The sequence below is a fragment of the Quercus robur genome, chromosome 5 (assembly GCF_932294415.1).
Source record: "Quercus robur chromosome 5, dhQueRobu3.1, whole genome shotgun sequence".
NCBI classification, from domain to species: domain Eukaryota; kingdom Viridiplantae; phylum Streptophyta; class Magnoliopsida; order Fagales; family Fagaceae; genus Quercus; species Quercus robur.
The window spans coordinates 40,778,412-40,850,500 of NC_065538.1; the positions used below are offsets into that span (position 1 = coordinate 40,778,412).

The following is a 72,089-nucleotide window of genomic DNA, read 5'->3' on the forward strand; positions in this document are numbered from 1 at the left end:
TTAGAAGAGCACGCTTATGCAAGAGGTATTCTATTCTTCTTTCTTTTCTTTTTCCATTAATTAGTTTGTTTTTGTTTGATGCATGAATATGTTTAGTATGTTTTATTATGTCTTGTTCTTAATATATAATTGCCATGATTAGATACCTTAGATGATTGTTTATTTCAATTCTTTCTTTTTAGACTTCAAAATCTGCAATGATTAACAAAATTTTTTTATGAATATTCAAAACTGATCTATATTTTCAGATCTGATTTTTATGCAAACTCAAAACTGATCTGTATTTTTAGATATGATTTTTTCAAAACTCAAAACTGATCTATATTTTCAGATCTGATTTTTTTCAAAACTCAAAACTGATCTGTATTTTCATTAAATATAGATTTTTTTTTTCTAATCTCAAAACCATTCTGTATTTTCAGATCTACTTTTTCTAAAACTCAAAATTGATCTATATTTTCATTAAATACAAATCTGATTTTTTTTGAAAAAATTTTCTTTGTCATAAAATTGCAGATTTTGAAATTCAAAAGAAGGGATTGAATTTAGGTTAAAGTTTTTTGTGTGATGCATGATAAATTCGTCTCATGAATGTGAATCCTCCTTCAAAAGTCCTTTTTATTTGTTTCCAACAATAGATCTAGTTTTTCATAAACAAAAAAAATCTTTTTTTTACTAAACACAAAACAGATCTGATTCTTTTCAAAGCCTCATTTTTTTTTTTTACAAACAACAGATCTTATTTTTTCTTGATAAAATCACTTTTTTAACTTTACACAAAAATAGATTTGATTCTTTTTAACAAAGTCTTATTATTTTAATTCACAAAACAAATATGATTTTTTTACAAACCAAGTCTTTTTTTAACCTTTGACAAAAACAGATCTGATTTCTTTTTACAAACCAAGTTTTATTTATTTTTTAATTTCCAAAATAGATCTAAATATTCTTTTTAAAAGAGGACATTATTCATAAGGGGAATTTATTTAAATTAATTTTTATCAAGTGTCTGTCATGTGTGTTTAACATATCATTTAACATCATGCAAAAAATGGGTATATTAGTCATTAGAGTCTAGAAGACCAGACTCTGTCTAGGCGGAATGGGTGCCTAACACCTTCCAATTCCGTAACCTAGCCCCCGAGATTAGGGTTTTTGGATAGGTAGATTAGTGTTTTGTCTATTTAATTTTGGTAGATTGTAACTAGGACCAAAGTTTTGTATTCTTTTGCATAGATTGTATATAGGACCCAAAGCCTTGTAAGTTTTAATTTATCAAAATTGTACTTGTCTTTATTCAATCAATGACATTTGAAATATTTTGATAATGTAATTTTTATTTCTTTTTTCTTTTTTTTTTGTATAAAAAAAAGTGGCGACTCCACACCACTTACCCAAAAAAAAAGGTGCCCTTAAAAGCACCCAAATCTCTTTTTTTGAGGGCACCCGAGTTTGCGGTCTCTCACACCACCCTTTCGGGTTTTCAACCTAGCAGGCTTTTTCATTTTTCTTTTTAAATGTGGTATTTCCAGAGTCTATCCATGTTGATTGGGCGAAGCATCTCTTCCCCATCCAAATCTGTGATTCTTGTAGCACCTCCAAACATGATCTTTTTAATGATAAAAGGATCAGACCACCTTGGCTTCATCTTTCCTCTAGGGTCAAAAGTCTTATCTCTAAGCACCTTTAGGACCAAGTCTCATTCTTTAAGGTTTCTTGGTTTCACTTTATGATTCTCATGTTTTTGTTTTTGAATTCAATAAAGGATTGGAATGTTTTAAATCCCCTATGAAAACAATCTTATTATCCTTTAATTTGAGCAATGAGAGAATTTCCTTTTATTATCTTTTCTTATTATCATTATTATTCATTTTTTTTCCTTTGCCATGCAATTTTTGCCTATGACGTCCCTTCGGGAATTTTCGCCATGCCCATGGTCTTTTCCCCTAACTTTTGCCTAGACCGCCCTTTTGGGTTTTCAACCTAGCAGGCTTTTTTCATTTTTTTTTTCTTTTTAAATGTGGTATTTCTGAAGTCTATCCGTGTTGATTGGGTGAAGCATCTCTTCCCTATCTAAATCTGTGATTCTTATTGCACCTCTAGACATGATCTTCTTAATGATAAAAGGCCCTGACCACCTTGGCTTCATCTTTCCTCTTGGGTCAAAAGTTTCATCTCTAAGCACCTTTAGGACCAAGTCTCCTTCTTTAAGGTTTCTTGGTTTCACTTTCTTGTTAAATGTCCTAGCAATCCTTTTTTGGTACCCTTGTGCATGATATTGTGCCCTAGCCCTCTTCTCATCTATCAAAGCCAATTGTTCATATCTTGTCTTAGCCCAATCCTCTTCTAGGATCTTGGTTTCTACCAATACCTTCAAAGATTGTATCTTCACCTCAATAGGAAGCACTGAAAGCTTCTCGGCCCAATCTTTGTATGTCACTACCATCTTGGCTAGGATATTCTTCACATTCTTATTGGCTACTTCTATGGCCCCATTTGCTTGTGGTCGATACGGTGAAGACTAGTGATGCTTAATGTTGTACAACTCCGAGATCCTTCAAACCTCCCCCTCAAAGTGGGAACCGTTATTAGAAATGATCTCTTGGGGCAACCCAAATCGGCATATGATGTTGTTTTCTAAGAATCGAGCTATATGCTTAGCCTTTAACATAGAGTAAGAGACTGCCTCTACCCATTTGGTGAAATAATCAATTGCTACCAAAATGTATTCATGCCCATTTGAAGCCTTAGGAGCTATAATTTTGACCACATCTAGGCCCCAGACCAAGAATGGGCATGGAGAAGTCATGCTATACAACTCACTAGGCGATACATGGTTTAGTTGGTGTGTGTCTGACAATCATGGCAACTCTTCACATAATCCACACAATCAGTTTCCATTGTATTCCATAAGTACCCTATCTTTAGGATTTTCTTAGCTAACATTCTTCCATTCATATGAGGGCCATAAATCCCTTGATGAACTTCTTCCATTACTCTCTCGGCTTCTTCCTTCTTCAAGCAACAAAGGTGTATGCCATCATAGGATATTCTATAGAATTGTCCCCCATATAGGATGTATTGAGTTGCCATCATCCTAATGGAATAGTGTTCTCTCTTGTCGGCACCATCTGGATATGCCCCTAGTTCCAAGAACTTCATGATGTCATAGTACCACAGAACTTCCTCTTCCTCTATGGTCAATACTGAAGCTTTGGTCTTCCCTTTGTGTACTTCCTCATAACTTTGCTCAATCTTTAAGGGTCGTGTCCATATTCCCTCGGGTATTTCAACCATGGAGGCTAAAGTAGCTAAGGTATCCGCAGATTAATTTTAAGCTCTAGGAATGATTGTGTATTCAATTTTGTCAAAGGTCTTGGTCAAGTCCTCCAATTATTGTTGATACGGCTTCAAATGTTCCTCCTTCCCCTTCCATAATTTTTGCGCTTGGGTTATAACCAAAGTTGAATCTCCAAAAACTTCGGCCTCCCTTACCCCTAATTCTCGAAGAGCTTCCATTCTAGCAATTCAAGCCGTATATTCAACCATGTTATTAGTTGCTTCAAAGTTCAATTTAATTTCTAAAGGTATATGAGATCTCTTGAGAGTGATCAAGAGTATTCCTATCCCATTCCCATATTGGTTTACGGCTCCGTCAAAGTACATCTTCCATGCCTCTAACTCAACATCCAAAATGTCCTCATTTGGAAAATCTTCTTTACCATCTTCCCCCTCTATAGGATTCTCGGCATAGAAATCTGATGCAATGCTTCCTTTGATAGTTTTCCTAGCCATATACTTCAAATCGAATTCTGCCAACAAGATCAACCATCTTGGCAATCTTCCACTCAAAGCGGGTTTCTCAAAGAGATACTTCAATGGGTCCATTCTTGCTAACACCCATATTTGGAAAGGTAAGACGATATGTCGTAATTTTTGTACGGCCCAAACAAGTGCAAAACATACTTTTCTATGGGAGTGTACCTAGTCTCATAATCATGGAACCTCTTGCTCAAATAATATATAGCCCTCTCATCCATGTCATCGTCTTCTTGTGCAAGCATACTTCCAACCGCATCCCCTTTGATAAAGAGGTATAGGAGTAAGGGTTTTCCATGTTGTGGAGGCATTAGGATAGGTGGCTGGATTAGATATTCCTTGATAAGTTCAAAGGCTTCTTGGCACTCATCATTCCATGTATGTGGTTCATTCTTCCTTAGGAGTTTGAAGATAGGCTCACAAATATTGTAATCAACTAATGTATTGTAATCAAACCAAAAAACCCCTTATCTCTTTCTTACTTTTGGGTGGTGGCATCTCCAATATGGTTTTGATCTTGAATTGGTCAACTGCTATCCCTCTATTACTCACTAAGAAGCCTAGCAATTTTCCAACGATTACTCCAAAGGTGCACTTTTGTGGGTTAAACCTCAATCTATATTCTTTAATCCTCTCGAAGAACTTCCTTAAGTTTATGGTGTGGCTTCCTCTATTCTTGGATTTCACTATCATATCATCAACATACACCTCTACCTCGTTATGCATCATATCATGTAGTAATGTTGTAGCCATCCTTTGGTATGTTGCCCCAGCATCCTTAAGGCTAAATGGCATCACCGAGTAAGAATAGATTCCCTATTCAATAGTGAAGGTGGTTTTGGTCATGTCCTTGGGAGCCATCTTGATTTGGTTGTACCCTAAAAAACCATCCATGAAAGACATCAAGGCACTTCCTGCCATGTTATCCACTAAGACATCAATGTAAGGGAGGGGAAAGTCATCCTTAGGGCATGCCTTGCTCAAGTCCCTAAAATCTGCACACATCCTCACATTTCCATCCTTTTTAGGTATGGGCACAACATTGGCTATCCATTTGGCTTGGTGTACGGGCTTGATGAACCCTACCTTTAATTGCTTAGTGACTTTGTCTTTGATTTTTAAGAGTCATTCAGTCCTCATTATTCTCAATTTTTGCTTGATGGGCACCATGTGATCATGAGTATCAATGTGATGTTGAGCTATCTCAGGGCCACATCAAAGTAAGCCAAATAAAAATTCATCTTATTGAAAATATTGAAAAGTACATTGGCACTTGCATTACAAAACTTTTGCCCCGTGTTTTCAAATAACCCAACCCAAGTCCAATTATTAATGGGCCCCACAATAGGCATGATGAATTTTTTCCTCTTTCTTTTAAGCTTTGCCACTCTTCCCCTTGTCTTTCTTCAGCCAGTCTTCCTTCTTCAGAGGTTCCCACACATGTATAGCTTCGGTCACGTCATACAGATCTTTGCCCTTGTTAGGGAAGTCTCTTCCTACTTCGTCAAGGAACCAGTCCTCGTCATCCCCACTCCAACAGCTAATCATTTCATCATCTCCTTCTTCATTTTTGTTCATCACGAGATATTGGTCGTCATTAGAAGAAGGGTCCATGTTGCATTCAAGCATGAAGCGAGCTGGTGTGACTTAGGTTGTTCCCACCTTCAAGGTCCATCCAGGCCAATCATAATCTTCCCACGATCCTGCGTCTCCTGATTTGGAAAAGTCGTTGACATTGGCCCTCTTGAAAGTCCATGGTCCCGGAGCATTCTTTAGTTGTGGCTTAATGTTTGGTAGAAGTAGGTGGACTTTCCCTTCTGCCATCATGCGGTTGATGTCCTCTTGAGTCAGCTCACTTTGTTCACGATTAGCCTTGTTTTTTTTAGCTTCTTCTTTTGCTATCTCAGAGAGATGGCCTATTATCTTCTTAAGGATCTCAACTTGTGCCTCCACACACTCAAACATCTTTTGCATGAGGACATTCTCACTTGCAGCCTCTATCTTTCCCTCTTGATAAGTCTTCCTTTTGGATGTCTTACCTTCCATTGGACTTGGATTAGAATGATGTCTTTAAAGAAGCCCCATTTTCATTAAGTTCATATCCCAATTAAAGGTTCCTTTTAAACTTTAGATGTCCTTAGAAAATTTCTTAAGTTCATTTTAATGAAGGCCCAATTACAATGTCGCTCCCTTCCCTCTCATGGATTTTTGCCCCTTGTTTCATTGGGCTTTGGTCCATTTACAATAAAACTCTCATCTTACTCTAATGGGCTTTTGTTAGAATGCACTTAGAAATCTTCAACCCTTTGTCTTAAACATGGGCTTACAATGTATTCATCATTTTTGGGCTTTTCATTTTTATTCATTATTTCATCATTTTTTTTCTTGAAATAGCCCTCTAGCTAAAATACATTATAGCCTTCCTCTCAAAGTCTATGAAATTCTCAGGCCTAGGCATGCAACAAAGAGACCCAAGATTAGGGAGTTCATTTTGGCTTTGAAGGATGTTGGATGCTAAGTCCATATCGTATTTGTTATCTTAGGTCCAAAGTCCTCTTTTTCAAAAGGGCTTTTTCCACTTGGGCCTACGATAGCAATTAAGCTATGGTCTTATAAACCTTTCAAGTTAAGATATGTCTTTGGATTTAAGGACAAGCCTTTTATATGTGAGAACATCTTTTCTTTTATTCCACAACATCTTAGGATATACAATAACTTTAGGGCCATCCCTTCATTTTTATACCTTTTATTTGTCCTTTAGAATCAGGTGAACACATGTTATATGGTTCAACAAACAAGAGATATATAAAGGGTATCCTTTAGATAGGGTCTAGGATCTCCCTAGTGCGAGTAGGCTCTCTAAGGCTAAAGAGATAGATAAGTAAGTTACTTACAACTAGGTGGGCTATGATTCTAACCGAGGGCCTAAATGGACCCCATAGTGGATTGATAGCAAACCTTTAACGTACTAAAAGCCCATTATAGGCGATGGCATTGATTGTGAGTTAGTGGGATGAACTTCGGAAAATTTGGGCCCGAATGGAGCCTTCTATTTTCCCACTCATTACCAACCAAGGTTAAGGGACAAAAGAGAACAAGTGATGTGTATGCAAAACAAGTGTTGAAATAATTTTTATTAAGGTTAAGAAACAAGACACATAGGAATTAAACTCACAATCCTCAGTGGAATCGCCACTGTGGGCACAAGGGGGGAGTTGCCACCTAGTTTTTGCAATGGTCTAGGAACCATATATATAGCGTCCCTTCGAGGAATGACCTTTTGATCTTACCACCAAAGATATGGGTTCGAAGTTTAAGTATACTCTTGGGAAGGTGTTAGGCACCTAAAATCACCCAACCCTAAGATTGTCCTCCCATTATTGTATCTTATACCTTAAACCTATTAAAAACTAAATCAACACTTATATCCTAGACTCACACAAACACTAACATGCACCTAGCATACAACATGGCATCTTTCATTCGAAACAAACATACTTATCTATCCACCAAACAAAAAAGAGCCAAACATATAAAAGAAACCCTAGCATTCATCTAAAACAAGGCAGTAAACATATCATCAAAAGCAAGCAAATCATTTTATGAACAAGGCATTAACTTCATATCTCAAAGGAGGATTAAACAACCAACATGCATGTTCATGTGAATGCATAACTTACCTTACTTACCTTGCAGCATTTTAGCACCTATGGCATCATGAATGAGCATGTGAATGCATGCTCATGGCACTAAAATAAAAGACGAACATAAAACCCTAATCTAGGCATGTGATAGCAACCAAGCATGTGAAAGAGGTAAACAAGAGCCTCTAACTTAAACTTAAACAAACATACACAAACATAAACTATGCAAAAAAAAAAAAAAAAAAAAAAAAAAAAAAAAAAGAAGAAGAAGAAGAAGAAGATTAAAATGTAGAAAGAAAATCAGAAAAGAAAAAGAAATAAAGTGAAAGGATTAGATCCAATACTTTAAACAAAAGCTTTCCAAGCTTGATTTGTGTTAAGACATATGTGGATATTGTTAGAGACATATGTTATGTAAATTGGCTAATCCTTTGACAAAACGCACTTTACTTGTAATTGGGTAGATCTAGGATGGGTTTAGTACTTCAAGGAACAAGAGTTCAAGTTTAGGATTGAAGCCATGCAAATCTGTCCAAGAAACAAGTGAAAAAGTGTTGTTCATTAAAACTCGATAGATCATATCTATTGAAGTTTAATGCTGGTGCTCGATAGCAGCTCGACAAAAGCTGTATCTATCAAAAATTACGAAATTCAAATTTTCAGATCTGATTTCACGCATATCCATGTGTATTTGTGTAGGGTTTCTTTTCTTACAACCCTAAACATATATAAAGATTATTTTAAAGGGCAATTAAAGGTGATGCAAGGTGATGAAACTTAATGAAAAGTCATTGTGCATGAAAATCATGATCGGAGACAGAATTTGCCCTAGTTCATCATATTCTTTCTAGAAGCTTTGCGCCAAGGGTTTTGTGACCAATGAGCTTCCTAATTTTCATTGTTAGATGAACTGAAGAATTTTGCAGCCAACATCTTCCTCAAATGGGTGTGTTAGTCACGTACTAGGATCCGTGCATCATTGGTTAGTCACGTACTGAGATTCGTGCATTGAAATGAGAGATTGCCGCTACATTACAAGTTCAATTGGGTATTGAGTAAGGATTCAACTAAAGGTTGGTATTAGGTACTGGAATTCCTTTTACTTGTAACCGCTTGTTTTGATAATAGTGGATTTTCGAGAGTGGTGACCTTAAATTCATCTGGTGGGGTTTTGCCTCGATGGTTTTCCCTATTCGTAAATAAATCACCTATGTCAAATTTATTTTCCGTTACATTTAACTTAGTTGATGATTTGTTTGTATTACCACGCTTGTTGCAAGTAACTAAATCTAATTAATTAACTTGGCTAATTAAATTATTAATTTACCAAATGGGTCAATACATTCTTTGCCTATCAATTTTGATCGTTCCCCTCAGTCAAGTATATTCACAAACCAATAAGAAAGTGAATAGCAACATTAAAATAAAAGGGTTGGGGCCAAAAAAGATCCCAATCAAATAAAATTTTATTTAAGGGTGTTTTATGAAAAACTCCCTTTTAATATACTATTTTCTAGTAAATCTTAGGTTTTTCCTATGGGATTTCTATGTGTCCTGAAAATGTACTATATAAGGCTTTTTATAGTGGAAAAAATGGGGTTTGAAATAGCTCCCAGACGATGTGGGATTCATTCCAAACCTCAGCCATTATTGCAGAACACTTATCTTTCTTATGCTTCTGAAACCCTAGCTGCATATGCAGGAATGTGCCTATGTATGCATGCATTGGCTCACATACATAGGCTGCAACCCACGTACATAGTTTAAGGGCCATTTTGGTCATTTTATTTTCAAAAAAAGATTTTTGCTCATTTAAAAGGTTATATTTTCCATTTTAACACTCCTTAAGTCAATTTAATATCTGATTGGGCCCTAAATTAGCCTTAGGCCTTAGAGTTCGAGCATCATTGGGGAACGAGGGCCCGAGTTATAAGGGGTACAAAATGCGGTGTCTACAACTGTTTAAACCAAAAACTTCTTCAATTGGTTAGCCACCACCTTAGCAATAAGTTTGTAAATAATATTGCAAAAGCTTATAGGCCTAAAATCAGTAGCTTTTTTTAGATTCTTGATTTTTGGAATGAGAGAAATAAATGTGGTGTTAATAGATTCAGGGACATTACTAGAACTCAAAGCTTTAAGCACAACAACAGTCACATCATTCCCCATAATATGCCAAAAGGATTTATAGAAAATAGGAGATATACCGTCAGGTCCCGGTGTCGTTAGTGGTGCCATCTACTTGAGAGCTTGATAAACCTCCCCGGCTTGGAAACCCACCTTCATATCACCCTTTGCTACCACACTATTATGAACACCATCAAGAACCTCGGCAAAACTCGATGGGTTTGACGTCTTAAACAAATCCTCAAAATACCTCTCTGCCACCTTTCCCATCTCTGATTCCTCCTCAATTTAAGACCTGGCCTCATCCTCTAAACCCAAAATAAGATTTCGACGGTTCCTTTGGTTGGCTCGGCAATGAAAGTGTTTTGTATTACTGTCCCCCTCTTTTAGCCATGCATTGCGGGATCTTTGTTTCCACATGCATTCCTCCTTTGACTTCAACTTTGGATTTCCTCTCTTAATGCCTGAATTCGAGTGGGATTATGCCTATACCCACCAGAATCCTCCATTGTTTTCAAATTTGCTAGCTTTCTTTGAAGTGAATTTCGAACATGGCCAAAGGTATTACGGTTCCATGTTCTCAGATTGTCCTAGCAAGTATATATTTTCCTTTTGAAACACCAAGCCGAGCCCTCAACCTAATTAACTCCTCAAGAATCTCTCACAACACCTTCACAAGAATTCTCCTTTAGCCACATAGCTTCAAAACTAAATGGTCGCCTTTAACGGTAAAATCGTTTGAGCTCGGAAGCTTTGCATTTGACACTCTGGTCTGTCTAACCACCCCTGTTTCTCCTCCACCATTAGAATTTCGTTAAAATCTCCCAAGCACACCCATGGAAGAGAGAACCTACTACTCAAAGCCTTAAGTAAGGACCAGGAATCTTCCCGGTTGACGGTGTCAGGATCTATATAGAAACCTGTGAACTGCTAGGTGTCATAAACTTCATGGTTAATAATAGCACTATGTGTCAATCTGAATAAGACTGGATATCCACATTCATGTCAGTTGGCCAAAACAAAGCTAGGCCACCACCAATATTATGCCTCAAGACCACAAAAATATTAGACTTCTAAATCTTTCACCCAACTCACTCCAAAACAACTTTGTCAACCTTCGTTTCCATTAAAAACACTAGCTTAGGATCTTTGTTATCGACTAAAGCAACGAGTTCATCTTTTGTCTGTGGGTTCCCAAGCCCACGAAAATTCTAGCTAAGGCAACTTATAGGGATCGGTGATGCTAAGAACCAGCCACCACCTTAGAATTTTCCTTATTGTTAGAGTAACAAATGTCCATGCATTATCTTTTATTCACTGCCACTTCACTCAATTCCAAGTCAGGATGCCTATCCATGAAACACGGCCTCTCACTCTTTTTAGCAGACTTGTTTACAAGAGCCAACTTTTTCCACTTCTTGGTTGGAGCAGGATTAGCACTACCCTGATTAGTACAGTCAAAATGTGGGCATGGACAAGCCTGCAAAACAAATGTAAAGCTAGAGCGAGAAATGTTATCATCCTGTAAGGTTAATCCCACCACTTCCTTTTCAATCCGTGAGGAATATTCATCACCCACCCTTCAATCCGTTTCACTATCGCTTTCATTGTCATCCCCATCATTCTACCCTTTCCTGCAGGTTCTGCCATCTGTTGGTCACTTCGAATCCACCACTACATTCACAAACTGGTCTACTTCCATTGCTGTGGCAGAATCACCTTCAAACCACCTTGTGAGGAAGCCAAGAAGTTATCATCAAAGTGCCCACTTTTGCTTCATGATGAACTTTGATACTTCTTACCCTATGGGACTTGGCTTTGGGCACTACTAGAAATAACTGCTACTGATTTCTTGGTTTGTCTAGTTTATTCGGCTCGCAACCATTCTCCATATTGCTAGTCCTCTTTTTTTAGATTTCCTTTACCTCGCAACCACACTGAACAGTCCCGTTCCCTATTAGTGACCCGGCCACACCAATAGCAGAAATTAGGAAGGCGTTCATATCTAATACTGACCCAATCAATTAGCTTTCCATCAGCCTAGAGTTTGCAGCAATGTGAGAGTGGTTTGGATAGATTAATCACCACTCGAACCCTAAGGAATTCACCACCCAACCCATCATCTTCAATGTCAGCCACTTGGACAACTGAGCCAATGGTTTTACCAATCACTTCACCAGTTTCAGGAGTAAGGTTCTTCTTAGGAACATTATGTATTTGCACCCAAAATTTTGCACGAGAAAACTCCAAGAATGGAATAGCTTCAATAGTAGTAACTCTCTGAAAAGCAACTATGTTCTTATCGTAGGACCAGGGTTCATATTTCAAAACCCTTTACAGATCTAAGGCATCCTTAAATTCAAACAATAAAATGCTATCACCGATATCTCATATTTTCAGTTTCCCATTAGGTTTCCACAGAGGTTTGAAAGTACGAGCCACCGCATCAACATTTAGAACTCGTTTCGTAAAGAACTTACCAACCAATCAATGTATCACGGCCTCCACCTTATGTGTCACTTCAACACCCCCTTCCTCTTCTTCAGTTAAAGAAAACCAAGACCACAACTCATCGAGACCAGCCATGAACGAAGAGGATTTGAGAAGAAGAGACAAGCAACAAAGCACGGAAACAATCAAACCCACCATCCTATCAAACCTGAGAGTCTAAAGGGAACAAAAAACCTAAACCAAGTTAGGTCCAAAATTCTACATGCGAGGATAGAGAGAAAACCCTAAACCCTACGCGTGAGAGAAACCTCAATTCTAGGATTTTTTTTTGGTTGGTAAATTCGGGTTCATCTTATTTTTCCTAAAAAATAGCTTTCATTTTATTCCTTTTTCATCTAAATAAAACACCTCCACTTAAAAAAAAAAAAAACACCCATTGCCTATTTATTTTTCCTTCACGTTGATCATTTTTGCCCCTATAATTTAGGCCTTTATTTTTCCTTTTTCATTTTCATCCGAATAAAACACTTTTTTTTTTAAACACCTTTTAGCCACATACAATTACTACTCAATTAAAAAAGAATTACTTGTCCTTATCTCAATATTTTTTCTATATCACTTTTATTATTATTGTAGAGGTCCCACTACACCACTTTCAAATACAAGTTCAAAAAATAAATTATAGTTACTGCATAAATCTGTTTCCTTCACTGATTTATAAACACATAAATTTCATTATCTATATTACTATTTAAGGCTATTTGAACTAAACATTTTTTTGGTTCCAAAATACCCCTATACCCTAAGTTTAAGTAGAGACAAAACTAAATTATAGTCCGGTAAAAATACACTTCTAACTCTTATTAAAATATTGCCTACAAAATAGGACTACAATTTTATTTATTTTTTAATTTTTTTACAATTTCAGGCAAAACAAATCCTAAATTTTAGGATGTTAGAATCCTCTATTAATAGCCTATTAACCAGCATAGTTTTATGTTAAAAAAAAAAAAAAAAAAAAAAAAAAAACCATGTTTTAGGTATTTTTATTCCTAAAAGTTTGCCTATAATTTAGAAGAAATTTTCTCCATGATTTTATAATTTTATCTTTAAAGAAAAGAGAAGAAGAAAAAAAACCCATGCTTTAGGTTTTTACCCCTAAAAGTTAGTCTATTATTTAGAAGCAGTTTTTTCCATGATTTTATAATTTTATCTTTAAAGATAATTTCCCTAGTATCATTTTTATTTTTCAAAATTTACGTATATAGCAATTGCTTATAGAATTATCATATAAACGGTTGGTATTTTTTTTTTCCTTCTCATTTTAGTTTGTATTTTACAACTATATTCTAACACAATTGATTCTCTATTTTCTGTATGGTGATGAGATGGTGAAGTTGAAGTAAATGCAAAGGAATTTAAGAAACTTTAAGAATCAAAAAATTCATTGAGAAAATCCTCACATGAGCAGTTGGCACTTTTTTTTCTCTTTCTCATTTAACATTGTATTTTGCAACTATATTCTAACACAATTGAATATTTATTTTCTGTATAGCGATGAAAGGGTGGAGCTAAAGTAAATGCAAAGGAATTTAAGATGCAAACTGATGATGTCGAAAAAAATCACCAGTGAGCCACACAATTCTCGCACACTCGAAACAACACCTGCACAACAAAAAGAGAAGACCTCGCAAAGAGCACCGGTGTGGTGCCGGCCAAATACCCTCCGAAGGTCAAGTTAGAACTTCTCACAACTCTAAAGTGCTAGAGTGGGGTCAATTATGCGAACCTTGGTTTGTGAGGGTATTAGGGTTTTTTATATTAGTAAAGGGTTGACCTCTCTTCCTTGGTGTAGAGTTCTTTTCCTTATAGGAATCCTCATGAGCGTATTTTTCAGAATCTTTTCCTTTTAGGAGTCTTTTTAATTAACACCAAGCATGGGGCGCAAGATATTTCTTTATATATGCAAACGTGGAGACCAAGCAAGGCCACGTCAGGGTCGTCAGTTTCGCATACTACCTCATCAGGGTCGTTAGCTTCGCCTACTACCTCGTCAGGGTCGTCAGCTTCATCTACTCCCTCGTCGAGGTCGTCAACTTCGCCTACTCCCTTATTAGGGTCATCAGCTTTGCCTACTACCTCGTCGGGGTCGTCAGCTTTGCCTACTCCCTCGTCAGGGTCATCAGCTTCGCCTACTACCTTGTTAGGGTCGTTAGTTTCGTCTACTCCTCGTCGGAGTAGTCAGCTTCACCTACTCACTTGTCGGGATCGTCAACTTCGCCTACTACCTTGTCGGGGTTGTCAGCTTCGCCTACTCCCTCGTCAGGGTCGTCAGCTTCGCCTACTCTTTCGTCAGGGTCATCAGCTTTGTCTACTCCCTTGTCAGGGTCGTCAGCTTCACCTACTCCTTCGTTAGGGTCGTCAACTTCGCTTCGCCTACTCCCTTGTCGAGGTCGTCAACTTTGCCTACTCCCTCGTCGGGGTCGTCAGCTTCGCTTATTCCCTTCAGCTTAGTAATGTCAGCTTTCCATGTTTAATAAGTTAACCCCGTCTTCCTAAAGCTGTTTGACTGCCATTTATGACAAGTGAGGCTGACGAGTCTATTTTGAACATCGCTTCATGATACTATATTCATGAGTATTCACATTCACAATTTTACCCTTATCAGCTGCCCCCCACTCCATGATCTCGTCAGCTTAAACTGACAGGTTTATGGATTTTAAGTCCTTTTCATTTGGACATTTCCAACTCGTCTCTTCAGTAGACTTGTTCATCTCGTTATCTTTTATTTTAAAATCGTTGTCTTGTAATATTAGTCATATCCTCTAGTGGACGAACTCGTCAGCTTTATGGGCTCGTCCGTTTTGGGGACTTGGCACAATCGTCCATTTCGTGGGTATTACTAACTGACTCGTCCAATCTGTAGACTTAATGATAAACTCGTCCACTTTGTGGACTCAATAATTTTTCATTCTCTTAAGATGAGATCATCCACTTTGGACTTATCAATGTCGTCCACTTTGTGGAATTAATAGGGTCGTCCACCTTGTGGACTTAATAAGGTTGTCCATCTTGTGGACTTAATAACACGTGGTTGTCCACTTTGTGTCCATTTTATTGACTTCAAAATTTTTTCATCCTCCTGGGATGAAATTGTCCATCTTGTGGACTTAATAAGCTTGTCCATTTTATGGACTTGATAACATTTCATCCTTTTGGGATAAGGTCGTCCACTTGATGGACTACATATTAGGGTCGTCTACTTTGTAGACTTGGATTCCTCCATTTTGTGGACTTGTTAAGGTGACTAAGTGTTGGTACCTTGTCACCTTGTGAGTCGTCCACTTGGGGTTGTTGACTAATTGAGGTGACTAAATTTTGGTGCCTTGTCACCTTTTTGGTCGTCTACTTATAGGCGACTTAGTATGGTGATCATCCACCCATAATCGACTTCGGTCATGCATCTACCTGTAGGTGACTTAAGGTAGTGACCGTTCACCCGTAGGCGACTTTGGCCACGCGTTTAGCCATAAGTGACTTAGCATAGTGACCGTTCACCCATAGACGACTTTGGCCATGCGTCTACCCGTAAGTAACTTAGCGTTAGTGACCGTCCACCCGTAGGCGACTTTGGCCATGTCTGAATAAATTCCTCTTATTATAATAAACCATGCATTCATAGAAAAAGTAGTTCTTAAAAAGAAAACAAAGACCTGCCCTTTGGGCTTTAAAAGAGTTACTGTAGCAAAAACTAAAGTAAATAGAAAAACTGAGGAGTATAGCTAAAATTCACTAAGGTAAACTAGAAATAAAGGGGTGCTGCTCTTCATGCCATCATTTTTACTAGTAGTACTTCCGTAGGTGCTTGGTGTTCCACGGATGGTGTAGCTTCTGTCCGTCCAGCGTCTCCAGTTCTTGCCATCTTCCGCCCTCTGTCCTGTAGCATATCCTCTTACCTTTCTCTCTTCTCTCGAGTCAGAAGCGTGTCTTCAGCATTCATGTACTTGGTTGCCCTGTAAAGCACATCTGACATAGTCTTCGGGTCGTTCTTTTATAGTGAAAATAGGAACTTACCCTTCCATAGCTCATTTGTGAAAGCGGCTACAAGTATCTTGTCGTCAGCTTCATCGATTGAAGGCGCCTCTTTGTTAAAGTGTGCTATGTAAGACTTTAGCGTCTCATCTTTCTGCTGCTTGATGCTTATCAAGCATGTTGTAGACTTCTTATACCTGTGTCCCCCAATGAAGTGCGAAGCAAACTGGGCGCTTAGCTCCTTGAAAGTACTGATGTAGTTAGGCGTTAGCCTACTAAACCATATTCTTGTGGGACCCTTCAGCATGGTGGGGAAAGCTCTGCAGATGATCTCATCGGGTACCCCCTGAAGGTGCATCAGGGTCTTGAAGGACTCCAAATGATCTACAGGGTCTTTGTTTCCGTCATAGTTTTCCACCTGAGGCATACGAAACTTTGGTGGAATGGGGAAAGAGTTGACAGATGCAGTGAACGGCGAGTCGATTCGGTGGACCAGATTATCAAGGTCACTGGACACCCGTCCTTTGAAGGCGTTCATCATGACGTCCATCTGTTCCTTCATCGCCTGCATCTCCGCGACAATGTGGGGTAGAGCCATATCAGTGACGGATGGACGACTTCTATCTTGTCGCTCTGGTCTGCTTAGGGCGTTACTACCTTCCGGCCACTCTTGGTCTCTTCGCTTGGCACTGGTACCTTCTTGATTTTCCTCTTAGGTACCCATAGCGGCGTTCTTCTGCCATAGCTGTTCTTCAAGGTCCTGATTCTATTTGGTGAGACGTTCCACTGCTGCCATAAGGGTTTGGACCTGCCTCTCTAGGGTAGTGGGTCGCGGCTCGTCTCCTTGAACGTTGTTGGTAGTTGCCATCGAGCGAGTAAGTACCATGCAACTCTTTGTTTGGGAAGCGATAGGCTAAAGTGCTCTTCGTTCCCACAGACGGCGCCAACTGATGATTCCGAAAAAAATCACCAGTGAGCCACACGATTCTTGCACACTCGAAACAACACCTGCACAACAAAAAGAGAAGACCTCGCAGAGAACACCAGTGTAGTGCCGGCCAAATACCCTCCGAAGGTCAAGTTAGAACTTCTCACAACTCTAAAGTGTTAGAGTGGGGTCAATTATGCGTACCTTGGTTTATAAGGGTATTGAGGCTTTTTATAGTAGTAAGGGGTTGACCTCTCTTCCTTGGTGTAGAGTTCTTTTCCTTATAGGAATCCTCATGAGCATATTTTTCGGAATCCTTTCCTTGTAAAAGTCTTTTTGATTAACACCAAGCATAGGGCGCAAGATATTTCTTTATATATGCAAACATGGAGACCAAGCAAGGCCACGTTAGGGTCGTCAACTTCACCTACTACCTTATTAGGGTCGTCAGCTTCGCCTACTACCTCGGCGGGGTCATCAGCTTCATCTACTCCCTCATCGGGGTTGTCAGCTTCACCTAGTTCCTTTTCAGGGTCGTCAGCTTCGCCTACTACCTCGTCGGGTCATCAGCTTTGCCTACTCCGTCGTCAGAGTCATCAGCTTTGCCAACTACCTCGTTAGGGTCATCAACTTCGTCTACTCCTTCGTCGGGGTCGTCAGCTTCGCCTACTCACTGGTCGGGGTCGTCAGCTTCGCCTACTACCTCGTCAGGGTCGTCAGCTTTGCCTACTCCCTTGTCGGGGTCGTCAGCTTTGCCTACTCCCTCGTCAGAGTTGTCAGCTTCGTCTACTCCCTCGTCAGGGTCGTCAGCTTCGCCTACTCCCTCGTCAGGGTCGTCAGCTTCGCCTACTCCCTCGTCGGGGTCGTCAGTTTCGCCTATTCCCTTCAGCTTAGTAGTGTCAGGTTTCCATTTATGATAAGTTAACCTCGTCTTCCTAAAGCTGTAGACGTCCTAAAGCTGTTTGACTGCCATTTATGACAAATGAGGCCGATGAGTCTATTTTGAACGTCGCTTCATGATACTATATTCATGAGTATTCACATTCACAATTTTACCCTTATCACAAACAATTCATTAAGAAATAGGTATGTTCTTAAATTCTTAGTAGGAAATTGGGTAAACTACATATTTGATCCCTATCTTTTATACCATATTTCAATTTAGTCTCTAAACTTTCAATTGTGTCAATTTGGTCCCTAACCTTTCAGTGTCGTGTCAATTTAGTCCCTACAATTTTATTTTGGATGAAAATTGCTGACATGGCAAATGGCCAAAATAAAATTTTAGTTTATTCTAACATCAACAAAAGCTAATTTTTTATTTTAGCTATTAAACACGTCGTCAATTTTCATCCAAAAGATAATAGCAGAGGCTAAATTGACACAGTACTGAAAAGTTAGGGACCAAATTGACACAATTGAAAGATTAGGGATCAAATTGAAATATGGCTATGATAAGGATTAAAAACGTAGTTTACCCTAGAAAATTTCATTAATAATGTAACATAATGAAACTCGAGTTCTTTTGGCTAAAACATAAAAAATTTGCATTCTAATTATAGGCTTATCTCTTTTGCATTTAGTAGGAACCCAAGTAGTCAAGTACTCAACTAATGCAGCCTGGATGTAACAACCATAAAAAAAGAGTTTGTAATTTGGCAAAGGAGAATTATTTGTTGATATGATACTAAACTCAAAAAAATAAAAAATAAAAAGAGCTTCATCGCATGCACAAAGTGCATGTGATGAGGTTATCTTAAATAATAATTGCATTATATCGATCTATATAATGCAGTTATTATTTAAGATGACCACTAAAGGATTGACTATTTGTATTCACCGTTTCTTTCAACGAGAAGTGCCAAAAATGAATAATTTGAAAAAAGAAGAAGAAGTCAAAAATGGTACTCCATAGTTAATCCACCCTCTCACAAATCACAATTAGGTAACTCTCTCTACTCTTGCACTCTCTTACTTTCAATTTTATTTTTAGGTTTTTTTTTTTTCCCTTCTTGAGTCATTTTGATAATTTTTTTTATTTTTTTTTATTATTTTTTGTTTTTTATGGTTATCTTTGGTTAATGCATTTTTCTGAAAGTTATTTTTGATTGATGCATTTTGACAAAGAGAAGACACATTTTGAAAGAGATTACGAATTCGTTTGGTAGACTGTAACGGTAATTACATAAAAATATGAATAAGTATTACGAGGAATATAAGACTCTGTAATGTAATACTTACTAGTTTGAGTTAACTAAAACCCACTTTTTTATATTACTCTAGTTGTCTATCACATAGCAACACGTTTGTTATGTAGTTGTTAGGCTCCATATTCCCTGTCATCTGCCTCAGAAAGTCAAGAGTGAAAAAGAACAACAAAAAAATCTCTATGAATTAAAGAATTAAGCAGCCCACCATTAGATTAGATAAGAGTTGGTCCCAACTCACAATAATTATATACTAGTCGCTAACCCGTGCTATGCACGGGTATCTACCTATTTGTAAGGTAGACTAAAATAATTTTATAAACAATTTAAGAAACTATACCATTGCATGATTTGCTCTTATATGACTTCAATTTGTGTTATAATTTGATGAAGAAGCTATTGCTTAAACATGCAATGGCTTACAAAAAATTTGTCGAATAGTTTCAGATGCTTCAAAAAAATAACTCAAAAATTCATACATTAAAACTTTTGAAAGACTTATTGAATCAAAACAAAATATATATGACTAAACAATAGAGAAATATAAGAGAAAGATGGGTTATATTCGAAAGAATAATTTCAATTATTGCAAGCTTTTTTATCTTTAAAAAACGGCTAAAGAGAGTTTGGTGGTTCATGTATGAAAATTACTATTTAAAAAATACATGAAAAACCATAATATATATATATATATATATATATATTTAACAAAGTAGAGGAGAAGAAAATAATATAAGAAGAGCTCATACCTCTACTCAGCTTTAAAAAAACCCTTTTAATGCTTAGAGTGTTTCGCCATGATGCAATACTCAATCAGACCCCACTCTTCTGCTTCAAAGCAATTGCCAAGTGCAACTTTATATAACTACCAACAAATCACAAACTCAAATATAACCACCAATAAATAAATAAAACCATATCAGATCAAAGATCAGTGCAATATCAATTTAAAACAAACATAACTCACATACGAAAACAACAAAGTACAAATCTCAAATCATACTATTATTTTCACAAACCTTAGCCGTGTCTGTTAAGAGTTCGGTTCTAGCTGGGTAAGATGCATAGAATTGGTCCACTCTAGAAAAAAATAAATTATTCCGTTTAATGGAGATATATTCCATTATTTTAGGTGATAATTTAGGTCTCTTTTAAGTATAGTGGTTGTATAGCACCAAACAACTAAATCAAATTACAAAATATAAATTATCAACGTTTGAGTTTGAGTTTAAGTTGGACTTGTTAGAGAGATAGAGTTTCACTTCTTGTTAAGTTTGAATTAAACAAAAATAATTTTGTTTTAAAAAAATGATAATGATGAGTTTGAGTTTAAGTTGGACTTGTTATAAAGATAAAATTTCACTCCTTGTTAAGTTTGGATTTTTTTTTTTTTTTTTTTTTTTGAGATACTTGTTAAGTTTGGATTAAATAAAAATAATTTTATTTAAATATTGCGTTGACGTGGAAAATTGTGAGAGTTTCAAAGGTTTCGGTTATATATATATATATATATATATATATATATATATATATAGATTACTAGTCATTTGTTTGGTGACAACACAATAATATATATAACCCCGAAGGCAATGAAATGAAAGCAATTTAAACCAAACTTAAGATATATTTTAGGAAATATCGTACTCATATAATTATATTTCCTAAAAAATAATATTTAAAAAAAAAATTTTTGAAAGAGATTAGTTATCTTTTATGATTTTTTATTTTCATAATTTTTATGTGAATATGGAAAGTTTATTTATTTGAAAATATATTAATTTTAGAAATTAACACACCTACTAAGGAATAACTATTACAACCCTTTTAAAGATGAACAATTATTCCTCATTTTAAAGAATAGCTATTCATAAGGAATGACTATTTCCTGTAATAAAAACATAACCAAATTACTGGACCATCCTCCCAAGACTACAATTTCATATTAGATAGAGTGAAGCAAAAGTTAGTGGGATGGAAAGCAAATATGCTATCCCTGGTTGTTCGATCTATCCTCATTCAAGCTTCGTCAGTGACAATCCCTGCTTATGTAATGCAGTGTGCTTACCTACTTGGAAAAATTCTTGATGGCATAGATCGAGTTAACCGAAACTTTCTCTGGGGTACTTTGGACTCAGCCAGGAAGATACATTGGGTTGGTTGGCAAAAAGTGACAAAACCTAAAGATGAAGGGGGTTTTGGACTGGAAACAGCGAAGGGAAGAAATATCGCCCTTCTGGCAAAGCTTAATTGGAGACTTGCTACAAAAAAAGAAGCACTATGAGCCAAAGTCTTAAGACAGAAGTATTGTACTCATCAAAGAGCTAATGCTATAAATGCTGATAGACTCCCATGCTCACAGGTTTGGATAGCTATTAAAAAAGGAAGGGAGGTTTTTACCTAAGGAAGTATGTGGATGGTTGGCAGGGATAGTAACTTGAATTTTTGGCAAGGAAATTGGACAAAAAGAGGGCCTCTCCATCAGCTAATTCAAGGCCCCTTAACCCAGGAAGCATCTTAGTGGGAAGTTAAAAATATCATGTTGGACTCGGGATGGGATTGGGATTGAATCCCTTTTGTTCTTCCTTTTGACATCAAATTGATGATTTAAGCCATCCCTATATCTATGACTAACAAAGGAAGAGACAGGTTAGCATGGGTGGATTCCAAGAGGCAACTTCGATCTAAAAAATGTCTATAGCATTGCTATAAATTCTATCTCTAGTCCTCCTTTTACTGCTAGTTGGATTTGGAAATCCAAGACTTTGCTTAGAATGAAAACCTTCCTATGGAGGTGTGCTCATGATAGTATTGGAGTGAAGGTGTGTCTTGCAAGAAGAGGAGTGGTTGATGAAGAGTTGTGCCCCATTTGTCAAGGGGAATCAAAATTAGTGCTTTATTCTCTCAAAGATTGTGCTTAGGTCAAGGTTGTGTGGATACAATTGGAGTTGAGGCCGCTAACCAATCATTTTGGACGACTGATCTGTAGGAATGACTCAATATTAATGGGAAGGTTAACTCAGGCTACCTTACTGGAAAGCTCCCATGGAAAATGGTCTATCCATTTCTAATTTGGAATATATGGAAAAGCAAAAACAATTTTGTTTTTAATAGGAAGAACTAGAATCAAAGGTTGGCTGTAGAAATTTTCAACCAAATTATAGAGTTCATGTGTGCATACTCACCCAGAGGTCTAGCTTGATATATTATCAAGGAAGTGTGATGGGAGAGAACTCCAGAAGGTTGGAGTAAATTGAACACAGATGGAGACGTCATGGGCAGCACGGGGCTAGCAAGATGTGGGGGTATTGTGTAGGATAATCATGGTGGTTGCTGGATTCTCTAGGCGTATTAAGATAACTAATAGTTTTGTGGTTGAGTTGTGGTGCCTTAGGGATGGGCTAATTCTGCGTTGCAATTTAAATATCATATCTATTGTTGTTGAGCTAGATGCAAAAGCTATTGTGGATGTTTTTCACAAACCAGATTATAAGAATAACGTAGTCTCTCCTATTTTGGATGATTGCAAACAACTGATTTCCAGATTTCACTAGATTCAATTTAAGCACTACTTTCGCTAGGCCAACCACTGTGCTGATATGCTTGCTAGGAATATAGTTATTAAATCCAGACCAAACGTTAACTCGGTCTATAAGTCATTAGGTCACTGGTTCAACCAGTGAGTCATTGGTCGAACCACAAGGTCAAATAAAAAAATTTAAAAAATTAAATATATATAAAATTAAGTTTAAGAAATCATAACCTAAATATGTAAGTTAAAAAAAATAAAAAGTAGGCATATGCCCAAATTAAACTCGCCATTATAATTCAAACTCAATGTTTCATAAGCAATAGCATTAGAAATTCTATAAAATTCACAAGGAAAATAAACAAATGTCATAAGATTGCAACAAAGTCTTTACTAAAGAAAATCTTGTTAACATGTCTAAAAATTATGCATATTAAATAAATAAAAAGGAAAATCTCAAACTTTAACACATATTTCTCTCGGTCTCTCATTGGTTGGTCCAATTACTCCAATCCCATAGATTACTACCTGGGCTTAAACTTGAAGCTCTATCTTCATTGAAAACTCCAACATCAGTCTCATTATTAGATTTTTTTGTTTTCATTAGGCTCCTCACTCCTAGCTTCATATTGGTTACTAGGATCTCCATCATCATTGTCATCATCTTCGACCAACTCTTCCAGGTTCAAGTTATCTACATACGTTTAAACTCTTGTATAAGGCCACAAATGAATTAAAAAGAAAATACATCTATTCAAACTTCAAAGCATAAAAACATTTATGCATAGTAGCAGCCCGTAGTAGTAGGTTTTGAGAATTGTGAAAACTGAAAAGTGATGGTACACCTAAAAACCACAAAGTACAAAGTGTGAATTTGAAGGGCGCAGGGAACAATGCTTTTTTTGGATTTTTTAGGTTTTCTCTTGTTTAAATTACCATATTATCACACATTTAAATAATAAAAGAGTTAATAAAGTAGATCTATTAATGTAATTTTATACAATTCACAAACCCGATCGGGTTAATAAAACCCAACCGAGTCACACGGGTTGCTTAAAACCCACCGGGTTGCACTAGTTTTGATCGGGTCACATACTTTTCCGATCCAATTGATCACCCGGCCCGGTCAATGCACCGGGTCACCGGTCCAACCGGCTGGGTTTAATAACATTGGCTAGGATGGCTATTGACAAGAACTTGGACTTTATTTCTTTTGAATGTCTGCCTGTGGACATAGTTAATGTTTTTGAAGATGACCTCGATGGAATGTATTTAAACAAGTTCTACCCTGAACTTGATGTAGATCTTTAGTTGTTTTTTATGAATTGTCTTTTAACCAAAAAAAAAAAAAACCAAATTATAGAAATAACTATTACATTACAGTGCCTATTATAGTTTACCAAACATATCTTAAATGGTACTCTATAGTTAATCCACCCTCTCACAAATCACAATCACAATTGAGATATATATAAATTGCAAGTTGTAACTATGTATATATTTCAATTTTCAAAATAAGGCAACATGCTGGGGATCCCAAAATGTTTTCTTTCAATATGAATTTGGCAAATATTGTTGGCGCTCCACCAAATTACCAACTACTTGCATCTTTTTTTTTTTTTTTTTTTTTAAGAAACAAAAATATAAAAATGGTTGTGACTGCGTATTGATGGGGAGCATCCACACAGTTACATACACAACAGGAACACAACATTAAAAAAAAAAAAAAAAAACAGGCCAACCCAACCCAATTAAATCCAAATCCAAATCCAAATCTTTCACGCACACTCAAACCCCACTATTGCTACCACTACTACGACCAGTACTACATTCACACAGAGACTCTTTCTCTTTGTCTAATCTCAACAGTGATATCTGTCGCCCTCAATCGCGACTTTCCACCACTCACATCACATTTCTCTTTCTTTTCCTCTTATTATTATTATTATTATTATAATAATTATTATTATTATATATACCAATTTGTTTTTAGGGTTTTCGCTATGAATCAACAAGTCGCTGAAGAAGAGTCTCAGTCCCAGGACTTGATCGAGCTTTCTAAGGGCTCGGAGAAGAAAACAGAATTACTAATTTCTGAAGAAGAAGAAGACGAAGAAGAAGAAGAGCCTTTGGAGAAAGAAAAGCCTGACGATCCAATGGAGGAAGACTCAGTGAGTCCCGCCACCGTGTTCTGTATTCGCCTCAAGCAGCCTCGCTCCAATTTGCAACACAAGATGAGCGTTCCCGAGCTTTGTCGCAATTTTAGGTATTCTTCTTCCTATATTTGTGTTTTTCATTATCCAATGCTTTCTAGCCTATAAGCAATTCTGACTATCTAATTTGGGAATTTTGAAACACGAAAATTTAATTAAGTAAATTTCTGTGTTATCTTTGGAAATGTTAACCGTGTGGATTCTACTGGATTAGGTAATGAAATTTCGATGCAAATCTTGTGTTTTAGAAAATAAATGTGTTTTTTTTTTTTTTTTTTTTAAAAGAAGATATAATGCATTACTTTGAATTCTTTCATCCATGTCTTACGAATAAGTTGAAAAAGGAAAGGTCTTGTAAATTGAATTTAATTGTGAACCAATTCCATGGTGAAGTAGACAACTCAACATCAATGAATCAGGGACGGCCTCCTTTGTTCCATTTCTCCATTCAATCTTATTTGAATACTCTCTTTTGCTGCCCCCCTGTTTTAACATATTCATGGGCAATTTTTCTCCAAAAAAAGGGGGTAAGACGGTCTACCAATTACTTCTCCTAGGCTCTGTAGAAGTAGGAGTTTTTGCATTGGTTATGACCTTTTTGTGGAATCATGGTTTAGCAGAAATTGTGTCTTTAGACGTTTGCCACATATTTACTTTGTGATTGCATCTCATTTGATACGTCTTTGCTATGTTTGTGTTTACATTTCTAATCTATCAATGATCATATTAATACCTTCAATAAAAATTTAACTTGTCATTCTAAAGTTGATTCAAGAAAGAAGAAGTTTTTTTTTTTTTTGATAAATAACAGAATTGTATTAATCAAAATTCCCAGGTACACTGGGGGTGTACATGGGTAGCAGTACATTAAACTCTTAAATTACAAAGATCAAGCATATCTAAAAAAATTAGAACATGGAAAAGGATTAAAAACTGAACTCCAATCCAGCAAGGTGTGGAGAAGGAAAGATTTAATCTCAGGAATAGACCGTTCCTTTCCCTCAAAGCATCTTGAGTTCTGTTCTTGCCAAATACACCATAAGACACAATGTGGCGCAGCCCTCCACAAATATATGCTTCAATGTCTACCGAAAGGACCTTGCCAACTCGAAAATAAGTTAGTAACACTTTGTGGCATAACCCATAGAAGACCAAACAGAGCCCACACCATAGACCTTAACTCAAAAGCAGTGGGACAATGAAGAAGATGATTCATTGATTCCCCACTCTTTTTACATATATAGCACTAATCTACAACTGTGACACACTTATACCATAAGTTCTCAAGAGTCAAAATCTTACCTAAGGCGGCATTCCACGAGAAGAAAGCAACCCTAGGAGGGATCTTTCAGTGCAACATAGGTTTCCAAGGGAAAAGAGTGCCAGGAGTCGAGGAAAGGGAGAAGTCGTACTCACACACTTTAAAACCCTTATTCCTTGTTGGTTTCCAACAAAGTTTGTCATGTCCCTCACCATTAAGAGGCATAGAATAAATTAGATCCAAAAAACTAGTTAAATATTCCAATTCCCAATCTTGGACAGCCCTAGAAAATTGAAGATCCTTGTGAAGCCTCTGGTTAGGAAAATGCATAACATCCTCAATAGAAGACTCCTTATTACAACTAATGCTATAGAGTTCCAGAAAGGCCTCTCGAAGAGTACAACCCCCACACCACACTTAACCATATGGAATTTGGGGGACTCGTCAATCCCACTCCATAAAAAGTTCCTCTAAAGCCTCTCAATACGGTTAGCAATATCCATTGGAATAGGGAAGAGGAATAGGAATAAGTTGGCAAAATTTTAATTAAAGTAACTTTACCTCCCTTTGATAAATATAACCGCTTCCAACTCGCTAATCATTGCTCAAGTTTTTCAAGAATAGGGTTCCATATCACCCTATCCTTGAATTTAGTACCCAAAGGAAGTCCTAAGTATGTCATTGGCAGTGATGACCGTATACAACCCAAAAAGGCCACAAGCTCCCCCATATTGGACACCTCTCCAACTGGAACTAATTCTAACTTAGATTAGTATACAACCCTGACATTGCTTCAAATGAGGATAAAATCTCTTGCAATTTATCTATCTGAGTAGGAATGGCATCACAAAAAAATGAAGGTGTCATTCACAAAAAGAAGATGGGTCAACATTAGGGGAGTATTAGTCATGGTATCAAAAGTGAAACTAGAGGTGTGTCTAGCTAGAACCGCACCATCCAACAAACGACTTAAAGCATCCATAATAATAGCAAGTAAAAGTGGTTGAGTGGATCACCTTGACGCAGCCCCCTAGTGCTCCCAAAGAGATCCTTAGGGCTACCATTGATCAAAATGGAAAATATCGCCGTGGAAATACAAAACATAATCCACTTTCTACATTTCATATACATAAGAAAGTCCCAACTGACATGATCAAATTTACATAAAACACCTGGTACCCCGCCTTGAGCCTACTATCCAAACAATCATTAGCAATTAAAACTGAATCTAGGATTTGTCTATCCAGAACAAAGGCATTCTGAGACTCAGAAATAATCCCAGTAATCACCTTTCTTATCCTATTAGCCAGCATCTTGGAAATGACTTTATAAATACCGCTCACTAGACTAATAGGTCTAAAATCTCTCACATTTACAGCATCTACTTGATTCAAGAAAGAAGAACTTGCTAGGCAGGAAGAACAAAACAGGTTAAAACAGAAACACCAAAGAAGAGAAAAGCTGAAAACTCAAAGCAGCACCAATCTAACAGCTCAAAACAGCACCAAACTACTAACTACATGTTCTATAGACAAATATCACCATCATAAATCAAGAAACTTCATCAACGGATTTAGGGATATTCTCAATGCAATACGGGTTTTCTATTCAAGATTGATTTTGTGTTGCGTTGCTTCCTGTCTTCTACTGCCACTCCCATGAATATGAAGCATTCCTCTCATACCAAATTAAATAAACTACTGCAGACCAAGTTTGATTGCAGATCATGACATTGATATTTTCCTTCAAGCTTAAAAGCCAAGCCAGAAAAGTATCCTAACAATTTACATAGGCATCAACAATACATCAACCAGAATCAACTTCCAAATTGAATTTGTGAAGCTGGACTCAAAGAACTGTTTGGGAATTCAGAAACTTGTGCCTTTTAATCAGGCTTTGTTAGGGAAATGGCTTTGGAGATATGGCCATGAACCTACTCATCTTTAGCAGAGGGTTATTGCAATGAAATATGGGGAGGGGAAAGGGGGGTGGAGCACTAGAGTTTGTAGGAGGGCTCATGGGCGTGGGTTATGGCGAAGTATTAGTGAAGGATGGGAGAGTTTTTCTAAGCATTTCACTTTTGTGGTGAGAGATGCTTCTTGTATTCTTTCTTGGCATGATAAGTGGATTGGGGATAACTCTTTAAAAACTCTCTATCCTCAGTTATTTTTGTGTTCAGCCAATAAGGAAGCTTATATTTATGATGTATTGAGTCCTCAAGTGGGTGGAAATGATAGAGTGTGGAACTCAAGATTTTATAGGGAATTCAACCACTAGGAGTTAGCAGCTTCTTACTCCTTTCTTCATTTGATCCAATCTCGAGTTCCTAGGGGTGGTGGAGGTGACAGTCTTTGTTGGAGCCTTAATAGAAGTGGGAAGATTGGCACTCAAGACTTTTTATCATAAGATTTGAAATGTTACTCCTTCTAGTTTCCCTTGGAAGGGTATTTGGAAAGTAAAGGTTCCTAAAAGGGTGGTATTTTTTATGTGGACAGCAGCCCATGGCCAGATTCTCACTCTGGATAATCTTATGCTACGTGATCCGCCCCTTGGCACATACAAAAATGGGTATATATAGTTTCACCATTTTTTTGCTAAAGGTCAGTTTGAGAAAAGCTTAAATGCAACATTCATCACTCTCATCCCTAAAAAAAATCCAGCAATTGAAGTCAAGGATTTTTGCCCCATTAGTCTTGTTGGGGGGGTTTATAAAATCATTGCCAAGGTCTTAGCCACCAGACTTCGCACGGTCATGGAAGATATAATTTCTCCTTCTCAAAATGCATTTGTGAGGAACAGGCAGATTCTTGACCCTCTGCTTATTGCTAACGAATGCCTCGACAGTAGAGTGAAAACTGGTTTGCCAGGGATACTTTGCAAATTAGATGTTAAGAAGGCTTTTGATCATGTCAACTGGGGTTTTCTTATACAGTTACTAGAACGGAGTGGGTTCTCTGCTAAATGGAGGCAGTGGATTTTCTTTTGTATATCTACTGTTCGATTTTCTATATTGATAAATGGCACTCCTTGTAGGTTTTTTGAGAGCTCCAGGGGGTTGAGACAAGGTGACCCATTGTCCCCTTTATTGTTTGTCTTGGTGATGGAAGCCCTTGGGAGAATGTTGGATAAGGCTGTCCATGATGGTCACATGTCAGGTTTTGCTGTGGGTCGTTTAGAGGGAAGATCTTTGGAGGTGTCCCATTTGCTCTTTGCGGACGACACTTTAATTTTTTGTGATGCTGATTTGGATCAGGTTTTGTTTCTCCGTATGATTCTCATTTGGTTTGAGGCGGTTTCTGGTCTAAAGATATTTGGGCAAGTCAGAGCTGGTTCCTATTGGTATGGTGCATAATCTTGACTTATTGTTGAATGTCCTTGGTTGTAAACAAGGTACCCTTCCAATGAAATATTTAGGCCTTCCTTTGGGAGCTAAATGTAAGGATAAATCAATTTGGAACCCAATTCTGGAGAAGATAGAACGGAGATTAGCAGGATGGAAACGTTTGTACTTATCCAAGGGAGGTAGAGTCACTTTAATTAAAAGCACTCTATCTAACTTACCCACATATTTTCTATCTTTATTTCCTATTCCTGCTTCTGTGGCTAACAGAATTGAGAAACTTCAGAGGGATTTTTTATGGGGTGGCATTGGTGATGAACCAAAATTCCATTTGGTCAAATGGACTACTGTTTGCACTCCCATTGCTTCGGGTGGTTTGGGGATAAGAAAGGTAAGACTTTTTAATGAAGCTCTACTTGGGAAGTGGCTATGGAGATTTGGGATGGAGAGGGCTGCTCTTTGGAGGCAAGTGATAGCTGTGAAATATGGTTGTGAATGGGGTAGTTGGTGTACTAGGCCTACTAACGGTACATATGGTGTTGGCTTGTGGAAAAATATTAGTCGGGGATGGCCTACTTTCTCTCGACACATTCTATATGAGATTGGGGATGGGTCTAGGGTGAAATTTTGGCAAGACCGTTAGTGTGGTGAAACTTCTCTTGCCGTCAGCTATCCTGAATTGTTTAGATTTTGCCGAGATCAAGAGGTTAATGTGGCTGAGGTTATGAAGTTTGATAACGGAATCCTGTTTTGGGATGTAAGTTTCTTTAGGGGTGTGCATGCTCAGGAACTAGAGGCACTGGCCAGTTTCATGGATACCATATATGGTGTCTCGGTTAGAGGCTTGGTGAGGATAAAATGTGCTGGAAATCTATTAGAGAGAAGGGATTCACAGTTAGGGATTATTACAATCTCTTAGTGGGCCCTATTGACTATTGTTTTCCTTGGAAAAGCATTTGGAAGCAGAAGGTTCCTTCTCGAGTAGCTTTCTTTGTTTGGACTGTTGCTTTAGGAAAATGCTTAACGATTGACAATTTACGAAGAAGGAAGGTTTGGATATTAGACTGGTGCTACATGTGCAAGTGTAATGGGGAATCAGTTGATCATCTTTTTCTTCATTGCCCGGTTGCAATGGATATGTGGGCTATGGTGTTTGGGTTGTTTGGAGTGAGTTGGGTTATGCCACAATATGTAGTGGGGCTTCTAGCATGTTGGCAAGGCAGTTTTGGCCGTCATCGAAATGGGTATATATGGCTTATGGTTCCCCATTGCTTATTGTGGTGCCTTTGGAGGGAGAGAAATAGTCAGTGCTTTGAAGATAAGGAGAGATCCATATCAGATTTGAAGCTATTTTTCTTTAGAACATTAATGGATTGGTTGGCTGCTTTGCGGAACCAATCCTTTCCATCCTTTCTTGATTTCTTAGATTCTTGTAATTTTTGTTCTTGATTGTTTGAACCCTTGTACGCTCCCTGTGTACTAGGGTGTTCCATTTTTTTGAGATCAATAAACTTTTACTTATCAAAAAAAAAAAAAAAGTGTTGTTGTAACGAGGAATCTGTAGATCATCTTCTTATTTCTTGCTCGTTAGCTCATTCTTTGTGGATGCACATGATTCAGCTATTTGAGATTGATTGGGTTATGTCAGGTTCGGTTGTAGACTTACTTTTTTGTTGGCACCATTGGATTGGGAAATATAATTCCAATATTTGAAATTTGGTACCAGGCTGTTTGATGTGGACTATTTGGACTGAATGTAATCGGCTTTCTTTTGAGGATATTGAGAAATCAATGGCTCAATTGTTAGATTTGTGCCAGCGGACTCTCTTTGATTGGTCTTGGTGTTGGGGTCTTTCGGATTGTTCTACTATTACTGATTTTCTTTTGTCTCTTAGAATAGGATGTTGATTCCTTTATTTCTTTTTGTCATTGTGGTTTTTGTTCACTACCGTGAACTCTTTCTATCTTTTTTTTTTTTTTTTTTTCTCTTCTAGTAATAATATTACTTTCTTACCTATCAAAAAAAAAAAAAAAAAAAAAAAGCACATGTGGTCACCATTAAACCCCTTACGCAGAAGCCTATCCTTTGTAGAAACTAGAAAGTCTGTTTTTATTGGTCAACCGGCATATAAGGAATTGTTTTGGATAGATCTCTTGAACCGGAGTAACTTCCACCAAGACTCTTTTGGCAATTTCCCTTGTATCCATTCCCAAGTCTCCTTACAGTTGTACACCCCATTTTTTTATTTTATTTTTAAAGTAAATAACCTATCTTTATTGAAAAAAACATAGCTCAAAGTATATAGGAAGTATATTGTGAGACCATCACAAAGTAATACACCCCACTTTTAGAAGAAATCATACAGGACTAGCAATATCAACAAGGTGATGGTAGGAAGCCCAATTTGCGTTTAGCAAAAAAGAAAAAAAAGGAAGCCCAATTTTTTTTTTTTTTAATAAGTAAAAAGTTTATTGATATCAAAAAAGGAACACCCTAGTACACAGGGAGTGTACAAGGGGTCAAACAATCAAGAACAAAAATTACAAGAATCTAAGAAATCAAGAAAAGATAAAAATGATTGGTTCCGCAAAACAGCCAACCAATCCATTAAAGTTCTAAAGAAAAATAGCTTCAAGTCTGATATGGATCTCTCCTTATCTTCAAAGCATATCTTCAAAGCACCGACTATTTCTCTCCCTCTAAAGGCACCACAATAAGTAATGGGGAACCATCAACCATATATACCCATTTCGATGATGGCCTAAACTGCCTTGCCAACACTCTAGAAGTGCCACTACAGATTGCGGCATAACCTAGCTCACTCCAAACAAACCAGACACCATAGCCCACATATCCATTGCAACCGGATAATAAAGAAAACGATGATCAACTGATTCACCATTACACTTGCACATGTAGCACCAATCCATATCCAAACCTTCCTTTTTCGTAAATTGTCAATTGTTAAGCATTTCCCTAAAGCCGCAGTCCAAACAAAGAAAGCTACTTGAGAAGGAATCTTCTGTTTCCAAATGCTTTTCCAAGGAAAGCAGTAGTCATTAGAGCCCATTAAGAGATTGTTATAATCCTTAGTTGTGAAGCTCTTCTCTCTATCAGATTTCCAGCACATCTTATCCTCATTAAACCCTCTCACCGAAGCACCATATATGGTATTCATAAAATCGGCCAGTGCCTCTAGTTCCCGAGCATGCACACCTCTAAAGAAACTTACATCCCAAAACTGGATTCCATTATCAAACTTCATAATCTCAGCCACACTAACCTCCTAATCTCGGCAAAATCTAAACAATTTAAGATAGCTGACTGCAAGAGATGTTTCATCACACCAATGGTCTTGCCAAAATTTCACCCTAGACCCATCCCAATATCATATAGAATGTGGCGAGAAAGAGAAGGCCAGCCTCAACTAATATTTTTCCACAAGCCAACACCATATGGACCATTAATAGGCCTAGTACACCAGCCATCCCATCCACAGCCATATTTCACTGCCATCACTTGCCTACAAAGGGCAGCCCTCTCCATCCCAAATCTCCATAGGCACTACCCAAGCAAAGCTTCATTGAAAAGTCTTACCTTCCTTATCCCCAAACCACCCAAAGCAATGGGAGTGCAGACAGTAGCCCATTTAACCAAATGGAATTTTGGTTCATCACCAATGCCACCCCATAAGAAATTCCTCTGAAGTTTCTCAATTCGGTTAGCCACAGTAGTAGGAATAGGAAAGAAAGATGGAAAATAAGTGGGTACATTAGAAGAGTACTTTTTAATTAAAGTGACTCTACCTCCCTTGGGTGAGTACAAACGTTTCCATCCTGCTAATCTTCGTTTTATCTTCTCCAGAATTGGATTCCATATTGTCTTATCCTTGAATTTAGCTCCCAAAGGAAGGCCTAAATATTTCATTGGAAGAGTACCTTGTTTACAGCCAAGGACGTTCAACAATAAGTCAAAATTATGCACCATACCAACAAGAACCAATTTTGACTTGCCCAAATTTAACTTTAGACCAGAAACTAGCTCAAACCAAATGAGAATCATACGGAGAAACAAAATCTGATCCAGATCAGCATCACAAAAAATTAAAGTGTCGTTCGCAAAGAGGAGATGAGACACCGCCAAAGATCTTCCCTCTAAACGACCTACACCAAAGCCTGACATGTAACCATCATGGACAGTTTTATCCAACATTCTCCCAAGGGCTTCCATAACCAAGACAAATAGCAAAGGGGACAATGGGTCACCTTGTCTTAACCCCCTGGAGCTCTCAAAAAACACACAAGGAGAGCCATTTATCAGAATAGAGAAGCAAATTGTAGATATACAAAAGAAAATCCACTGCCTCCATTTAGCAGAGAACTCACTCCCTTCTAGTAACTACATAAGAAATCCCCAATTGACGTGATCAAAAGCCTTCTCAACATCTAATTTGCAAAGTATCCTTGGCGGGTTTAAAATTATGGATTTTTATCTTCTGGCTTATTGTTATTATCTTTGGGTTTTTCTATGCGGCCCACTTCCTGGACTTTGGACCACTTTACCTCCCACCCACCATCCGGCCCCCGCTCCAATCTCAGGCCAACATCCAACGTTAAATGCGAATCATTGACACTGCTAATGTTCTTTGTAATCTCAACCGGCAATTTAGCCTTAGACGTTGCTTGTTTCTTCCCAGCATTCAAATCGCGGGTATCATGGCTTTGATTGCTCAAATTTGATTTGGTTGAAATTTGAAAATTTGGCATTAATTGCTTTCCTTTCCTCCTACCACTACCCTCTCTTTGATCACCCTCCACTGCTGCCAGTAGAAAAGATTTGGAATTCTCCACCATCGGTTTCATGACAGAATTAAATGGCTGTTTGATGGCGAGTGACCCAGGAGCAATTGCTTTTCGTAGATGAAATCCAAAACCTTGCCACCCACTACCCGATTTCCCTTCTTGCACCACGAGAAAGCCTTTCCAACGGCTATGGATAAGTTCCGAGATCATTAAAAAACTGCCATGTGCATTGGAACCCAATTGCAAAATAAAAACTTTCTCACCATCCTTGAAGGTTCATGCAAAGTTACTAGGAGTTGTATTAGACATTAGATCCTCCACAATAGCTAGCAAATGCTTTGCACTCTCTTTGCCCATGAAAACTGATCAGAAAGAATCCCGATTTCACTCAAAAATGCGTAACATGAAATAAGTACCTCCCTCCTCAACTGAGAATTCGAAAGTCTTGGACTCAACGAAAAAGAAAATTGAACCTCCCATAACAAAAGAGAGAAACCACAAGTTTTGTGATTAATTTGAGGTAGCCAGGCCTCTTTTTTTACCATCACAGATGAACACAATCACAGAGGCAGGCAGGCATAGCAAGCAAAATTTCTATTTTATTAATGCAGAAAAATAAAATAATTTAGTGCAGTCATCTGTTGTAGGAAGCCCACTTTTGATTTGAATGAGGATGCTAGATCTTGCTGGAGGAAGATTCCACATCCCATTCTGAAATAGATCAGAAACTTTGGCCTTTCTGCCACTAGCAATGTCATTAGGCACCCTATGACCAAACTTTATATAAAAGGACTAGGGGATGCCAGTAATTATACCAGAGGAAGATAGATTGACCAGATCCCTCCTTGAATCAAATCAGGTTCCTGGCAGGCTTCCTAAGCTGTAAAATTATCCTCCAACTCCAAGAGCATTGCTAAGGAATAGGGATAGACTAGAAACTGCCACCTTTTCACAAATATTTCCTCATTCAAGCCACCCAAATTACCTGCTTTAACAAACATCTTTCCAGGCAACCTTAGCCACAATAGGTTTTACCATCCTGGCCTGTCCATTGTGAGGCATTAAGTTTTTGCTCAATACCTATAATCACTCTTTTAGTTAAGATGAACAGGCTGGACCAGAATACTTGCACACTATCCAAAACCAGGTTGATCAATTGGATTCTCCCACCAAAAAATGAATTCCTTTCTGTCCAGGGATAGATTCTAGCAGAAATTTTTGCAATGATAGGCTTGCAATCTTTATAGGGGAGTCTTATAGTTATTGAAGTTAGAGGAACCTCAAGATATCTCAAAAGCAGCTTACCAATAGGTAATTCCTTTTTTTTTTTTTTATAATTATTGACTGAGAGACAAGAAATTTCCTTGTATTCATAATTTCATCTAGCACATCAATTATTTTTTTTTTTAATTAAGGGCCAATGGGCTGAAGCAAACAACAAAACATCATCTATAGAAAATAGATAAGGAGAAAGAGGGTCCTGTTGCCTTTAACCCTTTTTCATTGCAAAATACCCAGCCAAAGAAGCATTAACTGCAATAGAAAACTTAGGGAATGTTGTACAAGCCTTCACACAACCAACAAACTCATCAGGAACATCAATAGCCTTCAAGACCTCAATTATAAAATTCCATTCAACCAAGTTATAAGCTTTAGATGAATGTCTATGATAACCACCAGTTCATGAGCAAAAAGAATATTATCAGAGATATTCCTGCCAGAAATAAAAGCTGATTGTTCAGGGCTAATGAAATCCTTTAGCTCAACTCTCAATCTATTATCAAGCAATATGGAGATGCATTTATAAATGGTATCACAAGCAGCACTGGGTTTTAACTTTTAAATCATTCATTTTTGAAGGGTTTAAGGATCTTAGTAACCAAAGTAATGATAGTTGCATTTGCCTCTGCATGCAACCTGCCTTTCCAAAAGAAATCTAAGATAGCTGCACTGACCTCATCCCCTAAGCATGCCTGAAGAAAAGAGGAGTATACCCATCAGTACTTGTAGAATTGTCATTCTTGAGAGAGAACACGACTTTCTTATTTTTTTTATCGACTCTGCTGTCACCTGCTTCTGAAAAGACCTCTTTTGATAGTCTGAAATGTGGTGCTGCACCACCTTGGCACCTCCTTAATTTTCTGTTCAACATCTTAATCATTACCAGTCTTAGTAGAATGAAGGAGATTTAATGAAATTAACAGCAACTTCCTTGATCTGATTAACACCATCAACCATATTTCCATTCCATCAGTAATACACCTAATAGAATTCTGAGCATTCCTTACACTAGCCATTTTGTGAAAGTATGCAGTATTTTGATCCCCAGTATTTATCTATAAACTCCTCAATTTCTGTCTCAGAAAAGCTTCCTTAGCTTTTTTTGACATATAATAATGCAACAACTCCTTTTCCTTTTTCAGGAGCCTAGGATTCCTGGACAACTGAGAAGACCTTTTTGAACCTTTTCCAAGTCCTTCCCACAAACTCCACAATTTCTGTCTCAGAAAAGCCTCAGCATTTTCTATTGACATATAATAATGCAACAATTCCTTTTCCATTTTCAGGAGCCTAGGCATTCCTGGACAACTGAGAAGATCTTTTTGATCCTTTTCGAAGTCCTCCCTAATCATTTGAACTCTCAGACTCATGCTCCCAAAATTTTCCTTATTTTACTTCCTGAACACCATCTTTACTGCTCTGATCCATTTTTTTTTTACTACAGAGGAACTGAAGCACTCTTTGTCAATTAATTGATCTTTCCATTTTGGGGTATGTCCTTCAATGATTATGACTTGCTCTGATCCAGAGTTTAAAGTTCAAAGGTGTGCATTATTCCCAAATGCAATATAATTTGCATTTAAACTTATGTAAGTTGTACTATGAGGAGAAAGATATCAAGGATCTGTCAGGAAGTAAGTAATTGACTTCCTGACAGATCCTTGATATCTTCTTGTGCCATTGATTCAGCCATGGTCTTTCTTACATAAGAATTTGTGGACATATTGTCATAAGAACGTGTAGTATTTCTATTTGATCTAGGTTTTTTTTTTTGGGTGATATTATAGATCTATAATATGATTCTCCATTTGATATGCTTGTCTTGCATTGAATTATATATTTTGTTTATCTGATTGTGAACATTTAATTATTTGTACATTTGTAGTTGTATTTAAGCTTTGCTTTTGTATCAATATTACTTTTGTTTGCATTTCTAGTGCTGTTGCTTGGTGTGGAAAACTGAATGCTATAGCTTGTGCATCAGAGACCTGTGCAAGAATTCCAAGGTTAGTGTACTCTATCCCCCCCCACCCCCCCCCCCCCCCCCCCCCCAAAAAAAAAAAAAAAGGAAATATGTCAGGTAATCATTATTTAGCATCTTCAAAATTTTGTTTCACTTGTCAATTCTGAAATCCATGTGGAGCATTGAGGGAACATCCGTTGTGGGAGTTAACTCCATATGATAATATGCGATAAGATCTGACAATAAATTTGAAGAGGTGACTTGTGTAGTTGTGTTTGGGGAAAAAGAAGAAGAAAAAGAATAAATCAAAGGGATATTCAAGCAATAAAAACGGAAAAATAGAAAGAATCTAGGCATCAACACTTGGGGCTGCTTGGAATCAGCACCAAGCATAATAGGAACCCAAGAATCAACTCTGGGCCCTGTAAAGAGTCCCCAAATTACATCAAACATGGAAAGAACATAAAATTATAGTGAGATCATATCATATATTGAAATACAATTCAAATGGCCATCAAATCTCCTGAATAGCATCAATCAGCAGCAATCAGGACCAACAACATCAATTAATCTAATTTTCTGTCTGCATCAATCACAAGAAAATAGTGTCATATGGGGAGTTCCAAGATAAATATAATACATTGATAATGCCCATAGCAGACATCTTCTATGTTGCCTTATTTCTTGATAACAGATTTGGTGTCCGCTTGTTGCAAAGTTATACATGTCAAGAGCTTGAGATGCACTGCACAAGGATATCAACTGCACAATTACCTTGAGTTTCAGAACTTGATTTTGTAGCTCTGTAGCTTTTCACCATATGTTATTATGCATATGTCCTGAAACATTACATCAATCTCTTGCTGATTAGAAATTCTCTCATAGTGAAGTTTGGAGAACCCTAGTTTCTGAATAGCCATGCTTTCATCACTCTATTTCTGAATTGTATATAACCATTTTCAATGATGGTGATGGGAGGGTTCTTTATTTTGGCATTAGTAATTTTCCATGGCCCCTTTTCTCTTTCCCTCTTATCCTGCTTGTGAAAATTGATTCCTATGAGTATAATTTTCTGGTTCATATTTTGCTTTTGCAGTTCTAATGCAAATCCACCATTTTGGATCCCCATACATATTGTGATTCCAGAGCGACCAACTGAGTGTGCAGTGTTCAATGTCACAGCTGGTATTTTGATGATCATTATCACTTGTTATTGTATAATTTAATTATGGCTTTTGATGTTCTGATGTACAATTGTTATTTGTCCATTGGGTGTTTTACTTTTGTGAGGTTGGGAAACTACTCGTCATGGGATTTGAAAAATAGGTGCTCAATGCTCAGTGTTCTGATCCTTCACTGAACTGCTTCTGTTAATATTTTTCCTTATAATTGTGATGGTCCAACTGGTTTTCCTATATTTTCGTATTATTCTGCTTTGAACAATCTGAAAATTGGGGAACGCTAATGCTCTTACTTTACCAGTAAAAGGCCTGGGTTAAAGAAGTGCCCCTTTTCAAGTTGAGAGCAGGTGTTAATGCTTCTGCTAAAGCCATATGAATGAAAGAAAAAGTTAAGAGATATTAGGTTTAAAATTTGTTGTGAAGAGAGAACTTCTGGTCTTTGGATAGTTTGCCTAATTTTGTGTAAGCATTTTTGTTTTTGGGACTCATGGCTGTCATATTATTGTGTAAGCATATGATTTTGAACACTGAGTAGTTCCAGAATATCAAAAAAATAAAAATAAAAAGAAGAGACAAGTTGCAAACTTGCAACTCATTGAGCTTGAAAACTCTTAAAATTAGTTTTTCTTTAATATGAATGCAAAGGGGCTACTTATATATATATATATATATATAAAAAAAAAAAAAGAATAAAGAATGCAAAGGGCAACTAAAATTTGATATGATGCTCTAAATTGCTTAAACATATTTATGAGTGCATATATAGGTCTTTTTGGCGGCAAAAAATGATGTGATTCTTTGATAATAAAATTTAATTTAAAGCATAGGTATGCTGAACTATTAGTGAATTAGCATTTGTATGTTCAACCTTTTTTGATACCCTCGTACCCAATTATGCTTTTCTTTGCTATCATTTGAACTGGTTGGTTCCAGAATTTAAATGGAGTGGTGTTTGTGAAATCAGATGGACTGGTATATGTGGAATTAGATGGCCATTAGTTCTTATTATAATTTTGCAATTTTTATTTGTGGCTATATCTGTGCCTAGATAGACCTAAAAACCTCAACATACGATATGCAATTAAGACATGTTTAAAAAACATGTCTTATTTTGCAATTGATTCGTTAGTTTACATTTTCTAATTTTTCATTTTCATTGTTGTCATTGCATTACATATGGAATGTTGCCTGTGTTAAACTACCAAGTCTCTCAAAAACTTAAGCTATTAGGAATGATGAATTTAATTATAATTCTAATACTCCTCATGTGTGGGCCTAAACTCTCCCTCAATAAGTGGGGCCCAACTTGTGGGATTTTTAACATTTAAATTAGAAGGTAGAGTAAAGTTGGGGATCGAACTTAGGCTCTCCTGCTTTGCTACTATGTTAAATTACCGATTGTTCCAAAAACTTAAGTTATTGGAAAATAGTAAATTTAATCATTTAACCACATACTTCTAATAGCCTGATTTGTTTATAAGATTGGTAAAAGTTAGGGTGTCCATTTGGTGTATACCAAATGTAATTTAACATAATTCATTGTTTGTCATGCTCTACAAGGTTTTTTGCTTTTTATTTATTTATTTATTTTGTGTTGTGGTGGGAGAAAAGGGGGTGGGGGAGAATTGGTCTAATTTTGTCAATTATGATTGGTTGCATTGAATATCTTTTGCAGATTCTCCTCGTGATTCTGTTCAGTTTATTGAATGGTCTCCTACTTCCTGCCCTCGTGCCTTGCTAATCGCTAATTTTCATGGGAGGATAACTATTTGGACTCAGCCCTCTCAGGTGAGCTAAACTTTCTCCAACTACTTAAGTAGATGCCTTTCCCTGACAAGCTGTTGGTTGCATGTATCTAGCATGCTTTTTCTCAATTGGTTGACTTCTCTCTGTTTAACCTCTTTATCCTGATTGTATGTCTAGTATTGTTTATATGTTGTTGCATATTCTCATTTAGCATATATATGATCTCTTCATTCAGGGGCCAGCTAATCTGGTACGTGATGCTAGCTGCTGGCTGCCTGAACATGAATGGCGACAGGATATTGCTGTTGTTACAAAGTGGTTATCAGGGGTGTCTCCGGTATGCAAGAAATTACTGTCTTCTACTTATCTGCTAAACTATTTATCTATATGTTTTGCTCATCAATTATCATGATGTAGTATGGTGCTTGAATTGTAACATTTTTGTTTTCCTAATAGTTGTTTTTAAGCTTCTTGTCATGTCAACTGAAATAAATCCAGAAGATCTAACTATGGTATAGAGTTGAGATATCTTAATTTTGTTTGAACAAATGGGAAAACAACTTATTATAAGGCATAAAGTCTTCTGAGCTATGATTTGTAGTGACTGGACGTGAGCAATGAGTGTTGGCAGGGAAATTTGAAATTTTGACTTTTGAGTGCATTCAAATAAGGAGGGGGTATTCAGCAATAAGCCTATTCTTCATTACATCCATCATAAAATTAGAGATTTCCGGCCTATTAGTTTGGTGGGGAGTGTGTATAAGATTTTGGAGGAGGGTGGTAGCTATGGAGTTTGGGAAAGAGTGGCGGGGGGGGGGATGGACTTCTAAGTTGGGTAGGGATTTACATGGTTGTGATTTTTGGAGCAGTATTAGAGTGGGTTGGGAAGCATTTAGTCAATACACTCGGTTTGAGGTTGGGGTGGGGAGTTGTGTGAGGTTTTGGCATGATTGTTGTTGTGTTCAACCTCTCAAAATGGCTTTCCCGGTTTTGTATGAGATTTCCACTGATAGGGAGGTCTCCTTAGAGTTTTCATTGGTGAGTTAGGGGATGGAAGAGAGTAGTTGGGATTTGAGGTTCATTCGGGATTTGAATGATTGGGAGTTGGGTTCAGTGGTGGTTTTTCTTCATATTCTGGGATCTAGTAGCCCTTCAACAGAGAATGGGGATGTGTGAGTTGGAAGTTTAAGAAGAACAAGGGCTTTGATATCCATTTGCATTATAATGCACTAAGAGGTTCCTTTTTTGTCATCTTTCCCTCGAAAGGTATTTGGGAGTTAAGGCGTCTAGGCAAGTTTCTTTCTTTATTTGGACTGTAGCATGGGGAAAGATACTCAGTGATAATTTGGGGAGAGGGGGTTTTGCCTTTGTTGATTGGTGTTGTATGTGTAGATGTAGTGGGGAGACAATGGATCATTTATTGATTCAATGTGAGTAGACTTATTAGTTGTGGTGTTTTGTCTTTAGATCCTTTAGGGTTTTTTGGGTTTTACAAAGAACAGTGCTAGATCTTCTTTTTGGTTGGAGGAATTGCTTGGGGAAGCACTTGTTAGACATTTGGGAATCGTTGTGTTTGATGTGGTGTATACGAAGGGAGTGTAATAAATGCATGTTTGAGATGTGGAAAGTTTGGGGGATCAGCTGTTTGCTTCATTTATTGGTTCTCTGTTTGATTGGTCTCGAGCTAGGGGGCTTAGATAGTGATTTCCTTCCATTGTTTATTAACTCTCCTCTTCTGTGCATATTTTTCTGTTTTTTTCTCTTTCTTGTACTATTCAACTGCTTTGTGATCTTATCGCATGAAGTAGTCTTTTTAAATAAAGATTCTTCTTACTCATCAAATAAAAAATATATGTAAAAAATCCAGCATCTGGGAAGTCCAGGGTTTGATTCCCAAGGTTTGACAAATATAGTGATGGACCAAAATGGTGAAAAGGAAAGATGTTTTAGAAAGCTAAGTTGCTTAGAGAAAAGAAAGAATGAACTAGCTCTTCAAGAGACATGCTCTCGGAATAATACCTCATAGGTTGAGATTTCTTGGATTCAAATTCAACTAGTTACAATGAGGGTAACCTTGATTATTTATAGTTACATAAACAAGCTGCTGAGTTAGTTACAAGAACCCACCATGTGGCTGCCATGTTATTGGCCAAAGCCTAACAAACTTCTCTAATTAACTAATAGGCTATTGCACTTATCATTAACTACCTATCAGCTAACTAACTTTCTGTTACAAGTGATAAAGCCTATTAAAAGTAAAAGGAACTACTTATTATACAACATAAGCTAGTAACAGCTAGCTTTAAAAATGAACTGCATCATATAGAGAGGCAAATGCATAGGCAACAGTAGCTGCCAAACCAGGGGGAGAAATAAAAAAAGCACGCAGTAGTGGAGAAGTCTGGATAATCAGGTCATCTTTGGATATGAATATGACTGTCCAAATACCCACTCAAACTGACTCACCTGCTCAACCCAGACTGACTTTTTGGGATTTGGCTGGTTTTGATGGTGGCAACAGGTTCAACAGTCCAAAATCTGCCTCAAATGGGTCAAGTGTCAGCTTTCCCACTTGGGAATCCGTTGAAACTGACCTGCCCAATGAAGATGCAATACCGGTAAAAAATTTCCCCAGATTGGCTGAGACGATCTCTGATATCTGGTCGGAGATCTCACAGATCTCCAATCAGATACAACGGAGATCTTGCAATCTCGGATGTTTCTGCTCTCCATCGCCTTTTTTAGCTGGTTTCAACTGAATCTGACCACCACCGGTGGACACCTGCAAGTTTGAGCTGCTCTTTCTGCTCAGTCAGTGATGGGTTTCATCCTTCACCACCCAATGACCGATATAATATGTGGAGTCCAAACTGACTTGGCCTGACCCATGGACACCCCTAGATATGAAGACCATTTTGTTCTTTTCTAAATGCAGAGCCTTTCATTTGAGTAATATTATTGTCCCTCCAAAAAATTTTCTTTTCAAGAGCTTTCAGCAGGTGCTTCATAACTTATTATTAGATTGCTTCATTCAAAAAGATTTTTCTGAAGACATTTTCATAGGCTTTTTCACTTTCTTCCACTACTGTATAGTGCAAAGTCACATTTTCTGATGTCTTAGCATAATGTTACTTTTTTGCTTATGGGCAGTTTGGGTAAAACTCTGTGTTTTGTTTTAAGTCATTGTCCTGCGCTAGTTCTGGTATGTTCAACTCTTTTCTTTATAATTGGATTCTGGTCTTTTTAAGCATTTTTTATTGTTGTATTTGTTTTAAAAATCAGTATAGGTGGCTTTCCTCGAAATCCAGTGCTTCCACAAGCTCAAAGTCAACTTTTGAGGAAAAATTCCTTTCGCAGCAGTCTCAAACTTCAGGTTTGTTGCTCTTTGCAATCTATTTTTACAATGTTTGGTTTATGATGCTGCCATGGCCCATGAGCCTAGGAATTTTAAGTTATGTGGTGCAATTTTTCATATGTAACTTGTAGGTTGTGGTTGTTTGTTTGTTAGTAGCAAGCTTAAAACTAGGTGGTTCAGATCTTGGAAGCTTAATAAATTTGATGATTACTGGCTTAATTATGATCTTCAATGGTCCTCTGGTTATAGTTTCTTAATTTTGTACTCATAATTACATGATCTAGTAGCACGAGATTCTTTGAGTAGGATATAATTGTTTTTCCCCTTGCTGATAGTTTTCATGTTTTGGCATTCAGCCTTTTTTTTTAAGGTGGACCATATGCAAAGTTGCAAACATGAAGCATATAGTTTTGAAAGTTATATATAGCTAAGCCATATAATTTAAAAGAAAATGAGAAAAATTATTGTATCCATTCTCTTTTCTATTACCACAAGAATATGATTCTTTAAAATACATGAAGGTTTTGAAAATTTGAAAATATTGCTGATATTGGAGGATATTTTCCTAGGTTTCTGATGTACCATCTGAGATGTGTATATATATATTTGTGTCGAGTGATATTTGATTATTTATCAGCCTGATTTTTGCTGAGAAAAAAAGGGATGGCTCCTAGGGAGTATGATATTTAATAGATTTCTAAGTATTGGTCAATAAATCCTATGGAACACCTGGTGTGTTTCACAATTTTCCTTTTTCATTTATTTTACGTATATTTGTGTGCTGTTTCTAATATTTTGCTGAAATTTTATGAGAAATCAGCCAATATATTTATGATTGATATTTTAAAATATCAGTAGTGTTTCTTATTATCAATACTTAGATATTCCAGTATCTCAAGAGATCTTGGTGAGATTTTAGACTATGAAATTAACTGATTGTTGAAATTATTAATATATTTTACAATCTTATTTAGGTATTATGGCTGCCTGTACCATTTACTATGATGAAGATGAATAATAATGTCTTCCCAATTATTTGTCTATTTTGTAAGCAGATTGAGTTCATAAATCAGAACAGCATCAGGAATGTTACATCTGATGCAATATTTGGTTTTTGTTTCAGCTCGGTGGCCCAACTTTCTTTGCGTCTGTTCTGTTTTCTCGTCAGGCTCTGTTCAACTTCATTGGTCCCAGTGGCCTTCTAGTCATAATGGTGCAGTGTCTAAGTGGTTTGGCACAAGCAAAGGACTTTTGGGTGCTGGACCTAGCGGGATCATGGCTGCTGATGCCATCATAACAGATAGTGGTGCCATGCATGTGGCAGGTGTTCCTATCGTGAACCCATCCACCGTAGTTGTTTGGGAGGTGACTCCTGGTCCTGGAAATGCATTTCAAGCAACTCCAAAGACAAGTTTGAGCAATGGGGTTCCACCTTCTCTTAACCCTCCATGTTGGCCAGGTTTTGCCCCTTTGGCTGCATATTTATTTAGTTGGCAGGAATATTTAATATCTGAAGCAAAGCAAGGAAAAAGGACAGATCAAGATCTCAGCGAGACAGTGCCACTTCATTGCTCGCCAGTTTCAAATTTTTCTGCATATGTGAGTCCTGAGGCTGCAGCTCAATCTGCAGCAACCACTACATGGGGTTCTGGGGTTACTGCAGTAGCCTTTGATCCAACTCGTGGCGGTTCTGTGCTAGCTGTTGTTATAGTTGAGGGTACTTCTCTGTTTTCTGTCTTGAAAGTATTTTATTTACTTTTTAAATTCAATGTCATGCTTCTGCTAAAGCGGAGCAATCATTTGTTTGTTAATTATATTTGGTTGAGTAAATTGGGGCATTGATAATGCAGATAGTGTGTTTTTTAAACCTTTTTAATTGTTGCCTTGTAATTGTGCATATTCTTCATGTGCTATGACATGTAAGAAGATATCGATTTTTCTTGATGGTAAGTAATTTTTTGAAAGTGCCAATGTATACATCCCATGTATATGGGAAGTATATAAAGGCTGGACTCCTTAAAAGTTAGAACCTAGTGAGCACTAAAACTTGCTAGGCAGAAAATCTATGGAATCAAGAAAACAATCCGAGATGGTAATAACTGCTCCCTCATTCAAATAATTGCTAACTTAATATAATGTAGCGGCCACTCAGGTTGATTTACCCTATGTTGATATTATTTTGTTATCTGTACCTTGCATTTTATCTTGTTTTACTGATTCTCAAGTTTCTGGCCATATAAGTTTGGACACATGTTAACATAATGCCCTGTCCTGTCTTACTTTAGCCCGGGTACCATTTAATTGAAAGGTTTTTAATTGCTTCATAAAGGTGGAGAAGATTGTGTCATACCCTTATTGTGGATTTTTACTCTATACTTAATGGTTCTTTACTCTGATACGTGTATTAATTGTCTTTTGGCCATTTCCTAATTCCATTTTATTCTCTGATTTGTTTTAACGTTCAATTGTTCTATGACACGAGTGCATAGACGGGCAGATGAAACTTAAACAGCAAAACTCATGTCCCTTTTGGTCTGTCACAAACCAACATATACACATATGGTTTTCTGTCCATGTCTCCTCACTTTCCCGTGATAAAAGATTTAGTGGCTTTAGGAGTTTAATCAATAACAATTTTCACATGTGCAGGACAGTACATGTCCCCTTATGATCCGGATGAGGGTCCTTCGATCACAGGGTGGAGAGTGCAACGTTGGGAATCATCTCTTAAACCTGTTGTCCTCCATCAAATATTTGGAAATCCCACTTCTAGTTATGGTGGGCAGGCACCCATGCAAACAGTTTGGGTGTCCAAAGTGGATACAAGCATTACACCAACTAATGATTTTAAATCTCACCAAGCAGCTGCAACAGGACCAACTTCTGATGCAAGGAAGATATCTGATTCTGGTGCTGACAAGAGGAAAAAAGTCATTTTTGATCCCTTTGATCTACCAAGTGATGTAAGGACACTTGCTCGAATTGTCTATTCTGCTCATGGTGGTGAGATTGCTATTGCTTTTCTGCGGGGTGGGGTCCACATTTTTTCTGGTCCAAACTTTGCACCTGTTGATAACTACCAGATTAATGTTGGATCTGCAATTGCTGCTCCTGCCTTCTCTTCTACAAGCTGCTGCTCAGGTTCTGTTTGGCATGACACTAGCAAGGACCGTACTATGTTGAAGATAATTCGTGTTCTTCCTCCTGCTGTCCCAAGTAGTCAAGCGAAGGCCAACTCATCAACCTGGGAGCGTGCAATTGCTGAGAGGTACTTTTTGAAACCACTTGAGATATATTATTTGCAAGGTGTAAATTTGATAGTTGATATAATAGTGCTTATGCATTTTTCCATCTCAGTTGTCAGAATTATCTCAATATTTTGCATTGTGATGCTGATTTTGTTTGTTGGAACAGATTTTGGTGGAGCCTTCTGGTTGGAGTTGATTGGTGGGATGCTGTTGGCTGTACACAGAGTGCAGCAGAGGATGGCATTGGTAAGAATATTTTTGCTACAGTTTGGTGTGACTTTTTTTTTTTGATAAGTAATAAGAATTTTATTAATCAAACTGAAAAATAGAAGAAAGCAAATACAAGGTGTTCATGATGGTGAACACAAAGAAAAGCACATGATGGTGAACACAAAGAAAAGCAACAAACAAACAAACAGCAACAAACATCAAGAATAAACTTAAGGAGCAATACTAAGAGACGAAATAAACTCCAAGATAGTGGAACAATCTGAGAAGCCCCAACACCTAGACCAATCAAATAAAGTCTTTTGGCATAGAGCTTGTAATTGAACCAAGGATTTCTCGGTATCCTCAAAAGAGCACCAATTTCTTTCCATCCAAACAATCCACATTAAACAGCCAGGAACCATATTCCAAATGTCTGAATTAAAATTTCCCAGCCAAAAGCTCCAACAATACACCAAGCTTTCTACAGAGCCTGGCATGACCCATTGAGTCCCAAAGATCTGAAACATATAAACCCACAAAGAGTGAGCTATAGGACAGTGGAGGAGAAGATGATTCACAGTTTCCTCATTCCGATGACACATACAACACCGATTCACCAAAATGCGTCCCCTAAGCATAAGATTATCCAATGTAAGGATCTGTCTATGAACTGCTGTCCACACAAAAAAAGACACCCTCTTAGGGATCTTAGCTTTCCAAACACCCTTCCATGGAAAAATGGATACAGCTACACCCCTAATGGTATTATAATAGGACTTGGTATCAAACTTGTCATTCCCTTTGAGACACCAATGAGAAGTGTCACTCCCACCACCCCTAGGGATCCGAGGTTGAATGCACTCAAGGAAAGAGTAGGCATCCTCTAATTCCCTTTCATGAAAATCCCTATGAAATCTCAAATTCCAAATTCTAACATTACCATCCTCCTGGTAGCATAAAACATCCGAGATGCAAGCTTCTTTGTCATTAGAACACACATACAACTGAGGATAGAGCCTTTTTAGTGAGTTATCTCCAACCCATTTATCATGCCAGAAAAGAATACGAGTGCCATCACCCACCACTAAGGCCACATGGTTGGAGAAACTCTCCCAACCATCATGAATACCACACCACAAACCACATCCATGTGCCGTTCTACATATTTTAGTAGTCCACCCCCCTTGACTCTCTCCATATTTATATGCAATAAACCTTCTCTAGAGACGAGTTTCTTCTCGACCAAACCTCCATAACCATTTCCCTAACAAGGCTTTATTAAAATGCACTAACTTCCTGATCCCTAAACCACCTATCTCTATCAGAAAACACACCTTCTCCCAAGCCACCAAAGAATATTTGAAACACTCCTCTGAAGTTCCCCATAAAAAATTTCTCTGAATCCGCTCCAATCTATCAGCCACAGCTATAGGGATGACAAATAAAGATAGATAGTACGTAGGAAGGCAAGAAAGAGTACTCTTCACCAGGGTAAGTCTCCCCCCCTTCAATAAATAAAGACGCTTCCAACCAGAAAGTTTCTTCTCCATCCTCTCCAAAATAGGATTCCACACAGATGTTGTTTTGTATGGGGTTCCCAATGGCATTCCCAAGTATTTCATAGGCAAATTACCCACCCTACAACGAAGCATGGTAGCCAAAGCATCTAAATTTCCAACCTCCCCCACCGGAACAATCTCACTCTTCCCCGCATTAACTTTCAAACCAGTAAATGCTTGGAAGCAAGTCAAAGCCAGCCTAATAGACAACAACTGATCTCTAGAAGCATCACAAAACAATATGGTATCATCTGTAAACAGCAAGTGTGAAATGCGTACCCCTATAGAGTTAGATGGCCCCACATGAAAACCACGAAGTAGACCACAATCCTCAGTTTTCTTCAAAATCTTACTTAGAACCTCCATAATAAGAAGGAAGAGAAGAGGGGACAGCGGATCACCTTGTCTCAACCCACGAGAGCTTCCAAAAAAGCCTACCGGAGAACCATTCACAATAATAGAAAAGTGAACAGTACTTATACAAGCCTTAATCCATCCCCTCCATTTCACCCCAAAACCCATCCTATCCAACAAATAGAACAATGCATCCCAATTCACATGGTCATAGGCTTTCTCAATGTCCAATTTGCAAACCACCCCGGGAACATGGCTCTTGAATCTGCTGTCTAGGCACTCATTAGCAATAAGCACTGAATCCAAAATTTGTCTCCCACCAACGACAGCATTTTGAGACTCAAAGATGAGACTATCTAACACCACCCTTAGTCTATTTGCCAACACCTTAGACAGCAGCTTGTACACACTCCCGATCAAACTAATAGGCCGAAAATCCTTAACATCGATAGCATTATTTTTCTTAGAGAGAAATTAGAAGATAAATATTATGATATATTATTATTATCATCATTTATGCATCTTCCACGTGAGCATTTGTATGAAATGATGACAGAACCAACTTGTTTATGACATTGGTTCTTTCTTTCTTTCTTTCTTTCAGTTTCTCTGAACAGTGTCATTGCAGTCTTGGATGCGGATTTTCATTCTCTTCCTTCCACACAGCACAGGCAACAGTATGGTCCTGTACGTCACTCTGGACTATTGCCATCTTAAATTGTCAAGAATCTTTCTTTGGATATCATTAGCGTTATTTAGCTTTTATGGATTTTTGTTGTTGTCAATTTGCTACTTACCATTATGAACACTGTATTGCTTGCTATAATGGGTTCTTACTTTTTCTTTTTAAAAAATGTGTATTCTGGAGATTACATGCCATCTTAGGGGTTGTGGCTTTTAGAAACTTTCTATCCTATTTGTGGTTCTTTGCTATCTTGTGGTTGTGTTGTTCATTACTTGTCCTAACACTCATACCATGAAAAAATGAAAGGTACTATTAGTAAATATGTTAAGAATTCTGACAAAAATTATTAATTAATATGCTGTGATCTGATATGTTCCTCTAATTTCTGTGCAAGTTGCGATGCATGGGAAGGTATGATACAGTCATGAATAAGTTTCTGCTGCAGCTGTATGATGTTGCAGTGCAAATGTTATCTGTTTGAGGATATTCTCATGCTTTTATAACCTTAAAATGGCCTTTGATTAAGTCTGGATATTGAACTTACCTTTGAATTGATATGATAAGTCAAGTCTGGATATTGAACTTACCTTTGAATTGACATGATAAGTCTACATTGGTGACCTCCCTGTTTTCTCCGGCAAAAAATCACCTGCATTATAGGATTCTGAAATTCTAAATGTAGCTCAGAGTTGTCCTGTCCTGTGTGATGCATCCTGCCACTTACCTCTTTTTGGTGGTGGTTTATTATTATTATTATTTTTTGGGGGGGGGAAGGGGAAGTTGTTTTGATGCTTACTAACTTGTTTGCTTTGTAGTTTTTATTGAAGATATGAAACCTGGTTTTGCATGATGCAGAGTCTAGACAGGATAAAATGCAGGCTACTTGAAGGTACAAATGCTCAAGAAGTTAGAGCAATGGTTCTTGATATGCAAGCAAGGTTGTTGCTGGATATGCTGGGGAAAGGAATTGAATCAGCTTTGATAAATCCTTCGGCTTTAGTACCTGAGCCATGGCAGGCATCTGGTGAGACGTTATCTGGCATTGATCCTGAAATAATGGCTGTTGAACCAGCACTAGTTCAGAGTATTCAGGTTATATTTGGTTCTGTTTGACTTCTCATTTTCATCAGTCCTTCCATTTCCTTATCTTTTTTTCCTGTCAGTTGATCCTGTTGAAATTTTAAACACTAAGATCAGCTGATGCCGCTGATTGGTTCTCCGTTGTTTCATAAAGCCAGAAGTGCCTTTAATGTGGTGTGGTTGTTCTTTGTGGCATGCAATGTATTTTACTTTTATTATTTAATTAGTTGCTAAAGTACAAATTTCAGTAGATACTGAGGACTGCTGTCTTCAGTATAATTGGTTTGTGTTTATCTGGGCCATGTAGCTGGGAAAGTGTGACCTAAACAGAACAGTTTATTATATTTATTTTTAATTGGTAAGTTTACACATGCATCCAGTGGATTTTGAACCGGAGCCGTTTTAGCTAGACCTCATGGGCTTGTAATTGCAGCATTAACCTAAGCACTGTCATTTAGTTGGCCAAAGGTGTCCCTTTCTATCAGTCAGCTCCTTTGATATGGAAGTTCTATTTTGTTAAGAATTTGATCTTATACTAGTGAAAAATAGAATTTGACTGGAAATATTTTTCTCATTCAGTTTTGAGCTTTTCTAATTGCTACAATTTAATGCAGGCTTATGTTGATGCCGTTCTTGATCTAGCTTCGCATTTCATTACACGTTTGAGGCGCTATGCAAGTTTCTGTCGCACATTGGCCAGTCATGCTGTTACTGCTGGCACTGGAAGCAATCGCAATATGGTGGCCAGTCCTACCCAAAGTTCTGCAACTCCTGCACCAAGTCAGGGTCAGTATGTGCTGGTCTTCTTGTACTTAAAAATTAAACTAAAGAAAAAAGAACAAAATTTATTTTGATGGTTCAATCGTAGAAGACATCAATTTCTATAACGTGATACACCATAAAATTTGATCACATGTTGATCAGTTACTATATTGTACCTACTTAAGAGGCAAGGGTGGCTGCATAATTATTTGTCTTGTTCACTGTCATTGATGTGTTTTGTGATGAAGTCATGAGAAACCAGAAGCTCCTTTAATTTGTTTCCTCTTTCTTCATTATATCATTGCTACATTCTTCTCACACTTTGATGCTTTGTTGTCCAGGAGGTCAAAGTGGTACCACAAGCTCCACTGGAAGCACCCAAATGCAAGCCTGGGTACAAGGTGCTATTGCTAAGATTAGTAGCACAACTGATGGAGTGTCCAATTCAACTCCTAACCCTATAAGTGGTCCATCATCTTTCATGCCGATAAGCATTAACACAGGAACTTTTCCAGGAACACCAGCTGTTAGGCTCATTGGGGATTGCCATTTCCTTCATCGATTATGCCAACTTCTGCTTTTCTGTTTTTTCTTCCGACGATCACTTCCCCGCTTTCTTGGGGCTGCACAAAGAAATGCCGATACAAATATGCAAAAACCACAACCTAGTGCTCCTGCCAAGGTGGAGGAGATCAATTCTGTGTCTGCAAAGCCATCTTCATCCATGGCCAGGTCAGATGATGGTCAGGTAGCTCGAGCTAGTCAACTCATACCTGGGGTAAAAGGAGTGGAAGAAGGATCTGGTGGCCGGTCAAGATTAGGATATGGCAATGCTGGTCAAGGATACACTTTTGAGGAGGTGAAAGATGATTCTTTCTTTTTACTTCATACTCCACAAAAAAAATGAAGCACCAATATATGAAAATTTTCTTTTGTTTGATTCATGAACTAAGAAAAATGGTTTCATTTCATGTTCTATAAGGAGAAAATATTTGACATTAAGAACACTATGCATTGATGTGATGCAGGTAAAGGTCCTTTTCCTCATACTTATGGACCTCTGTCGGCGAACCGCTGCCCTGGCACATCCCTTGCCAGTTTCTCAGGTGGGGAGCAGCAACATCCAGGTGCGGCTGCATTACATTGATGGGAATTATACAGTACTTCCAGAGGTTGTAGAAGCATCTCTTGGCCCTCATATGCAGGTATTTATGTTTATGATTTAATTTTCTGAATGAATTACTGATTATAGAGATGAATGAGGTTGGCTATCTGTAGTTATTAAAGATTTTGCCAAAGATTATAAAATTAGTCTGCATTTCTTTGAAAGCCTGCAATATAGTAAATTCATTTAAACAGCTCTTTCTTTTCTCCTTAGGTAAAACTGGCCGTCTACCTGTGCAATGCATGAAAAAATATTACAATATAAATACATTTGTGCTTGCTTGCTGACAGCACATGCATTTCCATTGTATAACAAGAAAATTCAAAATAATATTAGGTCACGGCTTTCTTCACTGCTAATTATTATTTGAAAAAATTATATATCAGCTCTACAAATGTACTTCTTGTAATATATATATATAAGAGGATTTCCCTCTTTCAACTAGACTTTTATGTGGTTCAAATATACTCTCATTAATGAAGGGTAATTTCATTTAGAAATAGAGTCATAAATGTCAAATAACAAATTTCATTTTAAATTCAAAAAGAGAATTCCTAAAATTTAGGATTTTTTTCCCATCATGTTCAAAAAAAAAATTACAGTTACTGCTTATCTCTAAAGTTTATTCTTTTTATTTTTATTTTTTAAAATATATGCTTCTAAATTATGATAAATACAAATTATTAACCTTTACCCAAAAAAAATAGAAAGAGCCTCTAAGCACAAGCACGCGCGTGAGAGCGTGCTCAGAGACTAGTATATATATAAGATTTTTAAAATATGAATTTAATAACAAGTTGTCACGCATAATATACAAATGATAGTACATGCATTTCCGTTGTATAATAAGATCATTAGCATCAGCAATTCTGTCTCAAATGTCATGTTCACACACCAAAATCTACTTTATCTATTTTGACACATTACTTTACAATACGTCCTGCATAAGATTTTCTATTCTTTTACTACTTCATTTAAATATTCTTTCTTTATTCTTTTTTAATTATTTCATTTTTGACTTCCCAAGACCAGCAGTCATTAAAGACTAAGAAAGAGGGAAATTATGAGCACATGACATAAGAGAGAAAAAAAATCTGAATTAAAAATAAGGATAGAGAAGAGAGAGGCGTGGGAGGAGAGATAAAAAATAATAAAAAAGAAATAGAATGGCTACAGTGCCATTCTATTAATGTAATTGTACTGTGGCAATTCTGCTAAAAATGCTAAAATTTTAGCATATGACACAGCTGTTGCTAGTGCTCTAACAAGAAAATTCAAAATAATAATAAGTCACAACTTTTTTCCTTGCTAATTATTATTAAACTTGAACCCAACCTTATATATATATATATATATATAAACATTGTCTTATTCATTAAAAAAATAAAATATTGTCTTAAATAGGAAACTGAAAGAATAAGTTAGAGAGAGAGAGAAAGAGATGCATTGAGTAAGTCAGGAAGATTTATGAGAGTAATTGCTTTCCACACTTGGCATGCTCAGTCTTTTTCATAAACTTTCCCTAAGCTTCAGATACTAATATTAGATGCCCGGCTTAGCAACATACTTTGCTGACAATTGTGCTTTCTGATAGAATTTGGAAGGGCTGTTTAGATTCTGATATTATGCAACAATTAATTGCTTGGGCACTACGATTTGACCTTAACTCGGTCTTGACTCTGGTTGCTTTGAATTTTTTAAAACCATAGATTTATTCTTCCTTTTGTTAACGTTTTTTTCTGTTTCTCCTGAACTTTTTCCACCATTCTCTAATTGGCTGTGTAGAATATGCCCCGGCCTAGAGGTGCAGATGCTGCCGGTCTGTTACTCCGTGAGCTAGAACTCCATCCTCCTGCCGAAGAGTGGCACAGGAGGAATATGTATGGTGGGCCTTGGTCTGATCCAGATGATATGAGTCCTGTAGATGACTCTCCTAAGTTAAGTAATTCTGGAGACATGCTTGATTTCTACTCATTGGAAAATTGTGATGCTTATAATGGTGCCCATAGCCTGTGGCCAAGGAAGCGCAGGATGTCTGAAAGAGATGCAGCTTTTGGCTTGAACACTTCTGTTGGCCTTGGGGCATATCTGGGAATTATGGGTTCTCGTAGAGATGTTGTTACTGCCGTGTGGAAGACTGGTCTTGAAGGTGTTTGGTACAAGGTTTGATAGTCTCATCTTCATATTTCTTCTTCTTTGTTCATCCTTTTATTTGTTGGGTCTTGGATTCAAATGCTTCTTATATGGGTAATTAGTGTAATTAGTGTCATTTGCCTTCAAGTTACTAGATAGTGATAATTTAAAAAATCACTAGCTAATTTCTTTCTGGGAGTATAATCATATATTTCATTTGTGTGTGTTTGTGTATTTTGCTATTGTCTTTTTCTTACACCTCTTCATCCTTCTCTCCTCCGAGTTGTTTTGTTTGCTTAATCTTTTCCATTTTAATCTTTGTATTCTGGACTTCTTGTGATGCAGTGCATAAGATGTTTGCGGCAGACTTCAGCTTTTACCTCACCAGGTCCTGCACCTAATCAAAATGACCGGGAAAGTTGGTGGATCAGCCGCTGGGCTTACGGCTGTCCAATGTGTGGTGGAACATGGGTTCGAGTTGTATAGATGACTGTTTTATCTGTTAGGTGCTCTCCTGTCCCTAGTTATGTGGGAACCAGTCCTTTGGTGATGAATACATGTATCGTAGTTGATTATTGACAATATACCAAGTATAACGCGGACTGGTCATTTAGAGGAGAGGTGTTGGTTTTGGGGATAAAGTCTGAAGATTTTCTTTCCCAGTGGTCCACTTCACTTGGATCTGATGATAGTAGCAATCCTATTTATTTATATTTATAATTATAATTTTGTTAGAGTTCTAATTATGCGAGAAGAATCTTCTGTTGGATCTGCAAGTTGGAGTTTTAGGTCAATATTATCCCAAAATGACTAGTCTTCTCCCCTCTAATGTGACCAAGTTTTTCTGCAGCAATAGTAGGAATGAAGCCCCTCAATGTTTGCCCCAGGCCTGTACATATTAGCCCTTCTCAGGGTATTCCCCCCAAGAATAAAATGGATGTGTAATGTGTACTGATTTTTTTTTACTTCTAATTTTTGTATATCCAATAGCATTTCAGATGAGCCTTTTGAGCATGAGGGCAAATTGTCAACACTAACAGACTGACTGTGAAGGACCTTAACCATGAGTGCAGGTAAAACTGGTGGTTCTTTGAGCATTGAGCTTGGACGCTTTTTTTTTCTTTTGTTATTTATTTATTTATTTATTTGGTATTGTTGTTTGATGATGCCTTCTGACATGTAGGACTATTACTGCAAATTTTATGTAAATGCTTTCACATCTGCTGATTCTCATCATTTTCCACTTCGCAGATTGTGAATCATCTTGATATATCTATTCCACGTGTATTGCTGGAAATCTCTACCTGTGGATAAATCTATGAATCTTTGTTGTGGCTGCTGGGATATAATTGGCAAATTGTTGCAGAGGCAAACAGTTCGCTTGTGATTAAAGGATTGTTACTTTAGTAGTACAAGCTGCTTCCCTGAGTCGGCTGGCAGATGCCTATTAGGTTTTATAATACATTACATTGGAAAAGAGCCAAAGCTTTTCTTTTGGTTACTGTAATTTCATAAGGGTAAATTGAAAATTACATTCCTATAATTTAGAGGTGATTGGATTTTACATCCTGAAGTTTCAGAATTTGAATTTTATCCCCTAACGTTCGAGGGTGTTTGGATTTTACACCTTGATGTTTCAGAATTTCGATTTACTTCTTATATTTTAGGAGTGTTTGGATTTTATTCTCTAAAGTTTGGGGCGTTTGGATTTTACACCCTAAAGTTTCATAATTTGGAGTGTAAAATCCAAGCATTCCTAAACTTTAGAAGGTAAAATTCAAAATTTCAAACGTTAGGGTGTAAAATCCAAACACTCTAAACTTTAGAGGGTAAAATTCAAATTTTGAAACTTCAGGTGTAAAATCTAAACATTTCCAAACTTTAGGGGTCCATTTGCAATTTACCCGTTTTATAATTATGTATTCAACAAGTTGTACCTTCTGTAACACAAAGAATCACACTTGTGGAGATGATAACATACTGTAAATTTTTAAACAATCAAAATGTAAATTAATGGCAACTGCAAACTAATTAGGTTACTATTGTAAGTTAAGGTTTCTATTCAATCCACTGTATCTCTCCAACCATGAATGAACTTGAGGGTGTCCCAAAAACAAGATGGGTGCCAGGATTTGTATAATGTGATGTACGCAAAGCTTATAGGGGGAAGAATGAAAAAGCAAGCTGGTAATAACTAAGAAGCTTTGTAGATGAGCTGTAAAAAGAGATTGTGAAACAGTTAGTTCTTAGAAGTGCTAAAACCTTAGGCTAGGTTTAGCTTTTTTCAAAGAAATGAAATCATTGCTTCTACCATTGGATAGCTTGGTCTAAAACTTTCAATCTTTCTTAATGTGGAAGCCGCCATCAGGCCGTGAGGATGGTAGATAATAGACAGAAAAGTTCACTGCCATCAAGTTGACGGGTTATTAAAGCTATATATATATATATATATATATATAAATAAAAGACAAGCCATGATTTGTTTTGGGCTTTACTTTGCACGTCATAAAATGGTTTTTTATGAGTGAGAACTGACTATTAGAAGAATTTGAGAGAATTCCTTGAATTGTGGTTCAACTTGGAAAATTGTTTGAACAGTGAGCCGGTTCAATTGGGTCAAAGAGTTGACTTTATTATTATTATTTTTTTAAAATAGGGAAATGGGTGTGGGGAATAGAACCTAATATCTAGAGCTCTATTGAGAGCAAAGACTAGCATTGTAATCATAGACCACTTGGACTCCTTGTTTTTAACTATGATCTATTGTTATGTTTATTTTATACTTACACGATTTATAATTTCTTAACTTATTATATCACCTCTCTCTCAATTTATTAAATATTACTATTTTTTTTTCTTTTATAAATTCACCTGTGATTTAATAATAATTCATTTGCATGGAAATTTACTATATTTAGTTAAAAGTGATTTTTTTATTTAATCAAAATGATTTATGCTTGAAGGATAATCGTACAAGTTTATTTTCATGCTTATTTGTGTTGTAGTATTTTCTATTAAAAAATTTATTTGAAATTATGTTTCAATTTTTTAAGATATTTTTAGTCAATCTTGCTAATATTTACAAATTTAATACAATTATTTTTATTTTAATTAATTACTAAATTAATTATGACATCATCATGGTTCGATCTCAATCGAAACTCGGTCCAACCTTGAAAACCTTAAACATCTCCCTTTATCGGTTCTTTGAACAGTCTGGGTCTGAAAACCATGCTTTGCACAACTTAATTGGAGATGGAAAATCAGCACCTCGTCTGTAATTAAATTCTTTATTTGACTTTGCTTTCTTTCATTATAATATTCCCACTTGTGAACTTCTAGGTTCACCTTGACCCAGTTTGTGAGTTGTGTGGTCTGTTGCCTGAATGACTGTGTTGTGGCTAAGGAACTTAGGAAGCATTGGGCATAAATGGAACTAGACAGGAATTGTTTGGTCTCTCTCTCCCTCAGTGGTTAAAGCTTAATTATGAATCTAAGGCGACTTTCAAGCATACCCTGATTCCTTTGAAGATTCTATTCCCTCAAGCTGTCTAGCTTATATGGTTGCACAAAAATAAATACATCTTCCAAACTGTAAGTTGACAATAATGTACACTCTCATTGCATCAAGAAAGGAGCTGAGTTCTTTGCAATTGCAACAAATTACTCTTCCAAACCTCTGAGAACTTAGATCCAAGTTAAGTGGAACAAGCCAATGACTGGTTGGGTGAAGTTGAGTATTGATGGTTCAGCTTTGGGAAGCTCTGGGAATGCTAGAGGAGGTGGTATTCCTCGTGATAGTTCTGGTGATTGGGCCTCAGGTTTTGCCTCTTAATGTCAAAATGGATGTTGCAGTTCTTGTTTATTTGCTTAGAAATCCTATGTTATTTAACCTAATGCTAGAACCTCTTTTATCTAATTGCTGGAACCTGCTAAGGACCTCCCTAATTCTATTGTGGATCACATCTTTAGAGAAGCCAATAGATGTGCCAACAATTTGGCTAAAATTGGAAAGGCATAACCTATAAATCATCAATTATTCAAATTCCATATTTTTACATAGTACATCTTTGATTACATTAAAATATACAACTCTCATAAGAACATCCTAAAATACATAATATTGCAAAGTGAAGAGCTAGGCATCAAACCACCAAATTAGGAATCTATATTCTTGAAACTAAAATCAACTCCTCTCAAAACTTGTCTAAAGCTCCTGTTGCTCTTGAAGAAAACTTCTTAACTAAAAGAGTAGAAGGGGTGAGCTACATAGCTCAATAAGGGTAAGTCACACGAGAATTTAGTAAGAATACATATAAACCAAAATATTTCATTTTGTGGATATGCGGAAAGGAGAACATTTTCATGCATTTTTTTTTTTTAACCTCATGCATAGTATTTATACTACTATTATAATTAACTTATACAATTCTCATAAGGAAAAAAAATTGTTCTCCTTTCCAAGTAAGAATAACATAACCTTTCATGCTAAAAATAATCATTTCAGATTCAAGTAAGAAAAACATTATATATATAAATATATTCTTTCATCGTCACAAAACTTAACATCTCATAAAGAACATATATGTGTACATATATATATATATATATATATATATGATAACTTTATAACATAAACTTAAAATTTCATTAGAAACTTTATCTTTAAAGAACATGAAAATCTTTTATCATAAACTTTATTTTCATGAGATATTATAACTTTCACTATGCTCATAATGCATTTCAACAAAATCATACTCTCATGATCATAAATAACATAGTTGTTCACAATAACATATTGATTAGTCCATATTTAATAAGTTTGTCACAAATTTGGGAAGTTTGCAACACACTGTGCCAGTCATCTAGCACTCCCCACAATGCTAGGAATTCTTGGTATCACACCATACTTATCACACCACTTTTGGTGTGCTCAAAACATCATCCATAGGGTTGGTTGACATCCTCCACAAGTTGGTCGTTCGCAACAAGGGTGGGTATATCAAAATCCTCATCACTTTTAATGGTCAAGCACATAACATTTTTCATATAAAGCTAGTAATTTAACACTTATTGGTCGAGTTCATATCATACCAGAGGACATAATCCAAAAACTACACTGTACTAAAATTCATACTCTTACATAACATTTAATAACAAAAGTATAATCATTATTATGTTTCAACATCATATTTATGAATGAGTAATAGCATCGATACGCTTAAATCATATACTTTTTAGCTTTTGAAAGCATCACGAACATACCATTGTCTGAATTATGACTGTATGCAACATCCCTATTCAAAACCTTTTAATGGATAATAATCTTTTTAAAAATAACTCATGACTAACCCAATGCCTATATCAATTATCTCTTACTTGAAAGCAGAGGAACCGAGAGTTTAATTTGCAGGAGTTCAATTTTATTTTAGTCTATCACCAAGAGTATTAAAGTTTTTTTTTTTTTTTTTTTTTGTGGTTGATTGTCTTTGATTTAGGTATTTGGGTTATTAGTTTTGATTAAGGTTGAATGATGAAGAAAAATGAAAAGAATTGCATAATCGAAGACACCTACAACTCTGGCATTTCAGGGAAATTAACCCTGATTTTCAAACATTATAATTAGCAGGCCACATTTTCAAACTATATTTTTTACTAGTATCTCGAGTCTTAAAGACTCGATTTAGGGCCTATAAATCGAGTCTTTGAGACTCGATTTTCATGATCTCATCATATCTGATATGACATTTTTTCCACATGGCGACCACATGGAAATCGAGTCTCTAAGACTCGATTTATAACCCTTATAAACTAATAACACATCAGAGAAGAACCACCAGAACATCAGAGAAGAACCCAGAGAAAAAAAAAAAAAAAAAAAAAAAAAAAAAAAAAAAAGGAAGAGAGAGAGAGAAGATCGAGATCGGAGTGGGTGGCTTCAGACCACCATGCGCGACCCAGGCCGCACGAGACCTAGGCCGCGCACGAGCCCTAGGCCAAGCGCGACCCAGGCCGCGTTGGTGAGGTGAGCTCTTTCTCTCCCTCTATTCTGAGTCTTTAGGATTGGGATTGTTGTGTTTGGGCTTTCTTAAATTTGTTTTTAGGTATTTCGGCTTGTACATGAGACTTAAAATTTTTTTTGGTTTATAAATCGAGCCTTAGAGACCCGATTTCCAGGTGGTCACCACGTGGAAAAAATGCCACATCAGACATGATCAAACCATGGAAATTGAGTCTTTGAGACTCAATTTATAGGCCAAAATCGAGTCTCTTAGACTCAAGATGCTTGTAAAAAATATAGTTTGAAAACGTGGCCTACTAATTATAATGTTTGAAAATTTGAGTTAATTTCCCATTTTGGCCTACAACTCTACATAGAGATGAAGCAAAGAACAGGTTTTTTTAGTATTGGTTTCTTTTGGATTTTATGTACTAGTTGAAATTTCAGATACAATAGGTTTGGATAGATTGGTAGTTGATTAGAGTTTAAATTTCATATTGTTGATCAATTTGGGATACCTAGATTTATTTTTAATTTTTATGGATGACCAAGTTTGTGATTTTTTTGGTAAAAATAATTATGTGGTTTGGTATTTGCTGTTTCATATTTTGCAGCAAAGTGAAAAGAAATCGAGTTAATGCTTCTATGTCATGTCAGGTTTTGAACATTGGAAGTTTTAATTTTGTTGTTTGTTGCCTTTTCATAATTTATTATACATTAGTATTGCATAAATTGTACGAGCATTAATTGTTTTATTTTTTTGTTTGTAATCTTTGCATCTATGAAGTTAGCTTGCAATTACAATTAAGTCTTAGTTGATTTGTTGAGTTGACTAATGGTTGATTTATTATTTTAGGTGTTGAATTTTTTTCTGCATGTTGAGGTTGTTCCATTTTGTTAGAAATTACCAGCCAAGAGGCTTTAGGCTTTGCTTGAGGACTTGTGTTTTTATACCATAAAATTGTTTCTTTCCCTACCTTTGTATTGATAAGTAACAGCTGTTAATAAATGTGTGGCCTTTCAAAAAGCCACACATTGCGTTATTCCTTTGTTTAAAGTTCTGTTGTAAAGGCTTAATGGAGTTGCAACTTATTATTGAGAAAAGATTGTTTACCCACCAATTCGTGAACTTTTTTGGGTTTGACATATTGGATTATGAGCATCTATTTGGGTGTTGAGGAAAAAAAATAGTGAAACAAAAGTAAATGGAAGCACAATCAGTTATGAAGGGTTTTTTTAGATACGTTGGTGAACTGTGAGTTTTGCTTTATTAATGTTTGAAGTGTTCACCGTTGTGAACATGATGTCTTTTTTTATGCAATAAATCTTTGATTACCTATCCCAAAAAAAAGAAGAAGTGAGTTTTGCTTTGTTAATTTGTCAATTGTGGATTACTTTATAGGTTTTGGTAGATATTTTCTTAGGTAGAGATTTAACAAAGCAATGAACTATAGCTCTACTGTTATTATATATATATTTTCTTCTAACAACCGTTTTCTTTATGTTCTTGCTCTAAGATATGTCTATGCCCTATGGTATTCTATTTGATTTTTGTTGCTTATCTTTTCTATAGATTATTCAATCCAATAGATTTGTGGATAAGCATCTCGGTTTTTTTTTTTAGGACAAGCATCTTGCTTTGATTGGTAATTTGGAGCTTTTTTTTTTTTTTCGTTTATTGCATAATTTATATTTTTCACAAATTTGTTATTCCATTGATATTATGAGCTATATTTGTTTCTTTTTTATCTGTCTATGGTATTTGGATCCTGTTTCAATGAGCGGACCCATACCATTGGGTGTGCAAGTATAACAACTTGAATTTTGAGGTGAATATTGTGTGCTTTTTTATCAATATGTTATTTCTTTTTTGTGTTAAAACTTTTTGAGATGGTAGTAGATTCAAAGAATTCATGTGTAATTTCTTCATTATCATTTTTTCCTGTAAAGTTAAATTTTTCTCTCATCATCACCATTGTCAATTCATCAATATTTTTTCTCAAAGTTGAGTTTTAAATTTTGTGTGTGTGTGTGTGTATAAATATATATATACCCTGTTTCTCTTTCCTTTTGGTTCCAACAAACACAATGGGTTTTGGTTTCAAGCTAAATATCAAGTGAGGATCTCCAATTCAGTCTCATTCCCTCACCAATACACCTCCCAAGCTTTCTTCATCTTATGATGAGTTTTTATTGGCTCAAAATATGTAAAGAAAAATGTTTTTCAATTATGCACATGTAGTGCTTTAAATTGAAGCTTATATACATGCCACCTCATAATTTTGAAATCCATATTAGGACCTAACAAAGTATGAATAGTAGAGTACAGAATTGACTTTGGAAGCTGACCAACTTAAAGCATTTTTAATGGGGATTGAAATTTAGAGTTTGCTCTGAGAATTGGTTCTAATAGCATTACACCACAATGACTCACTAAATGCATTGTATGTAATTGTGGTAGATTTGGTTTTGAATTAAAATTGCTTTTATAGTGGTTGAAACCCTAATTTGGGTCCATTTCTATATACAACCCTCTATATACATCCACTGGTAAGGTTTTTGTTTTCCTTTTTAAAATTTGGATTTTAAATATGACTTAGGTTTTGATATTGTGGTGGATTGGTTTTGATTTAGGAAATTGGGTTAGTCTATGGTCAACATAAAAGGGGTTGCCTAAGAGATCATTTGGGAAGAACATGCACTTGGCATTAATTTGTAAAGTGTATTTTTTTTTTTTTTTCATGCGGTTTTGTGGACAATAATCAGTTAGTATTAACCTCTTATATGGTATATGTATACATGTTATTTTCAGATCTGTAATTGATGTTTTGGTCAATTTCACCATTGCCTTTGGTGATTATTATGTATAAGCTACTCTTACGTCATCAGTTGAAGGAGTGGTGTTCCTTTGCAAAGCAGCCAATAAATATACAACTATCAACTTCATTTTCTTTTGTTCTTCCATGAAGATGAGGGGGATGCATGTTCACAAAGCTTGATGTGCAAGTTTAAAGAAGAGAGATGAGATTCTAGAAGGAGAATGTTTGGATCTAGATTGTCATAGCATTGAGCAACCGTGATAGCTATTGCGGTTGCTATTGGCTTCTATGTAAATTAAATGCCTACAACAAATATAGATGTGGCCATAGTGTTTATTGGAATTCTTTTGACAGTATTTGATCTACAAAATAAATTAGAGCGAAAAGTGAATTTATGTAGTGAGACTGATTTACAATTAATATGAAGTATGTTTTCATTGTTTCAAAACTAAATTTGAATTTTGACCTTGAGCCAAGTAAACATACAAAGGTTGCAATCCTTTGCAAATTGATTTCCCATTGTCTTAATGTTGCTTTGGTTTTCAACATTATTTTATAAAAAAAAATAGTTTTGCCTTTCTTTCTTTTTCAATGTCTTTTTTTTTCTTTCCTTTTTAGCTTTTTCTTGGTGGGCAAATCAGCATTTCCTTGATTTTTTTAGCTTTTTCTTTTAATGTGAGATTGATTAACTAAATATTTATGTAACTAGCCTTTTCTTTTAATGTGAGGTTGATTAATTAAATATTTATTTAACTATCCCGTGCATCGCACGGGTTAGCGACTAGTTATTTATATTTTTACGATAAAAATTGTATTTAATTTTAAATGTATTTATATGTATGCATATGTTACTTGCTATTTTTTTAATTTAACTAATTATTTATATTTTTATAGTAAAATTTGTGTATGCGTTTGTATGGGTTACATGCTAATTGCATATAATTTTTAGATATTGGGAATAATTATTAACCTCATCTTTAGCATAAATTTAAGGTATAAAAATTATTTTTGACAGCAAAGAAGTACCAAATTATTATTAGAACTTATTATTATTGGTATTAATATATATATATATATATAATTTTTTTTTTCCTCTTAAATTGTACTACTTTTATTTCCAAGTGATCATAGTTTGCAGGATTTTTTTAGAAAATAACTATAAAATCCAAACAATAGCATTAGTTAGGAAATGTTTCAAACTAATTTGGTTTCTAACAATTCGAGTTCAGAGGACTCGATTTTTGGATTATAAAATCGAGTATATTGTACTTGAGTTTCCTGTTTTGCCAGCAGCTGAGGTGGTCAGAGTGTCCACGTAGGCCAGAAATCTAGTTCATTGGTCTTGTTTTGTAAGCCTAGAAACCGAGTTCATTGGACTCGGTTTCTAAGCCAAGAAACCAAGTTCTTTGAACTCGATTTTGATACATATAAATCGAGTCCAATGAACTCGGTTTGCAAGACCAGAAACCGAGTTCATTGAACTCGGTTTGATTTAAAGGAAACCGAGTCCATTGTACTCGGTTTCCTTTGGGTATGTGTCCATCATCACGCACTCAAAAAAACTAAGTTTAAAAAGCACACAAAAAAACTAAGTTCAAAACACACAGTTTTGTCACTCTCATTCCCTCTTACTCTCAGTCTCTCTCTCACTCTCACACTCTCATTCCCTCTCGCTCCGTAGCCGTCGCTCTCCCTCTCACTCTCATTCCCTCTTGCTCCGTCGCCGTCGTTGCCTCTCGCTCCCATCGCTCCGTCTCCGCCTCGCTCAATCTTTCTCCCTCAGTGGTTGGCTCTGACTACCTCACAAAAGTAAGGACTCTCTCTTTTTTTTGGGTTTATTGGTAATGGAGGCATGCATTGTACTTGATATTTGGGGGGTGCAGAGTTTGCCGCCATATCTGATACTATGAGGCAAATGATTTGTTCAATTCAAGGAAAATGTAGGATTTTGATTATGGTCATCTAGCTGGCCTTTAATAAAATGTGCTCAATGGATTTTGATTTTGTAGAGCTTTTTAAATAAAATGTGCTCAATCTAGCTGGCCTATAAAGCAAAATTTATTGTGAAGACTATGATGGTGTTTGCATGTAGAAAGCTAATTTTATGTTTATCTCAGCGTGTAACTTGTTAAGGAAAAAAAGTCTGATCTGAGCATGTAAAACTGTAGCATTTTTGAATTTGAATGCAAATTCTGCATATGGGGCTAGTATTTGGACTGAATTATTGAAATAGGAAATCTGGGGAATTGAAATGAAGGGTGTTCTGATGATAAAAGATTCAAAGTCATAAAAGGGGAATGTAGAAGTTAGAAAGAGTTTACCATAATTAATAGAAAATGTTAAGATATGCTACTACTTTCAGATCCAGAAAACCACTGTTTATTTCTTTTTATAAAAGAAGTGCAAAATATGAAGTATATTCTAGTACCAAAATGCAATTTAATAAGATTTTAAAGACATCTTCATGTCAGGAACAAGCTTGCATATAATTATCACCATAGTCTGTCCAAAATGTTAATAGCATCCACAAGGTATTAACTGTATACTGATTGGGATCATAGAGAAAGTTGATGTGTCATCATTTTTTAAGGTGTAATTATCGATTAATTCAATTTTGTGGAATTGCATTTATGTAAGGGCCATACCTGCTTTTGTAATTTTTTGATAAGTGACAAAAAATTCAAAATTTCATCACCTTAGTGCATTTATGTAAGGGCCATACATGCATGGGCCCTCACCTCAGTGCTGCTTCTGCTCTGCTCTTAGGTCTCCATTCAAAATTGTTCAAATGATAATAGTAATATAGAATTTTATGCTTGAGAAAGAACTTTTAGACATGATTATTAGGATTCTACAAAATTTCTAATGCATTTCATATGCAATTTAGTTTGTTCTTTTACATTTTGTAACTGCAAATTTCGAAAACTATTTATGTCATATTATATATTTATTTAATCATTTTTTTTTTTTCAGAATTCATTATAAAGCTTGTTTAGTGATTTTGCAGTGGTAGTTGTTCTTTTGGTTTCTTGAACTCCGTGCTAGGTTGGTATTAGAATTTTAGAACTGCACAATTATTACTTATCAAAAAAAGAAAAAGAACCGAACAATTATTGGAAATTTGGGGCTGTTACATGCACTGTGATAATCTCTTGAGACTCTATCTCCAATTTTCATTTCTTGATTTAAGCAACTACTTCAAGACATTTGCCATTGGGTCTATTAACAACTGAGATGCATAAGTGTTTTCTGGATTGAAGTGTGCCTGTCTGTAGTAATTTATAGTAATTTTGGTGATCTGAAACCAAAATTGAAACTTCTCAGTCCATCTTTCATTGAATATGTGATGGGAGAAAAGCATCATAATTTTAACTATTATGATTTTAATGATTTGTGATTGTTGTTGTTAAACTAGAATTAATAGTAATTAATAGTAATTTGTTGTTGAAGAAATTAGGCTATACATTGAGATCCTTGCCAATTTATCTTCAACATGTGCTTATATTACTCTTGACTCCCTAAACTTCGTGCAATATGATTGTTGTTCCTACTCAAATCCCTGATGAGTTCGGTCCTGGTCCCATTGAGGATTCGGTGTTAAGGTTTCTAAAAGATCATCGATCGAGTGCTATTTAGGAAGGCAAGGTAAAATTAAACCGACCACCTGCTGAATATTCTCTTCTTATCCTTTTACATTATGTTGATTTTTTTTTCTTTCCATTTCTAAAATTCTAAGTTTGCCAATGGTATTACTAGCTTTGAATGCATAGTCATGCCCATTAGTTGGGTTAAGTTAGATTGGCAGACTATTGCACACCCTTATATAAAGGTTACACCCTTATGGCATATTGCATCTCATCACCATGGTTCTATCATGTGCAGGATCCAGGGGCATTGAAATGTCGTGGTCGTAATGACGAGTTACAAAAACGACACCCGATAGTGGTGGATGATCGTGTCCTCGACATTGTCAAGAGAGTTGGATTAGAGGGGTTGTATAGGACCCCATGTAGAAAGATTGTTCATAACTTGATAACGGCCTTCGTTGAGCGATGGCGGCCTAAAACCTACACCTTCCACCTACCACATGGTGAGACAACAATCACATTACAAGATGTGGAGGTTCTTTTGGGGATTCCAATCGATGATGAGGCAATTGTTGGAAAAACTGACTTGACATGGGCTGCTGAATGTCAGAGTCTGCTTGGAATTGTTACTAATGTTGTGGTGCTTAAAGGACAAAGGATCCTAATTAACAAGCTACTAGAAAAAATTGACCAAGGATTGCCCGATGGTGCAGCAGAGGTAGTTCTGCATCAATATGCATGGTGTTATATTCTAGCACTCCTGGCAGACACAATTTTCGCCGACAAGTCTGGCGATAGGGTGCATACGATGTGGTTGCAGGTGTTGAGAGACCTTCACAATCCACCTCAGTACAGTTGGAGGAGCGCTTGCCTTGCATGGTTGTACAGAGAGTTATGCAAGGCAACCGATAGAGGTGCCAGTCAGATTGGTGGGGCTTTGCTATTGGTTCAGTATTGGGCATGGTTTAGATTCTCCTTTTTGTGCCCAAGGAAGGACCTCCCACCAGATGATGAATATGGCCCACCATTTGCACCTTCTCCACTGTCCATTAAGTAAGTCTCTTCCTTGACCGATTGTTTCTATTGGAAATAGATCCATAATTTTAAACAACATGACACATTGTTAGACATAGAGAATAAAATTTTAACCTTGATATTCCTCAAATTTTGAAAATTAATAGGATTTTTATTTATTTTTATATATCGTTTTACAACCACTGAGGTCATATGCTATGATTGATGTATAATACAAGTGTTATTAATTTCTAACTCCACCACTAATCATATGTTTAGATAATCATTTATTGGTATAAACTTAGTCGTATGTAATGTTAAATTTACGATTGCCCATCATTTATTGTTGTTGATTACTTCAAATTCTCAATTCCAAGTATTGACTCCCTCTTTCTTAATTGTAAAACTGTGTGGGTTGTGAGCACGAAAAATAGCCCCCAAGAAATCTGTCTGGTCCGGTACCGTCAGCTTTTAGATTCTATGCATCCCAAGCAGGTTCCCAAATTGTGTTTCTTCTATTGTTTATGACTATTGTATTTATAACTATAAAATAGCTCATAGTCGAAAATAATGGAACATTGCATAATGTGCTGCCCTTTTATTTGGCTACTTCAGGTGGTGTGGCAACCATATGAAGCTGAATTAGCCCACCCGCCTGCGTTTTGTGTTGCAGGAAGGGACGTATGGATGGCGAGAGTGCCGCTTGTATGTTTCTGGCTAGTAGAGAAACATACATCAGACTGTGTTCTTTGTCAGTTTGGGATGGTACAAGAAATCCCTCCATATGTTGATATTGACGACACCTTTCATGACATAGACTTGAGGGGGAAGATTGCGGTGAACTGGAGGGACAAACATTATGGCCATATCCAAGTGTGGAATAGTCGAGCACGATCTTTATGTCATGGAGTATGACTAGAGGGTGCTATGTCACCTGCTCATCCATACTTCGATTGGTACGATAGGGTGACTTGGAGGTTCGTCGACCACACTACCACGTCACTTCTTATTATGGTAATTGCTTCGACCTTTCTTTTCAAATTTTGTTGCGTATCGCCATTTTTGTGTTAGATGTACTAATTGTATTTATTTACTTGCAGATTACCAGTCATAAGCAGTTGTTGATACGTCATGCAGTAGGTAGTCCTGAGTACAAGCAGATTACAGCTGTACTTAAGGTAGTGGAACGCCTTCGCTGTATAACTGCCCAACTTCCCTTGGAAGAGACTGATGGGGCAAATCAAGAAGCGCCAGAAGATATTGGACGACCAAGCACGAGCTCAACTCGTGCCAGCCATAGCCATGGTTAGCGTGCTGCACCCCATCAGGTTGTCAGTAGGCCGTGTCCCCCTCCACCCCCACATGCACCAGAGTTCCCTCCACCCCTATATGCATCTCTTGCCCTAGAGATCCCTCCACGTACTGCTCATGTAGTTCCTGACCTAGAGATCCCTCTACCCACTGCTTATGCATCTTTTCACCCCGAGATCCCTTCACACACCCCACTTACATTTTTTGACCCCGCTCATCTTTCATTTACCCCGCCATCCTTTGATCTCGACTATGATTTCAGTCAGACCCCTCTTGTCATACACACTCAATCCCCCTCGTACAGCATTAGTCATATAGACCATGTACCACCCCATAGTCAGTCCATGTCATTCATGCCCACTCCTGGGCTGCATACAAATCCCATGACTACAGGCCACACTCACATTTCATCTGCTACACCATCCTCCCCCGCAGTTGTAGGATCTTCAGTTGTTGGGAGTCAAGTAAAACAGCAAGATGTGCATGTTGAGAATGAGCAGGTAGTTGGGTTACAGTCACCCCCACAAGGTCGACCTAAACGCACAACAAGAGCACCTCCTTGTGGGACAGGTGGTCACAAAGCAGGACACAAGGCTGGCCCCACGGTATGACAAGTCATTTAATGCATGGAGCATATTGAGTAACTGTTGTTATGGTTGGTATTAGAATTCATGTAATCTATTGTTTGGTCGTATTTGTAACATGCTGAACTCTAACATTAGCGTCCGCATCATCTTCATCACATTCAGCCATATCATCAACATGAGGAATGAGAGTAATTTCATGGTCATCAACACCCCTGTCATAGTTGCCATCGTCAATCCTCTCTTCGTACTCATTTCTATCATCAAGATCTTTCCCAAAACAGTCTTCATCTTCATCTTCAACTACTGGAACTGTAGAGGATTCACCTCGATGTGTACAAAATTGAACTTCATATCTATTTCCAGGTTCGCTCTCAATTGTTGCTGGTGTCTCTTGAAAAGGGGGTGTATAGCCTCCCAATGTGGTGCATCGATCATCTAGGACTACAAACTGTAGAGATATAGTTGTTTGTACAATTTCTTCCTCTACGCCGACTTCCGCACGTGGCTCCAAAGTGACATACAACTCAAAATCTGCTGCTTGTTCCCATTTCTCCATCTTACTAAACATGAATTTCACATGTTTTTCCTATGTTATCGCCATATATCTGTAATTAATGCATTGATTGAGGACTTCATATGGAGAACGGAAAGTAATATATATGTCATGCAAAGTAGGGTTCACTTGCAACTCTTCTATAATTTTTACTTTCAGCTCATTCAGGGTCTTTAGCTTACGGCGTATCATCATATAGTAGCACTGGATACCCGGATCTTGAAATGAGAATCCGTCATAAGGGTTGGCATTGCTAAGGGGTCCACCGTAGTATATATTTATATGGATCATTGTCAACCTATAGATTATCAAGTGCAATTGTGTTAGTGACAAATTTATTACACTCAATCAACATCAATCACAAAACTTTGCATATGAAATGCCAACAATACTAACCTCAACCAAATTTGCATATACTCACCTTTAGTAATCTTACAAAAATAGTCATTACCAATTTCATATTCTTTAAAAATTCCAAATCATTCTAGGGGCATGACTTTCAAAACCCATTCAAATAAGTTATGATGAACAAAAATATTATATACCAACTAGTTATCCATTGAAATATCTGTTACAAATCTTAAACAAATATATCTTGAAATAATTTATGGTAAAAATACTACTATCTTAGGTATCAAACTCATAATCCATTTCATATCCATGATAAAGACCTAAAAGTACTAAATATTCCTAACAATTGATCACAATATTTAGTACTAAATATTCCCAATAATTAATCACAATATTAATTTTTTAAAAAAACTTAGCATATTATCACAATATTTACACTAACAAACAAAACAAATATTCCCATATGTTGTAATAACATAATAATCACAATATTTGGTACTAAATATTCCCAATAATCACAATATTAATTTTTTTTTTTTTAAAAAGCTTAGCAAATAATTTAATCACAATTATTTACTAAATATTCCCAATAATTAATCATAATATTACTAGTCATTATAGATATTTTTTCTTAAGTAGATTCATGATCTTATATAAATGTGTCCTAATATTAATTTTTTTTTTAAAAAAAACTAGCAAATAATCACAATATACTAACAAATAAATTAATCACAATATTTACACTAACAAATCAGAAAAACAAAACTTTTCCTAATATGAAAATTTTCTTTAA

General features: G+C 36.6%; 1 protein-coding gene across 2 annotated transcripts; it reads left to right on the forward strand.

Moving 5' to 3' along the window:
* Positions 1-24,488: 24,488 nt before the first annotated feature.
* On the forward strand, positions 24,489-57,139 carry LOC126725927 (mediator of RNA polymerase II transcription subunit 16). 2 transcript variants are annotated; one of them, XM_050430947.1, is made up of 20 exons: positions 24,852-25,000; positions 36,775-36,824; positions 36,919-36,969; positions 37,077-37,123; positions 37,570-37,638; positions 38,692-38,780; positions 40,452-40,564; positions 40,758-40,859; positions 43,810-43,895; positions 45,001-45,594; positions 46,527-47,145; positions 47,292-47,371; positions 49,853-49,935; positions 50,789-51,025; positions 51,628-51,799; positions 52,117-52,634; positions 52,804-52,980; positions 54,726-55,103; positions 55,419-56,146; positions 56,325-57,139. In XM_050430947.1, exons 8-19 carry the CDS (start codon positions 40,780-40,782, stop codon positions 55,557-55,559), a joined length of 3,165 nt encoding a protein of 1,054 aa, XP_050286904.1. In that variant the 5' UTR covers positions 24,852-25,000; positions 36,775-36,824; positions 36,919-36,969; positions 37,077-37,123; positions 37,570-37,638; positions 38,692-38,780; positions 40,452-40,564; positions 40,758-40,779; the 3' UTR covers positions 55,560-56,146; positions 56,325-57,139. The 2 variants fall into 2 exon arrangements, with proteins under 2 accessions (XP_050286903.1, XP_050286904.1); XM_050430946.1 differs by lacking the exons at positions 36,775-36,824; positions 36,919-36,969; positions 37,077-37,123 and having other exon boundaries at positions 24,489-25,000; positions 43,805-43,895.
* Positions 57,140-72,089: the final 14,950 nt, after the last annotated feature.

Coding starts and splice junctions, on each gene's coding strand:
- LOC126725927 (XM_050430946.1), top strand. CDS start 24,738: ATGAATCAACAAGTCGCTGAAGAAGAGTCTCAGTCCCAGGACTTGATC. Junction 40,860..43,804: donor GGTTATCAGGGGTGTCTCCG/GTATGCAAGAAA, acceptor TTTAAAAATCAG/TATAGGTGGCTTTCCTCGAA. Junction 47,372..49,852: donor TGCAGCAGAGGATGGCATTG/GTAAGAATATTT, acceptor TCTTTCTTTCAG/TTTCTCTGAACAGTGTCATT.